The 72,089-nt window shown below is 42.1% G+C and overlaps 1 protein-coding gene across 1 annotated transcript; it reads right to left on the bottom strand.

The window, feature by feature from the left end:
- Nucleotides 1–20,552: 20,552 nt before the first annotated feature.
- LOC144454161 (ATP-sensitive inward rectifier potassium channel 12) lies at nucleotides 20,553–37,642 on the bottom strand. The gene is made up of 2 exons (XM_078152940.1): nucleotides 37,402–37,642; nucleotides 20,553–29,858 (listed from the first exon to the last, which is right to left on the bottom strand). Exons 1-2 carry the CDS (start codon nucleotides 37,640–37,642, stop codon nucleotides 28,411–28,413), a joined length of 1,689 nt encoding a protein of 562 aa, XP_078009066.1. The 3' UTR covers nucleotides 20,553–28,410.
- Nucleotides 37,643–72,089: the final 34,447 nt, after the last annotated feature.

A 72,089-nucleotide genomic window follows, 5' to 3' on the forward strand; every position in this document is an offset into this window, starting at 1 on the left:
CATCACTTCAGTCTTTGAGAATGAAGCACAAACAACAACTTCTGTGAGTAGTAGTAGGAGCTGTCCACTGGGGACTCAACTGAACACAGCTTCTTTCTTTCTTTTCTTTTCTTTTCTTTCTTTCTTTCTTTCTTTCTTTCTTTCTTTCTTTCTTTCTTTCTTTCTTTCTTTCTTTCTTTCTTTCTTTCTTTCTTTCTTTCTTTCTTTCTTTCTCTTTCCTTCCTTCCTTCCTCCCTTCCTTCCTCCCTCCTCCTTCCTTCCTTCCTTCTTCTTCCTTCCTTCCTTCCTTCCTTCCTTCCTTCCTTCCTTCCTTCCTTCCTTCCTTCCTTCCTTCCTTCCTTCCTTCCTTTCTCTTCCCCTTTCCTCTGTCCACATAGGATATCATACCCTTACCTTTGGGCCCTCTGCCCAAAGGAATGTAAATTTTGATTGCTGAAACCTCTCAAGATACCTTGAGGTTTACAGGCTAGATTTTTTTTCCCCTTAAGGACCATGCCTTAAACCCAAATCACTCTGGCTGTCATTGACTGGCCAACAATAGTCGGGAGCCAAACCCTACTTGGTCATTGTTTGGGCTCTGATTGTTTCAGAGTGAATGTAAATAGCAATTGTGTCTGTTTTGGCCAGAAACCCTAAGAGTCTTTATTTCCCAAATTGATTGGTTTTTGACCAGGTAAAAGAGGCCATTTTCTGCCTCATTCCTTACCTAGCCCTAATTACTGAATGGGCATTGCCTCAGTCAAACTGAGACCCATTAAAGACCTTAGCTTAAAAAAGTCAAAGTCTCCCATTGCTTCCAGGGCCATCTCCAGTCATCCTGATCTATATCTCGCCACTGGACCCAGATGGCTCCAGAGTAGAAAGTGAGGCTGGTGACTTTGCACAGCCCTACCTCACTTAAATCCAATTCACTTGCATGTCATGACATCACCTCCCTGATATCATGGTCTTCTTTGAGAAACAACAAGAACCAGTAGTGAGGACCTACCCTTGGGCTGGTCAGCGGTGAGACCTTGACCTTGAGGCTTGCCAGCAAAGAGACTCTGTTTCCATAGTAACCCAGCAGAGTTCTGCTTCTGGAAGCCAAGATGGCAGAGTGAAAAGGTAGTTGCACTCACTCTTCCCTATTAACCTCTGAAAATCCAGAAAATATCACACAAGAAAAAAACCCTGGAACAGCTGAACTGGAAGAAAGACGGGGAGCCCCTGTATGGTAGCCCAGCAAATGGGTCTCCCAGTGCCTCAACAAAAATAGGGGAAGCAGCACTGCAGGGGGCCCCAGGCTGATAAGCACCCTGCAGCATTCATCTGAAAGGAGACCAAGAAAGTAACCTAAAGTCTTCATAAAGCCCCAACCTTGCTGATTCCAGCCCAGCACTGGGTAAGCTGTCAGAACCCCAGGAAGAGATCCTGAAGCCCAGGTGGTGGAGCGGGCAAGCACCAACACCTGGACCTCCAGGTGCCTCGGTGAGGGCAGGGGGAAATGGTGGAGGCCGGCTCAGAAAACCACCGGGTGCCTGGGCACTCTACCTCAAAGGAATCTCCCAGTGCATTAGTAGAAACAAGGGAGGCAGCATTACAAGGGGCCCCAGGCAGATAAACACCCTGCAGCACCCATCTAAAAGGAGCTGAAGAAAGCTAAAGGAAAGGAAAAGCAGGCAACCTAGAATTGCCTGAAAGTTCCAGCCTTGTTGATTCCAGCCCAACACAAGGTAAGCTATCAGAACCCTACAGCCTCCAACTGCCAACATAAGAGGCCCCAGAACAAAAAGCCAGTGACCAAGACCTAGGCTCCCAACACAAGCAGCTTGGGTCAGTGCTCTCTGTTCCCCAGCAGGAGAGCTCAATCTCATTAAAGGCCAGGGAATAAGGAAACACCATGAGTAAAAAAGAAACGTATCATAGATTTGTATTATGAGAAGAGTGAAGATCAAGACAGAAATTCTGAAGAGGACAACATTGTCAACAAACCCACATCTGCAACATCAAAAGGGAATATGAACTGGTCTGAAGCCCAAAAAGCCTTCTTAGAAGAGCTCAAGAAGGATTTTAGTAGTCAAATGAGAGAGGTAGAAGAGTCCTTCAAAAATACAATTGGCCAAATGGAAAAAAAATACACTGAAGAACACAAGTCCCCAAAAAAACATAGTAACCCAGCAGCAGGGTCTCACCCCTGGGGCTTACCAGCTACAAGATTACTCCTCCAAGGCCTAGCAGAGAGGTCTCATTTCCATAGCAACCCTGTAGCAAAGCCCCACCCCAAAGGCAGGCCAGCAGCTAACTCCCATACCCAGGGGAGACTAACAGGGAGACCCCACCCCCTACTACAAGCTAGAAGGGAAGCCTACTCCCCAGTGAAGGCAAGCAGCTAAGCCCTGAAGCCCAGTGAAAGCCAGCAGTAAGATCCTGAGCCCCAGCACAAAGCTTGGGATAGTGCAAGTCCAGAGCTAAATTCTAACATAAAAAATCAAGTCACAAAAAAGGCAGAAAAAAATTAGCAAAAAAGAAAAAACCAAAAAAGAACTTGAGTATAGAAAGTTACTATGGTGATAGGGAGGATCAAGGCATAAACTTAAAAGAGGACAATGGTGTCAAAATGGCTACATGTGAAGCCTCAAAGTAAAGTGTAATTTGGTCTCAGGCCCAAAAAGAATTCCTGCAAGTGCTTAAAAAGGATTTTAAAAAGCAAATTAAAGAAATAGAAGAAAAATTGGGAAAAGAAATGAGAGTAATGCAAGAAAATCATGAAAAAATAGTCAATACCATGGGGAAAAGATATACAAAATTTACTGAGGAAAATAACTCCATAAAAATAGAATTGGCCAAATGGAAAAGGAAGTACTAAAACTCACTGAAGAAAATAATTCCTTAAAAATTAGAATTGAGCAAGTGGAAGCTAATGACTCTATAAGACACCAAGAATCAATCAAAAAAAAAAAAAAGAATCAGTCAAACAAAATCAAAAAAGTAAAAAAAAAAAAGAAAAAAATGTGAGTTTCTCATTGGAAAAATAACTGACCTAGAATATAGATCCAGGAGAGATAATATAAGAATTATTCAACTACCAGAAAGCCATGATAAAAAAAAAAAAAAGGTCTGGATAACATCTTTCAAGAAATTGTCAAAGAAAACTGCCCTGATATATCAGAACCAGAGGGTAAAATAGAAATTGCAAGATTCTACTGATCACCACCTGAAAGAGATCCCAAAATGAAAACTCCTAGGAACATCATAGCCAAATTCCAGAGCTCAGAGATCAAGGAAAAGTACTGCAAGTAACCAAAGAGAAATAATTCAAATATCATGGAGCTACAGTCAGGACTACACAGCATTTGGCAGCTTCCCAGTTAAAGAACCAGAAGGCTTGGAATATGACATACCAGAAGGCAAAGAAGTTAGGGCTACAACCAAGAATCATCTACACAATAAAATTAAATTCGGGTGAAAAAATGGATATTTAATGAAATAGAGGACTTTCAAGAATTCTTAATTAAAAGACCAGAGCTGAATAAAAACTTTGACCTCCAAATACAAGACTCAAGGGAAACATAAAAAGGTAAAAAAGAAACAAGAGAAAACATAAGAAATTCAATAAGGTTGAGCTGTTTATATTTCTATATGGCAAGATAATATTTGTAACTCTTAAGAACTTTATTACTATAAGACCAATTAGAAGGAGTATAGATAGACAGAGGGTATGGATATAAGGTGACTTTGATGGTATGATAACCCAAAAAACAAAATAAAGGAGTGAGTAAGAAAATTGCATTGGAAGAAGGAGGGGGGAGATGGAATGAGGTAAATTATCTCACATAAAAGAGGCATGAAAGAGCTGTTATAATGGAGGGGGAAATGAGGGAGTGCCAGGCAGAACTAGAGGGAATAACATACACACTCAGTTGGATACAAAAATCGATCTTATCTTATAAGGAAATAAAAAAAAGATGGGGGGAGAAAGGGGAGTGGGGACTGATAAAAGGGAGGCTACATTGGGGAAGGCAGCGATTAGAAGTAAAACACTTGTGAGGAAGGAAAGGGTGGGTGGTAAGAGAACGGGGGATAAATAAGCAAAAAAATAGCATGGAGGGAAATACAAAATTAGTTATCATAACTATAAATGTGAATGGGATGAACTCACCAATAAAATGGAAATAGATAGCAGAATTAATTAAAAACCAGAATCCTACAATATGTTGTTTACAATAAACACATTTGAAGCAGAGAGAGATACACACAGAGTAAAAGTAAGGGGCTGGAGAAGAATTTATTATATTTCAACTGAAGCAAAGAAGGCAGGGGGTAGCAATCATGATCTCAGACAAAGCAAAAGCAAAACCAGATCCTATCCTATCTTGCTGAAAGGTACCATAGACAATGAAGTCATATCAATGCTAAACATATATATGCACCAAATGGTATAGGATCTAAATTTTTGAAGGAGAAGTTGAATGAGTTACAGGAGGAACTAGATAATAAAACTATACTAGTGGAAGTCCTCAACTTTTACCTCTCAGAGCTAGATAAATCTAACCAAAAAATAAACAAGAAAGAAGTTGGGGGGGGTGAATAAAATTTTGGAAAAGTTAGATGTCTAGAGAAAACTGAATGGGAATAGGAAGGAATATATCTTTTTCTTAGCAGTACATGGCACCCAAACAAAAATTGACCATGCATTAGGACATAAACACCTCACAACCAAATGCAGAAAAGCAGAAATAGTAAGGGCATCCTTTTCAGATCAGAATGCAATAAAAATTACAGTCAATAATGGGCAATGGAAAGAGAGATTAAAAATTAATTGGAAATTAAATAATCTAATCCTAAAAACAAGGGAGTCAAAGAACAAATCATTGAAACAATGGATAATTTTGTTAAAAAAAATGACAACAATGAAACAACTTAACAAAATTTGTGGGAAAATTTGTATTTCTAATTGCTTGCATCAATAAAATAGAGAAAAGGCAGATCAATGAAATGGCCATGCATCTAAAAAAAGTAGAAAAAGAACAAATTTAAAACCCCCAATTAAACAACAAATTGGAAATCCTGAAAATTAAAGAAGAGATTAATAAAATTGAAAGTAAGAAAACCATTGAACTAATAAATAAAACTACAAGCTAGTCTTATGAAAAAACCCAATAAAATAAATAAGCCATTAGTTAATTTGATTTTAAAAAAGGAAAGAAGAAAACCAAGTTACTAGTATCAAAAATGAAAGGGGTGAATTCACCACCAATGAAGAGGAAATTAAGGCAATTGGTAAGAGCTATTTAACCCAATTATATGCCAATAAATTTGACAATCTAAATGAAATGGATGAATATCTACAAAAATATAAATTATCCAGATTAACAGAAGAAGAAATAAAGTACTTAAATAACCCAATCTTAGGAAAAGAAACTGAACAAGCCATCAACGAACTTCATAAGAGAAAATCCCCAGGGCCAGATGGATTCACCAGAGAATTCTACCAAACATTTAAAGAGCAATTATTCCCAATACTATATAAACTGGAAAAATGGGCAAAGGAGTCCTACTGGATTTCTTTTGTGACACAAATATGGTGCTGATACCTAAACCAGAATAAGCCAAAACAGAGAAAGAAAATTCTAGACCAATTTCTCTAATGAATATTAATACAAAATTTTTAAATTAAATACTAGCAAAGAGATTACAGCAATATATCCCAAGGATCATACACTATGAGTGGGCAGGATTTATACCAGGAATGCAGAGCTGCTTCAATATTAGGAAAACTATCAGCACAATTGACCATATCAATAACAAAACCAACAAAAAACATCTGTTGCAGAAAAAGCTTTTGAAAAAATATAACATCCATTCCTATTAAAACTATTAGAGAGCATAGGAATAATAGGAACTTACTTTAAAATGATAAGTAATATTTATCTAAAACCATCAGCAAGCATTATCTGTAATAGGTATAAGCTAGAAGCCTTCCCTTACAATCAGGGGTGAAGCAAGGATGCTCATCATCACCTCTATTATTTAATATTGTACTAGAAATGTTAGCTATAGCAATAAGAGAAGAAAAAGAAATGAAAGGAATTAGAATAGGCAATGAGGAAACAGCTATCTTTTTTTGCAGATGATATAATGTTATACTTAGAAAATCCTAGAGAATCAACTAAAAAAACTACTTGAAATTATTAACAACTTTATCATAGTTTCAGGATACCAAATAAACCCACATAAATCATCAACATTTCTATATATTACCCTCAAAGTCCTCCAGCAAGAGAGAGAAAGAGAAATTCCATTTAAAATAACTATGGACAATATAAAATATTTGGGAGTCTACATGCCAAGAAAAACCCAGGAACTACATCAACACAACTATAAAATGCTTTTCACACAAATGAAGTCAGATCTAAACAGTTGGAAAAATATTAATTGCTCATAGGCAGGCCAAGTCAATATAATAAAAACGACAATCCCATCTACTCTATTTATTTAGTGCTATACCAATCAAACTATCAAAAAATTATTTTATAGAGCTAGAAAAAAATAATAAAAAAAATTCACCTGGAAGAACAAAAGCTCAAGGATATAAAAGGAATCAATGGGGAAAAATGCAAATGAAGGTATTCTAGCCTTATAGATCTCAAACTGTATTATAAAGTGGTAATTATCAAAACAATCTTGTACTGGCTAGGAAATAGAGTGGTGGATCAGTGGAATAGGTAAGGTACAAATTGTATCATAGTAAATGACTATAGTAATCTAAGTATATGATAAACCCAAAGATCCAAACTTTTGGAACAAAAAACTCATTATTTGACAAAAATTGCTAGGAAAATGGGGAAACAGTATGGCAGAAACTAAGCATAGACTAACATCTCACACCATATACCAAGATAAGGTCAAAATGGGCATATGATTTACACATAAAGGATGATACCATAAGCAAATTAAGAGAGCATGCAATAGTTTGTCTGTCAAGTTTATGGATAAGGGAAGAATTTAGGACCAAAGAAGAATTTTTGCAACAAGTGTCTCGGATAAGGTCCTCATATCTCAAATACATAGAGAACTGAGTCAAATTTATAAAAATGCAAGTCATACCCCAATTGATAAATGGTCAAAGGATATGAACAATTTTCAAAGAAATCAAAGCTATCTATAGTCATGTGAAAAAATGCTCTAAATCACTATTGATTAGAGAAATGCAAGTTAAAACAACTCTGAGGTACCACCTCACACCTTGCAGATTGGCTAATAAGACAAAAAGAAAAATGTTGAATGTTGGAGGGGATGTGGGAAAACTGGGATACTAATGTACTGTTGGTGGAGTTGTGAACTGATCCAATCATTCTGGAGAGCAATTTGGACCCCAAAGAGCTACAAAACTTTGATCTAGCAATACCACTGCTAGGTCTATATACCAAAGACATTTAAAAAAAGGGAAAATGACCCATCTGTACAAAAATATTTATAGCACCTCTTTTTGTGGTGGCTAAGAATTGGAAATCAAAGGGAAGTCCATCAATGGGAAATGGCTAAACAAGCTGTGTTATATGAGTATAATGAAATATTATTGTGCTATAAGAAATGATGAGCAGGATGATTCCAGAACAACCTGGAAAGACTTGCATGGCACAAAACAGACAAGAAAAGGTTCTTACAGTGGAGGGGAAACAGGGGAAGGTGAGAGGAAATGAGGAAATCTTATTCTCATAGGATTTGGCTTAAGGAGGGAATAACATATACTCTCAATTGGGTATGGAAATCTGTCTTACCCTACAGGAAAATAGGGGAGGAAGAGGACAAGAGAGCAGGGGGGTGATAGAGAGAAGGGCAGATTGGGAAAGGGGTAATCAGAAGGAAGCACTTCTGAGGAGGGACAGGGTCAAAAGAAAGAACAGAATAAATGGGGGGGGGCAAGATAGAATTAAGGGAAATAGAGTTAGTTTTTCACAACATCTACCATGGAAGTGTTTTGCATAACTGCACATGTATGGCCTGTATTGATTTGCTTGCCTTTTCAATGAGGGTGGGTGGGGTGGGAGGAAGGGAGAAAATTTGGAACCCAAAGTTTTAAAAACACGTGTTTAAAAAAAATGTTTCCACATGCAACTGGGAAATAAATACAAGAAATGCGGTACAGAAATCTATCCTGCCCTACAGAAAAAATAGAAGGGGAAGGGGATAAGATAAGAGAGGGGGGAGAGATAGAAGGGAGGGCAGACTAGGGGAAGGGGTATTCAGAATGCATGCCATCTTGGGGTGGGGGGAGGGGCAAGATGGGGTGAAAATTTGGAATTCAAAATCTTGTAGAAGTAAATGTTAAAAACTAAAAATAAATAAATTTATATTAAAAAATAAATGAATAAATAAATAAATTTTTAAAAAAAGACTTGCATGAACTGATGCAAAGCAAAGTGAACAGAACCAAGAGAACATTGTACACAGTAACAGCAATGTTGTTGCATGAAGAACTGTGAATGACTTCACTATTCTCAACCATAGAAGGATCTAAGACAATCCCAAAGGGCTAGTGATGAAGCATACTATCCACCTCCAGAGAAAGAACAGATATTGTTTGAATACAGGCTGAAGGATGCTATTTTTTTACTTCCTTCCTTTCATTTTTTTCTTTTATTTGAATTTTCTTGTACAAAATGACTAATATGGAAATGTTTTACATGATTGCACATGTATAACCTATAGCTGATTGCTTGCCATCTCAGGGAGGTAGGAGGGAAAGGAAAGAGGGAGGGAGGAAAAGAATTTGAAGCTCAAAACTTTAGATAAAAATGTTTAAAAATTGAAAAAAAATTTAAAAAGGGGGAAAAAAAGAGTCCAGAGCCTATGTATACAGCTGATCATGAAGAGAAATTATTCCTGCCTGAGCCAGAAGGGCTTTTGTCAAAATCAATGAAGCAAACTGGGATATCACTTGACCTTACTGAGCATATATCTAGTTATTTGTTTTGGATTTTACATTAGATCTAAGATTTCATCGGTTTAGGAACCTGTGATACATGACTTGCTTTCATTCCATGATTTTGAATATTGTTTATCAATACTTTAACTCTAGCACAAAGAGGAATATTTCTCTACTAATGGCATCTGCTCTGTGATTCAGTTTTTGCAGGTTTCCTGGGGGTATTGAGAGGTTAAGTACTTGTCTAGTATCTCTCTGATGGTATATATCAGGTCTTCTGGCTCTCTATTTACTGTTACTATTTCTGTTTAAAAGAGGAAAAAGTTCTTGTGATCCTAACACATCCTAGCTCTCCTGTTTACCTTTGTGACCTGGGGAATTCTCTTCCCTTTCCAAACCTCAGTTTCCTCGTTTGTAAAATGTGATTGGGGTAGGTGACCTCTCAGTTTCTGTCCATCTCTACATCTGGTGATCAATTAAACTAGAATTTAATAAATAGCCCAATTAAATAATCCTAAAACTTCCCTTCATTGTAATATTCTTTGTCTCTGAGTAGGTTGCCTGTGAGCTCATTCTTAGTCATTTACGCTGTGGTTCAAGTGCTAATTGGCTTATCATTTAGTGACTAGGGCAATAGTGTTGGTAAGAGTATTGTTACTACTGAAAGGAAGCTCAATGGTTCACTATGATCATGTGACTGACTGGTCAGAGGGGTTAGTGAGAGGAGGGTGTATGGCTGGTTGTGGTTTCTGAATAGCTACATCTGGTCTCTGGTTGCTCTGGGCTGGGACTGTATCCACTTCTCTGTTCCAGTAGCTCTCCAATGACCCCACCCCAGCCATTCCATTGCCCTTCCCAACCAGCCCAGAAAAGCCGGGGAAGAACAGGTGCAGGTGGGGCTTGGGTTGTGTGACTGCCGAAGGGCAAGGCGTGGATTTAGCTAGGCCACCTTCCCTGGGACTAGGAAGAAAGCTTGAGTTCCCATTCTGAGCTCTTTTTGCTGCCTTAGATGACTGCCATGGGTGCTGAGGATGGTGCCACCACATGGTACCACCCTGGAAACTTGAGCTCAAAGGATGAATCCCAGAATTCTGTTTCTGAGACTGACAGTTCTACATAAGGCCAAGCTAAGGGTGAAAGGAAGATAAAGCTGTTCATAAGCTGTAGGCTCAGAATCCTAGGAGGTTGGAACTGGAAAGGACTTTACGGATTATAGATTTAGAGATGGAAGGGACAAGACATGGGTGGCCTGCAACACTCCTGACTGTGTCTGAACCAGATTAAAATGTAATTGAGAAATATTTAACAAAATAAATAAAAATACAATAGAACATAGATGTTGTTGTTTGGTCATGTCTGACTCTCTGTGACCCCATTTGGGGTTTTGTTGGCAGGGATACTGGAGTGGTTTGCCATTTCCTTCTCCAGCTCCTTTTACAGATGAGGAAACTGAGGCAAACAGGGTGAAGTGACTTGCCCTGGTCACACAGCTAGTAAATGTCTAAGGCCAGATTTGAACTCAGGCCCTCCTGACTCAAGGGCTGCCACTGTAACCATTGAGCCACCCAGCTGCCCAAAAACGTAGATACCATTACATTTTAGAACTAAGTCGATTTGCAGCCCTCAAGAATCCTTGTGAGTGAATTAGTGTCCCTTCCTCCTTTCTATTTGTGGTACACCAATCTATTATTTTACAGATGATGAAACTAAGGTCTAAATAGGTGTAATGACATGTTGTAGATGACACAGCTAATACGCAGCAGAGCTGAGGTTTGAATCCAGGCCCTTGGACCCCAAATCTCTTACTTGAATATAATCCTCCCATTCGACAAATGAAGAAACTGATACCCAGAAACGATGGATAAATTACTTAATGTCACACAGCTAATTAATGACGGGGCTGGTGCCAGAATAAGTCCTTCTTAAGCCCATGTTAAACAACCTTTTCAACTACAGATGAAAACATTTTCTTCCTGTTCATTCGTCCAAGCCCAGGAAGCTTTTGTAAGTAATAATACACAAAAGTCATCCCTGGAATGGGCCACACTGGCTTGCATTGAAATCATCCTTTCCATATTATTTTTCTCTTTCCACGGTGAGCAAGCATCTGAATTTTTGAACAAAGTCCATTCAGATGGGAAAGGTCTTATCTTCCTCAACTGGAAATTTTGGAAGAGAAGAACTTGCAATTTTCTCTTAAGAAACTGGTACCTAGTATTTGAACAAGATCTGTGCTGGCTCCCCATGGGAGCACTATCTCCCAAGGGGCTAAAAAAGCCCAGTTGAGGCTTTAGCTAAGCCCTACCAATCTGGTTTGTCTCCCGACCTAATTTTCTGCAAAAATCTGCACACGGCCTCGTGTCACCCATAGGGAATGATTATCAGCTAGAACAGATATTGGGGGAAGAAAGAGCTTCAGAAAAGTCTCTGAGTTTGCGAGTAGAACGTCATCCTTCCCATCATCAATCCAGTAGGAGATGATGTAGGAGACGATGCTACCAGGTGTACCATCAATATAAAGAGCATGCTCGGATGGTTCTGTTTAAGTGAACATCTTTATTTTGGTTATAACATGGCTAACACCTTGATTCGGAGTGCTATGATGGAGACATTGCTGGCACAGCTCCCAGACAGCTCCAAACCATGCTGCTAAATTGGCCTTCTTCCTTCTCCCACTGGAACTCAGACTCCTGCCCCTAGGACCCTGGGCTGTGATAGGAGAGCCCAGGCCACTCTAATGCTTTCTTGGCAGCTCCAAACCATGAATATACCCGTCAACACCCATGGCCCCTCTTTTCAACTCAAGCTTCTGCGTAGACTAGTAATAGCTCACCCATCGTTTTCCATTATATGCTTGCTTGTATTTGTACTCCCAGTCTTAACACAGTGCTTGGCACAAAGTAGGTGCTTGATAAAGACTTTTTTCCTGCATTCATATGTACGCTTATTTTGCCCGTATTTGCTGGCACTATGGACATTCAATCCCAGTACCTAAGAATGCCGAGTACAAAAATTTGGACTTCGCTGTTCTCCAAACATATCTTGTGTTTCTCTTGCTTTGGCTCTTTTATCCATACGTCTGGGAAACTCTCTCTACCTTCTTTCTGCCATCTAAATCCTGCTCCTTCATGAAGGCCCAGGTCTAATTCCACTTCCTCCAGGAAGCCTTCCCTGATCCCGGCACCCCATAGTGAGCACTTCCTTATCTGAACTGTGAGAGCATTTATTTATTGTCTGTACTATTTATTTGGCAGTTAATCTTAAGAGTATTGGACTTGAACTCATGAGTTCAAATCTGTGCCCTGATACTTTCTAGGTTTATGACCATGAATGGGTAAGTTATTTAATCTTTTCTAGCTTCTAGCTCAGTTTCCTCATCTGTAAAATGGAGATGACAATACCTGTAGTAGCTATCTTAAAGGACTGTCGTGAAACTCAGATGAGATAATGCAGGTATGGGGAACCTCGAGGCCTCAGGTTCTCCACCCCTGAATAAATGAATGTAAAATGCTACAAAGCCCTGTCTGCTACCTCCTCTCTTCTCACTCTCAATAAATAAATATATGTTATTACTATTGGGTGTAATTTTTTACCTTTTAAATTCAGTTTATCAAATTTTAAAGTGCTACTTTCTTTGTTGTTGTTCAGTGGTTTCAGTCTTCATGACCAGGGTTTTCTTGGCAAAGATACTGGAGTAGTTTGCCATTTCCTTTTTCAGCTCATTTTACAGATGAGGAAACTGAGGCAAACAGGGTTAAATGACTTGCCCCAGGGTCACACAACTAATAAGTGTCTGAGGCTGGATTTGAACTTAGGGAAGATGAATCTTCTTGATTCCAAGCCCAGTGCCCTATCCGCTGTGCCACTTAGCTGCCCAAAGTGCTGCTAGGCTAGTTCCATAACTAGGAGGCTATTTGCAAGGCTTTATGCTACCTAGTCTGTATTGGTAGTGAATAAGACACAATTCCCACCCACCCAGGGCAGGCACAAACATAGTGCTATGCAAGGTCTGATACAGAAGCTACTTCTGTCTGGGGGAACATGAAAAAATCAGCTTTGGAGGTGGACTTTGAAAGAAACCAGTGAAGGGGATTGGGCACCTGAGGCCTAGGGATGGTGTAAGTAAATGCAAGGAGGTAGGCAAGAGCTGGAGGTAGGCAAGAGTAGCTTCTCCCTACCTCGAAGCTAAGCTCCGAGAGGCAGCGAGCAAGAAGTCCTGGCCCTGGTCACGAGTGCCTGGGTTGGAACCTGAGTTCTGATGTGCATTAGCTGGCAATGTGACAACCTTCATGAGCCGCAGGCCTCTCATTTGTAAAATGGAGTGAATAGTGCAACTCCCAGGGTTGTTGTGAGGGAAGGCTTTTGGCAGACATTAAAACAGGATTTGGACAGGGCAGGGATGGCCTTTTCTTCTCCTCTTCCTCCTTCTTTGGTCTAGACCTGTCATTTCATCAGGGTGAGAGAAGTCCCTCTACTAATGCAGATTGGCAACTATCCTGCAATTAATAGCCTTAGAGAGTTATCTGAAGGTGCCGAGAGGTTGTCACTAACCCAGCATCACACAGTGCTCTGTGCCAGAGTCAGGCCTCGAACCCAGGGCTTCCAGACTTGAGGCGAGGTCTTCTCTATCCACTTCAACAAGCTGCTCTCCATTTTATTCATCTTTGACCCCCCACACCACATCTAACACGCCGGGCTTGAGTGTTGTAGGCACTTTGTGAATGTCGGCTGATTTAATTTAATTTGGGGAGCTGTTTTCAGATGCCAAGAAGATGAAAAACTATCGCATGTGTAGGGGGTCACAATTAGCCTTGGAACCAAAATGGTTTTCTATCCAAATGCTTGCGTTCCGGGGCAGGTGATGAAGGATAGCAGTATAACCAAGAGCCTCAGTGCCCTAGGGTCCGAGTTTCTTCTGACATAGTCAACAGCATCTCAGGGAGAAGACCAAAAAAAGTCAGTGGTGTGTTGTGTGTGTGTGTGTGTGTGTGTGTGTGTGTGTGTGTGTGTGTATGTGTAGAGAGAGGATTATATATGTATATGTATATTATTATTATTATATTATATGTATATTATATTATATATATAATTATATACATTATATGTGTAGAATTATATATTATTTGTATAGTGATATATTGATATCTTGTTGGATATATCTATCTATTTGTAGCTCTGTGTGTGTATACATATAGATAGAATAGAATATAGAGAGAATTATCTATATAGATTTATTGGTATATAGTTAGATATAGATATCCATCTATCTATATATCTGTATATGTGTGTATATATAGAGAGGATTATCTATATATATACACTGCTATATATTTAGGTATAGATATTTATGTATTTGTATACATATATATGTATATGTATAAATATATTTGTGTGTGTATGTGTGCACACATAGACTTTGGTCAACCTTGAAGGAGCTGGACTAGGTTAGGGGTTACTAACCTTGAGTCTTCATGGATAGATTTCAGTGGGTCTGTGATTTTTTTTTTAATGTTTTGATAACTATTTCAATATTATCAGTTTCCCTTGCAAACCTAGGTATTTTATTTTATGCATTTTAAAACATTATTCTAAGAAAAGCTGCATAAGTTTTACTAGACTGTGAAAAGGCTCCATGACTAAAACAAAAAAAGGTTAAGAAGCCCTGGGTAAGACATCATATGTTCTATGTTCCAAGTTCTCTCCCACCTGTGACATTCTGTGTTCTATTTTCCAAGGTCCCTTCCAGCTCTGATGCTCTATATTAAGGTTTCTTCCAGCTGCAGCATTCTGTATTCTGTATTCTCAAAAGGCAAAGAATGGGAGTGGACATCTAAGGCACAAGGGATGATATTCTCCACCTAGGACATTCTATGTTCCCTTCTAGCTCTGATGTTCTATGTTCTATGTTACCTTCTAGCTCCAACATTCTATGTTCTGTAGTCTAAGGACCATTCCAGCTCTGCTGTTCTGAGTTATAAGGTTTCTTCCAGAGGCATCATCTTGTGTTCTGTATTCTCAAGTCTCTTCCAACTGTGAAATTCTATGTTCTATAGCCCAAATTCCCTTCTAGCTCTGATATGCTAAGTTCAGTGATTCCTTCTACCCCAATATTTTGTGTTGTGTTCTAAGGGTCCTTCTAGCTCGAATATCCTATGTTCTAAGGCAGTGGCGTCAAATTCAAAGACAAACAGTGGCCACAATCCATACATAAGGATCCCTGAAGATTGCATGTTGATAGTTTTAAAATGTAATGTTGTCTTTTTTATGGTATTTTTATTCATTTTCTTAAATATTTTCCAATTATATTTTAAGCTGGTTCAGGCTGCACTTAAGAGTGTCGCATGTTTGACACCTCTGTTCTAAGGGACCTTAGAACACTGACATTCTGTGTCTGATGTTCTGACTTGTCCATCTCTGATGTTCCATGTTCTAAGTAAGGACCTTCCAGCTTTATCTGGTCTGTGCTTTCATTTTTCCAAAGTATTATGGACAATTGAGGAACATCTCCTTTCTCCTAGATTTGTCTCATTGTCCTAGGCTCACATTTTGGGTTTGTCAGCTAGTCATGGTTTGACTCAGTTTACAGTCTTCATACCTACAAAAGCACGTAAAACTGGGAAGATATTTGCCTCCTGAAGCTAAGAACAACCAGCCAAAGGTTCCTTGTGACAATGGCATGCTAAGAAACCTTGTAATATTAGTATCAATATAGGGCCCTGTGGTTTTTCCGTGGTTTTTAGTATCTCTGGCTTCATTTTTCCTCTACTCTTTCTTTCTCTGTCCTGTTCATTTTATCTTCCCTCTGGAAGAAGACAACTTTTCTCTATACAGTTTGGGTTTTATCTCATTGTTCCACTTTCCCATTTGCTGTCACTACTTTCTCAGGCTTCCCTTGTCCTGTGTGTTTTGGAAAGTGAGGGAGATTTCCCTAGTCTTAGGATTACTCTTAGTCTAAGATTCTAGAACTAGAGTCAGAAAAAAAAAATCTAATCTAGCCCTCCCATTTTACAGATGAAGAAATTAAGGTCCATAAGATTAATTGCTCAAAGTCACATTGGTAGTCAAGCATTTGAGACAGGATTTGAACCCAGGTCCTTTTATTCTGGGGACTTTGATTTTTTTCCTCTGTGCCATGCTGATTCTCATAAGAGAAATGAATGGAATACCTTCTTCTCGCATGTTTCTTTCGTCTTTAAAGGAACATTTTTTCCCTTTAGCTTGAGCTATTCCTCCAACACATATCAAGGGAAAAAAAAGTCTTCAGGATACTCTCATTCAGCCTAAAGCCCCTAAACCCTATGGGGCCTCCTCCCCTCACCACCCTGCCAACCCTAAGCAACTATGATCAGGCAGGAAGAACTCTTAACAGTTTAACTTTGATATGGTATGCATGAACCCCTCAAGCACAGGGACCATGTCTCTGGGCCTCATTTTCTTCATCTGCAAAGTAAGCACACTTGCATTATCTATCTCCACAGTTGTGAGGGAAACGCTTTGTAAACCTGAACACACTATAGAAATATAAGTAGTTATTTGTTTGTTTATTACTAGTAATCCAAGGTCCTAGGGATAAATCAACCTGAGCTAATGTGACTTTGACATGACTTATTAGGCATAGGCAACATGGTGTAGGGTAAAGAGCACTGGACTCGGGATCAGGAGACCTGGGTGCGAATTCTGATAACTTCACTGTTTGACTTTTAGTGGAAGAAGCAGCAGATTGGGAAACAGAGGACATGGGTTCGAATCCTGCCTCTGACAATTACTAGCTATGTGATCTTGGTCACATAGTCAGTCAAGCATCACTCCACTTTGTGTGGCATCTCCGTATTAGAACGTAAGCTCTTTGAGTGGCAGTAACTATCTTTTTTTTTTTTTGTATCCCCAGCACTCAACTCAATGCTTGGCACATAGTAAATCTTAATGAATACTTTTTTATTCATTCTCTGTGACTTGATTTCTTTCTCTGTAAAATAGGGGTGCTAGACTAGAAGATCTTTGATGTCCCTTCCAGCTCTAAACCTATGACTTACTTATTTTTGTATCTCCCAGCCCCCAGCACTTGATACATTGTAAGTACTTAATACTTGGTGGTTGAATGAGTGACTTATTCATTTCAAATCAAATCAATAATTTTTTAGTTCCTTCTATGTGCAAGGCCCTTATTAGGTACTATTAGGTCCAAATGCTGAGGGTGGGAGTGGGGAGGGATAAATGGGGAGACAAGTAAGGTAGAACCAATAGCTTCTGCCAAGAAGGCAGAAGGGTATTCAAATTGAGACTATTTCCATGGGCAGCAGCTGGGCCTTTGACCCTTGAAGCTCCAATTTTCTGGCATAGGCAGGTTCTCCCATCCCCTTGAACTTCCTCTTGGCTCACTGGTTGAGGCAGGGAGTCGGAATACTCCTAGCCCCCATTGCCACATCCAGGTGCTCTCTCTACCTCCATCACTCAGTAGCCTTTCCTCCTCTGAGGTTCATGCTATTCATACCTACCAAACAATCAACTATTGTCTACAATCGCTATTGTCTACAGTCTTCCAGGTCACTCTCCTTCCTCCCTTAATGAGTACCTGACTCACAATTTTCTCTCCTTTCTAACTCCTGTCCTCATACTAGGGGACTTCAGTATGTTTATTGACACACCCTCATATACTCTAACTACTCATGTCCTATGCACTTCTCCTCCATCCCACCTCAGCCACACACAAAGATATCATAGCTTTGTTCTTACCATCACCCACAACATGAAACCTCCACATTCAAGAATTCTAAAATCTCCTTATCTATTGGTTGTTTACCTCTTCCTCTGCCCTTCCTTACAAAACTTTACTTGTCATCCATACTATAACTTCTAATCCATTGACCCCTCAATTCTCTCCCAGGCCATTTTCCCTGCACTAGCTACTTTCTCCTCTTCTCCCCATCTTGACCCCTTGGGGAATCAATGCAACTCTATACTATCCTCCTGTATTGAATCCCTAGTCCCTAATCCCTAGTTATGTGCTACTAAGCTTCAGCCTTGGATGACTCCCACCACTTGCTGCCTTTGTTTCCATACGTGCTGCTAAATGATGGTGGAGAAAATAATGCAACTATTCTGAGTGAGGCCACTACAAATGTATGTTATATGACTTCAACTGGGCCCTCACTACTGCTAGGCAATCCTTCTATACCTGCCTTATTAACTCATTATCCCACTCTCTATAGCAGCTCTTCCAAGCTTTTTCATCTTTCCTCAAATTTCCCATGGCTCCCCTTCCTCCCATCCTCTCAGCTGTGAAGTTTGTTTTGTTTTATGGGGAAAAAAAGTTAAGTCCATTGGCTATGAGCTCCCTCTTCTCCTCTCTTCCTCATCTCTTATCATTCTCCCCTCTGACCTCTGTCTCACATGATGAGGTAGACTTATCCCTTACCAAGGCTTACCTCTCTACCTGCTCAAGTGATCCCATTCCGACTCCTCTCCTCCAACAGATTGACCCCTCTCTCCTCTCCAATCTATTACTTATTTTCAATCTTTCCGTGTCTACTGGCTCCTTCTCAACTGTCTATAAACATGCTCGTGTCTCCCTCATCCTTAAAAGCCCTTAAAAGCTGTGATCCTTCCATCCCCACTGTCTTCCTATCTCTTTTTTGCCCTTTGTAGCCAAACTCCTCCATAAGTAGCTCCACGTTCTCTCTTCTCACTTCCTTCTTAACCCTTTATAATCTGGCTTCCAATCTTATCATTCCACTGAAACTGTTCTCTCCACCAGTGACCTTTTCTCCATCCTCATTCTCCTTGAGTTCTCTGCAGACTTTGACACTTTTGATCACCCTCTCCTCCTTGATACCTCTCTGTCCTGGTTTTCCTCCTACATTTCTCATTGCTCCTTCACTGTCTCCTTTGCTGGATCCTTAACCAGATCATGCCCTCTAACTGTAGGTGTCCCTTAGGATTCTGTCCTGGGCCCTCTTCTCTTCTCCCTCTATACTACTCATCTCATCAGCTCTCATGGACTTAATTATCATCTTTTTGCTGATGATCCTCAAATCTACCCATCCTACTCCCAAATTTCTGCTGACCTCCAGTTTTGTATCTCCAATTGCCTTTCAGACATCTTGAACTAGAGATCTAATAGACACCTTAAACTCGATATGTCCAAAACAGAACTCATTCTCTTTCCACCTAAATCCTGCCCCCTTCCCCTTACTTAGAGGGCAACACCAACCTCCCAGTCCATCAGGCTTCCAACCTAGAAGTCATCATTGGTTCCAAACTATCTCATATCCTTCACATCCAATCTGTTGCCAAGGCCCTTCAATTTTACCTTTGCAACATCTCTCAAATACACCTCGTTTTGGCACTGCCACCTCTATGGTATGGACCCTCATCACCTCATGCATGAACTACAGCAATAAACTTCTGGTGGGTGTGCCTTCCTCAAGTCTGTTCTCACTTCAATCCATTCTCCATTCATCCAATGAAGAGGTTTTCCTAAATCACGTATCTGACTATGTCACAAACACCTCCTGCTCAATAAGTTCCACTGGCTCCCTATCACCTCTGGATCAAATATAAAATCTTCTGATATTCAAAGCCCTTCCCAACCTAGCCCTCCCTACACCCACACCTTTCCATCTCACTCTCTGATACATACTCTTTGATCCAGTAACACTGGATTCCTGACTGTTTCACAAATAAGACACCCCATCTCTTGGCTCCAGGCATTTTCTCCAACTGTCTCCCATGCCTGACATGATCATCCTCCTCAGCTCCTACTACTAGCTTCCCTGGCTGCCTTAAGTCCCATCTAAAATACTATCTTTTGCAGGAAGCCTTTTCCAACCACTCTTAACTCTAGTGCCTTCCCTCTGTTAGTTATTTCCCATTTATCTTGTGTATAGCATGCTTTGTATATATTTGCTTGCATATTGTCTCCCCAATTAGATTGTGAGCTTCTTTTGCCTCTTTCTGTATCCCTAATGCTTAGGATAGTGCCTGGCACCCAGTAGATGCTTTATTGTTTGGTAGAAGAGAGAAGACCCAGTGCAAAGGGAATCTTTTTTCCTAGGCAGAAATTTGCTCCTGGGAAATTTCAGCAAGGGGATTATTTGTTAAATCATCAACAATCTGAAATGTTGGGCAGCACAAAACGTATAGTTTTAAAATACAACTGGAGCCATATGGGGCAGGTGGGGGGAAATGATTAAAACATACAGGCTGACACAGAAGATTTTCAAGAGCTCAAAATGCATTTAATGTTATCTAGTCTTATTTTCTAGGTTTTAGATAGTTGCTATGTATTTAAAATAACATGAAAATTCTCCAATTTTATCATTTAAAATAGATTTTATATCATATAGCATCACACATATCTGAAACATATGTGCAATAAAACACACTCTAGGTGGAAAATGCCCCCTTGCTAATTTCTCTGACTCCCCCGCCCCCTAGGGAACAGCTTCCCTCTGAGCCCAGGACTCATATGCCCCAACATCACCTCTTCAGGGGACCTTGGAGAAAGGGGATGCAGAGGCTAATAATGCATTAGAGACAGAGGACAGGTGAAGTGCCAGGCAAATGCAGTGGGGTCTGCAGGGGGGAGGGAGAAGGCCACTCCATCCTGTTGATCAGCAAACACATGAACACATACACGCACCCATACGTGAGCACACACTCATAGCTCAGAATTGAAGCTACTTTATTTGAGGTGGGACATTGGTTTCACTCTTTCCTTTAGCAAAGCTAACCCAGATTTGGGGATTTTTGCGCAGCTCAGAGCTGAATGCTCTGTCCTCCACCAGTCACCGAGCTCCATGTTTCAAGGGCTGAGATGCTAAGGAACCAGGCAAAGAGACTGCATTGCTGTTCTACCTCTTGATGAACACATGCATACACACATACATACACATAGGATGGTGTGTGTGTGTGTTTGTGTGTATTACACATTTATATGTATTTTGCTGCTCTGATCACCTGTCTCTTTTTAAATGCAATAAAGAGGGGGAATTATTTTGGTTTTCAGCGTGAGCAAAAAAGGAAACAAAAAAAAGATAGAAGAGTTTAAAAATAAATGCATTTGTTCTGTCTGATTAAAGGTACAAAAAAGGCAGCTCTGAATTAATCTTCCACCAAAAAAAAAAGGTTTATAGGTCAAGCAGGCACCAGAACACATGGGAATAGGAAAAGTTTAGTGATTGTCCCAGCCCTATCACCTAAGTGTGCTAGGTAAATCGAAGAAGGAAAGAGGACAGGGGCCATCATCACAGCTTTTGCTCCCAGGTCCCTATGTGCTCTTACTCCAAATTGGATTCCCTTTGCACAGACTGTTAGAGATAGCTGGATTGCTCAAGGGCTAGCTGGGTGGAGAGGGAAACTTCTTGCCATCCAGAAGGTAGAGCACGGTGCTAGGAAGAAGGTGTAGGGTGGCCCCTTCATTAATAATTACTAGTTGTTTTCATAACCTAGAATATTCATAGGGACCAGGGTTTGGCCCCTAAGTAGGTATCTGGTTGTTTCATTATATACAGACAGCATCTAGCCAGTTAATTAGATGGTTTCCATGGGCTGCTGAGGGGTTCACTGGAGCAATTGAGCAAGGGAAAGTCCTGACATGGGTGGGCTGCCTCGATAGGAGACAGGGAAGTGGCAGTTCCATTGGAAGTGCTGATGTTAATTGGTGGTATGTAGTCTGTTATGGGCAGGTGGGATTGTAATCCATGCTCAATGGATGTAATTAGAGAATTAAGTTGGGAAGAAGTTGTAAATTGATGGTCCTTTCCAGTTCATTACCAACTAATGCCAAAAATAGATGCAGCCACTTCCTGGGAGGGGATTTTGAATGGCATGGTGACCATACCACCATCCCCTTTATAAACACAGGGAATAGTTGGAGAGGAAATGTTTGCCTGAGTCTTGTCTCTTTTCTTTGTGAGAGGAAGCCAGGAGATAAGGGCACCATGGAAAAAGTTACCATTATTGAAACCTGAAGGCTTCCACTCTCTTTTGGAGAATGTAAAAAGTAGTTACCCCTTCTTGGCAGGACTATAAACTCTTTGAGGGAAAAAAGGATTACGTCTTTCTGTCTTCCCCCACATCCATTATAGGGTACACAGAAGGTGCTTACTAAAGGTGTGTTGGATTTCTGAACTAGGATAATAGAACATAGGCCACATGGGCTAGAAGGGACTTTAGAGACAATCTAGTACAATCTCTCATTTTACAGAACAGGAAACTGAGACCCTAAGAGGGGAAGTGATTTACTAGTTAGTGGCCAATTTGGAACCAGGTTTCCTGATTCTCAAGGCCAAGGTGAGACTCAGAGGGCAAGTGAATTCCCATAATGTTAAATTGCTAGGTTGATTAGGTTTACTAGAGTTAAGGGTATCACAGGGGCTGAGTTTGATAATTGTTGTGCCCTCTTCGGAAAAAGGATAAACTTGCCACTGGCAAAAGCCCAAATATTTCTAGGTAGCTCAACTCTGCACTAGATCTTTTAAATGGTGGTGTTGTGTCTCTAGGTCTAACTTGTATGCAATAGTTAGGAATAAGGTGTAGGAATAAACTGGGAATTAAGAGATAGCACACTATTGCCAGCTTTGCCCCTAACCAATTGGGTGACCTAGAACAAGTTAATCCCCTTCTCTGAGCCTTGGTTTCTTCCTCTGTAAAATGAGGGGCTGGACTAGATGACCCTTTCTAGTTTTCAAAGTCTATGAATCCCAGAACTCCTTCCTTCCTCTTTCCCAGAAACTGACTCTCTCTGAAAAAGGATGTGACTAGTTCTCGGACAGTTGTCATGGATATCGGGGCCCCAAGTCTGAATTCACCAGAGCCTTGGTATCCAAGGAAGTGTAGAACAGAGGTGGGCCATCATGTGTTTTTCTTTTTTTTTAAAGCAATGATAGGGGCAGCTAGATGGCACAGTGATAGAGCACCAGCCCTGGATTCAGGAAAGCCTGAGTTTAAATCTGGCCTCAGACACTTGATACTTACTAGCTGTGTGACCCTAGGCAAGTCACTTAACCCCATTGCCTTGCCAAAAAAACAAAAAACAATAATGCCTTTTGCCCAAGGGCAGGCTTTGGCCCTACCTCTAGGCTATGCCTCTCAAAGGTTAGGCTCCTTTCCTTGGCTTGATCAATGGCTTGTCAATTCTAGCCTAATGAGAAATAATCCAGAACACTTCCTTCAGCCAAACCTTTAATTAGGATGATCATACTATTGGTTCTCTCTCTCCCCTACTCAGAAACTCTATCTCACAGGTAACCCCCTCCTGCCCCCAATATTCATTCTCAGATTTCTACATCATATGACATCATGTTCCATTTCTAGAACTACACATTATATAGGACCATTGCTTCCCAGTTTGGTGTGCTCCATTTTGGGAAAGAGGTACAGATGAAAATCAAGATTGGAAGACAGGTATCAGGCTGGCCTACCTTGCCCACAGACAAATTTGCATCTATCCCAGAAGTTAAAAATCCATCCATCCATACACATATATGTATTTGTATATACATATATATATATATATATACATATATATATATATATATATATAAAATTCTATTTCAGTTCAGACTATACAATCAAAACTTTAAAAAGCAATAATTTACTTAAAGCGCTCTCTCTCTCTCTCTCTCTCTCTCTCTCTCTCTCTCTCTCTCTCTCTCTTTTATATCTCTTTAAACAAATATTCACCATGAGATAGGGCTGGTGATGATGAGGTAAGGAGGCTGATGACTGAAGAAACAGACCAGAATTGATCCATCCGAGTGAATCTTCTTCAAAGCTGCTGAACTGAATTGAATGATCCTTAATCCAAGGAGAGCTATTCAGAGGGTGCCCAACTTTGGAAACTGCCTTTACAGTGTGCCCCACATTCTTTGGCATCTTGTGGGAGGCAAATTTCTTCTATCCTCCTCCCTTTCCTTCCCCTGATGTTTCGTTGTTTTTTTTTTTTGAAACAGTTAATGGCCCTACTACACCAAGACTTGTGATTAAGGTTGGGGATCAGGCTGGGAAATCTTATTTGGGATTAAAAACACTCACATACATACCACCCCAATCGCACCACACGTGATGACTATGAAGTTGTGAGAGGCACTGTGGTACAGTAGGAAGAGCAGTGGATTTGGATTCAGAGGACCTGGTTTCAAATCCTGGCTCTCATACACTACTTGTGTGACCTTGGGCAAGTCACTTCAACTCTTTGGGCCTCAGTTTCTTCAACCATTAAATAACAGGGTTGGCCTAGATGAGCTCAAGGATCTCTTCCAGATCTCAATGTATGATTCTATGAACTAAGGTTCTTCTTGGCTTATAAATTGGCTCTGATGGCGAGTCCCAAAGAGGAGCACCAACGATGGCTGGAGAAATGGCAGTGGTGGCCTCCCAGGGGACTGACTGCCTTGAAGGGGACAACCCAAGTACTTAGTCAAGCTTTGTCTCCCCCCACAAGTGACTAGCACAATGCTCAACACTAAGTTTGTTGTTTTTCAGTTGTGTCTTTTTGTGACCCCACTTGGTATTTTCTTGGCAAAGATACTGGAGTGGTTTGCCATTTCCTTCTCCAGCTCATTTGACAGATGAGGAAACTGAGGCAAACAGGGTGAAGTGACTTGCCCAGGGTCACACAGCTAGTAAGTGTCTGAGGCCAGAACTGAACTCAGGAGGATGAGTCTTCCTGACTCCAGGCATGGAACTCTAACCACTGCTCCACCTAGCTGCCCCAACACCAAGTAGGCTTTAATAAATATCTATTCAGTTGGATTGAATCAAATTTGGATGGATAAATTCCGGTGTGTTTATTACTTTAACAAAAAATCATTCTTATTATTCTTTAGTCACATCTTGTAGATTAAGAAATCATCAAGCCTCTAAGAACACTTACAGCAGCATTTTTGCACCTTGGAAAGAACCTAAAAGCAGTTAAAAAATAAATAAGAGAAGCCTGTCCCTCTGCACCCACCCTCCTCCCCCCACGCAAGATGTCCGCTCCCACCCCTTACTATTGCTTAAGCTATCCCAGACTGTAGAAAGGAAGTGGGAAGTCAGTGCCTGCCTTTGCAGGGTCCTGGGTCTTGAGACAGCTGGAATGGGTGAGACCAGGCAGGCATCTATTTCCTGCCTTGGAAATACCAAAGATGGGTCCAGGGTCATATGGTTATCAGTCATGGGGAAGCTCAAGGGGGAGAAGCGTCTGAGATTGGCTGCAAAGAAGCAGGTGGAAACAGAGACAAGGGCTGAGCCTTGGAGAGAAAGGAGATGGAGAAAGGACATGGATTGTCCCTATATGATTGGCAAGGGAAAGCAAATGCTACCCTCCTCCTCCCCCTTCCCTCAGATCCTTTGTTCCCTCCCCTCCTGTTAAAAAAATAAAAAAGGAAAAAAAAGTCAGCTGCACTGAATTAATTGTGGATCAGGAGCCAGAAATCCTAGGTCCTAGTCCTGGTCCTGACCCTAATGTGCTGTGTGACCACTTGCAAGCCTCTTGAACTCTCTGGTCCTGATTAGCCTCTTCTGTTGAATGGACTATATAACCTCTCAGACTCCTTCAAGATCTGACATTCCAGGTTGTTGTTTTTTTTTTTTTCCCAAGTCAGGGGGAAAGAAGAAGTTGAAAATGAAGCCAAACTCCAGAACAAACATTCCGAGGTGGGAGGGTTTGGAATGTCTACTCACTGACTTCCAGTCACCTAAGAAAACCCTTTCCCACTCCTGAAATCTGGATGGCGAGGCTCAGCTCTGCTGGGTCTGGATTCCGAAGCCTCCTGGGCCAGAATTGGGCCAGATGGCACTTGGTCACCAGCCCTGAAACATTGTAACTCTATCTCAGGGTTCCCGTGGCCAGCCAGCTGGCTCATTCTGGAAGTCCATCAGAGAATAATAAATGGCCTCGTTCGTAGACAGAAGAAGTGGCAACTGACATAGATGCTGGGAATAACCCCCTGCCCAAATTTATCACTGGCCCCAGTGCCTCAAATTCTACTAGAAATACATTCATTTGGGCTGAGAATTGCCTCCTTCTTGTGTGCTTCTTTTAAATTACATACAAACACTCTCAGGGGAGGTTACATACTAAGTCTGCTTGAAGTGATCAGACTTGGACATTAGTAGGCACTAGAAGGGTGATCAGGGAACAGAGAGAATTAGCAGGGGGCTTTAAGGATAAACACTGAACATTTTGGGGGAATCGGTTTGAGAGCTGGATGGTACCTCAGAGGGCAGCTAGTCCAAATTCCTCATTTTACAGATGAGAAAACTGAGGCTCATAGAGGCAAAAAGACTTGCCCAAGGTCACACAGACAATAAATGGCAGAATCAGGATTCGAATTCAGGTCCTCTGACTCCAAATCTATCTGTCTTTCTATCGAGCCAGGTTACTTGCTACTTCTGGGCAGCCCTGGATGACACTGCCCGACCTAAGTTAGTTAGGGATGACCAGGATACCTAACTCCTCCTTTCCTAAATTCTTTTCCTTTCCACTTAGTAATGGGTGATATTGGAAATGCCTCTGCCAGGACATCCAGGGGAAGGGCAGAGAATAGCATACATGCTCTCTTCTTTTTTTTTTTTCTAAAATAGCCAGCATTCTGGGGTAGAGAGAGGATGGGATGGCAAGTCGCCAACATCACACTGGACACCTGGACTGGGCCTCCCCACAAACCTCCCCTAAAGTGCTGTGTGTGTGTGTGTGTGTGTGTGTGTGTGTGTGTGTGTGTGTGTGTGTGTGTGGCTTGGTTGCTGATTCGCCACAGTCACTGCCTAGAAGGCGGGATACATAAAGAGTGGCAGAGGGGAAAGAATGAGATTTTTTTTTTAAGGAGGTACATCATGGAACATTTAAAAAGGGTGAATCATGGTTAGGTAAAAAGAAACTTTAGCCGGACAATTTTGAGCGTCTTTGTGCGCACAACCCGCTTCAAAGTGCCTGGAGAGTGAAGATGGTTTGAACCAGAGTGTGGTTTTTCCATTTTATCAGTTTCCCTCCTGGTTTTCCTTCTGCTATTTGGGAATCTTGACAGACACACCTCCACACATGGCATGATTATCTAAGGTGGCAATTCACAAATCCCCCAACTGCCAATTATTGAAGAAAGATCATAGGATTTTAGAGTTAGATGAGACCAGGGAAGATAATCCAACCTAGCTCCCTCATTCTACAGACTGAGCAAACCGTGGCTCTAGAGATTAAGTGATGTACCTGACAAGTGTCAGAGGTCTACAGACTCCTTATCCAAGATTCCTCCCATTATATCACACTGCCTCAGGAGACCAAGATAGAGTAAGCAATAACCTATTTTTTGCTCAACTCAAAATGTAACATGGATTTCTTGGGGTTCAGACAGTTGGGTGGTTGAGTTAAGAAATAAGGAAAACAAATATAAAAATAAAACCCAACGTTGCAAATCCCTACCATTTCCAAAGGCTCAGAGAAACAATGAGCGGTGGCCTCCAAAACCACACGAAGGGGGATGGGTATGATTCACACTGAAATGTATCTCTAAGGTGCAAAGAGATCTTAGACCAATCCCTTCCCCTGACCCAACCCTCCCCCCCCAACCATACTTTTTAGCTTTTATTATTGTTATTAATATGGTTTTGCTTTTCTATTACAAATGGAATCTACATTTCCTTATGAGCAACATGAGCTATGGTGTAGATAATTGTGCTTGCTGCTGCTGACCCCACAGGTGGGAACTGGCGTCCACTTCCCTGGGATGGATGGAGCCTTCTCAAGGAAAAAGAGACAGTTCTTGCCCCAGGAAGTCTTCCAGTGTATCCCTGATTGCCTTCAGCCAGATGCTGGGGGCCTCCTTTTGGCTGTTCCATTCCACTGGGGGGAGGGAAGTTCTGTTCTGCTGTTCTGCTCTGTTATGGGCATTTTTTTTAATTAAAAAATGTCCTTTTTTGGAATTATATTTTAATTTAATATATATTTTTTGTAAACAGTCTCACCAGCGCTAAGTTGAAAAATTAAAAACCTGATGTCTCCCCCCTAAGTTAAAAACCAGCGTGCAGCATCGCACCTACCCAGCTGCCATCCCCAGGCAAGCTCAACTGTGTCTCCTGGCCAGGCATAAGGTTAATTCTCAGTCTGTTCTAACCTGATTAGGTTCCAGGCTATACAACACTGAGATTCTTTGTGACCTTGGACTTCAAGGAGCTATTTGCTGTCTTACCAGGTATCCAAGGGAAAAGCCCTGGGTGCTGAATGAGGCCCCTGTCCAGCCCCTGGGGGCGGCATTACCTTTCCCCTTCTGAGCCCACTCACTGAATCTTGGGGAAAGACGCTCCAGACAGCTAGGGCTGGAAGTCTAAACCCTCAGGGCTCTGCTTATGACTTCCTATCCCTCTCCCTGCCAACCCTTCCAAGGTTATTGCGATGAAACATGTGAAACTACTAAGACACTACTAAAATCTTCAACCATCCCTATGGCACTTAACAATGTTCTGCATAAACCTGGGTGGATTGTAGGGGAAAAGAGAAGATGAAGAGACTGGACCAGCAGGGGTCAGATTTCCGACTCCCTTCTGTAAGATCTCTGATCGAGGGCTATTGTGGCCTGCAGTCTATCAAACTCATGTCTGTTTTCAGGGCTCAGGTCGTCCAGACCTCGACTATCCTCCTCCTCCTCATCGTCTTCATCCCGACTCATGAAAGCCAGTTCGTTCTCATAGCAAAAGGAGTTGGTGCTTGGGAGCAAAAATTTATTTTCTACCAAGTCCTTGGCACTACAACGGGGGGTGGATGGGACCTCGTAAGTTTTGTGAAAGTGAGAATAGTCGATCTTATATTGGTTTTTCTCCTCAAACAGGACAGGCTCAAACCGATGACCCCAGAGGATCTCGTTAGCCAGGTAGGAACTCCTGGCCTGCGTGGTCATGGCTGTGGCCTCCACCATCCCTTCCAAGATCACCACGATCTCAAAGTCATCGGTTTCCAAGTCCTGTCGGCTGATGCCAAACAGTGGGCTCTCCTCGTCGATCTCATGGAGGATGGTAATGGGGGACACCAAAAAGATGCGGTCTAAGCCTTTGTCAAAACCTACATCAATGTCAATCTGGTCAAGGGGGATGTACTCCCCTTCCTCAGTGACCCTTGGCTTGATCAGCTGAGCCCTGACGTGAGCCTCTACGATGTGACTCTTCCTCAGGTTCCCCACCCGCCACATAAGGCAAAGCTTCCCGTCTCTCATGGCCACCACGGCATTATGGCTGAAGAGCAAGGTCTGGGCCCGTTTCTTGGGCCTGGCCATCTTGGCCATGATGGCCCCAATCATGAAGGAGTCTATAATACAGCCAACGATGGACTGTACCACCACCATGAACACGGCGATGGGGCACTCCTCAGTCACACAACGGAGGCCATAGCCGATGGTTGTCTGCGTCTCAATGGAGAACAAGAAAGCGGCCATGAAGCCATGCACCTGGAGAATGCATGGCTTGTAGTTCCTCTCGTCCGAGGATCTCTCCAGGTCCCCATGCACAATAGCGATAACCCAGAAAATCACTCCAAAGAGCAACCAGGAAACCAGGAAGGCAAGAGAGAAAATCAACAGCATGTATCTCCACCGGATATCAACGCATGTCGTGAACATGTCAGCCAGGTACCTTTGAGACTTGTCGTCCATGTTGGCAAACTCAATGTTGCACTGACCATTCTTTTTGACAAAGCGGTTGCGACACTTCCGGCGTGTGTGGATTTTACCATTGCCAAAGCCATTGGCTCCTGGCATCGTGGCTAGATGCAAGCCGTCTTCTTCTGAGGATACTATACTATAAGGGTTGACCCTCCCTGCAGTCATCCCTGAGGAACTGGCGTTGTGGGCCGGGGGGGTCCCCTGGATCTTTGGACTCCCCCCTGTCCCTGATGACCCACTGGGGTCTGCTCCACTCTGGGAGAAGTCCAAAGTTTTACAGATGTGGCCAGCGCTGAGGTCCAATGAGTTGGGGACAGTGCCTGCAACAAAGAGAGAAAGATTGCAGTTAAGTACCATAGACTATAAGCCAGAGACAGGAGAGACTGTATCAGTTGGTGGTGGTGGTAGTGGTGGAGGTGGGCAGGGTGAGGGCCAGTGTCAACTTTTCATGGAGCTAAGGTTCATACACTCATAGACTTAGAACATTCCTCTCTATAGAATGTAAGCTTCTTAAGGGCAAGGAATATATATATTTTTTCATTTTGTCTTTGACCCCCCAGTCTCTTAGTAGACACTTAATAGATATTTCTTGTAACATCTGAAATAGAAATGACCTTACAGGCCTCTTTATTTGACAGATGGAAAAACTGAGTCACAGAGAGGCCAAGAAACCTGTCCATCACGATCTGGAAAGGCGGTAGCTAGCAGTTCAAGGACTAGGACTCTGACAGTCTCTGACTGTTAGGTGAAATTGTTTCCAGACCAGATAACCTCGATGCATCACATGCCCATGTCTTCTATTCTAGAGGAGATGCTGCATGTGTCTCATGGATATTATCTCCTTTAATCCCACGGAAGAGGTAAATGTTACCACCCCCATTTTCACATCAGGGAACCAATGCCCACTCATTCAGCCAGACTTACTCAGGAAATAATGAAAAGAATAACAATCCATGTGTTCTAAATATTATAAAGTATTTTATTCAGAACAACCTTAAGGCAGGAAAAATGCATGAATTATTACCCCCATTTTACAGTTAAGGGAACTGAGGTTTAGAGTGGTGAAATGACGTCCCCAAGGTTATAAAGCAAATCATTGGGGCCAGGACTACAACTCTGGTATGCTAACACCACAATCAATGCTTTCTCCACTAAACCACTCTATGACTAACCAACCAAGGGCACAGCCAGGACTATGGACTTTCCCCTCCCCAAGGCTTCCATCATCCCAATGACATCTCTCTCTATCACTATACACACACGTTGTGCACTTTCACACATACTAAAATCACACAGATACAGCCCTCAGAGGCAGCATACATTACATGCTCTTTGCACATGTATACATATACATACATACATGCATACATGCATACATATACAGGAGGATTTGATAGAGATTAAATTGTAAGTTCTTTTTACAAGAGATTGACACCAGACATGGTTATAAAATCCTTGAATGTCAGAGCTGGAGTGACTTTAAGGCACAGTGTGTGAATTGGAACAGCTCGAAGAACATAGAATACAGAATTTTACAGTCAGAGAGGAACTTTTTCTTTTTTTTTTAAACAGACGTGATTTCATTAGTATTGGCAATTTCTAGAGAGGAAACTCCTTCTATCCATGCAGATTGGTACGTGTATTGTTGCCTGGTGTCCTGAGAAGTGACATGACCTGCCCCAGGGTCACGCAGGCAAATCGTGACAGAGGGCAGCTCTCTCTAGTTACTATACTATCCTGTCCCTAAGAAGGGACTTTGGAACACAAAATGGAAGAGGCTGAAGGGCCTTTAGGATACAGAACATTGTATGTCAGATGTGGAAGTTAACCTTAGCAATTATCCAGCTTGGGCTCTTCACCTGTTTTGTATGATGGGCCCCTTTGGCAGTCTGGTGAACCTTGTGGATGAATTCTTCCTCAGAATAATGCTTTAAATAATTGAAAGAAATGCTAAATTTCAGTTAGACATTAGTAAAAATAAAGATGTATTATTTTTTTCCTATCCATATTCACAGAGCCCTTGAAATTTATCCATGTGCTCCTTGTCTGTGGACCTCAGGTTAAGAACTGATTCCAACTTCCAGGTTTAATGGCAGAGGAAACTCAGGCCTAGAGATGGGATGTGACTCACCCAAGTCACAAAGCAGGTTAAGCAGCAGAGGTGAGATCAGAACCAGGTCTCCCAACCCCTAATCACCTGCCCTTTCCTCTGTGCCATACTTAACAAGCACGGCTATTACTTTAGGGAAGGCACAGACTCTTCCTCCCAAGTTTCTTTCTTGCCCTCTTGACTCTGGTGTTCCCCTCTTGTTGCTGGGACACGTCAAACATGTGCTCATTGGGGCTTGGCTGGGGATGTCTGAGCACGAGGGTGAGCTGAGTACGTCCTACCCCAGCTGCATGGCCTGGCACCAATTGATAAGTCTCCATCACATGGGCCTCACCAGGCTCTGCCAGGCCCCTTCCCAGCCACGTGCCCATTGACATCACAGGGCCCAGAGGGCCCCGAGGTCAAGGGTGAGGACAGGAAGCAGCTTTGTAGCTCTGCTCCTGTTAGTGAAACTACTGGCCAGTTGCTGCTGGCCAGTGAGCCAAAGAGGGACAAAGAGTGGAGACAAGGGCAGGTTAGGGTGGGGAAACCTGGGAACAGCTCATCGACTCCACTCCACTCCACTCCTTAGAGTAGGTGATAGCTGCACCCCCAGTAGGGTAAGTGGCTAGAACAGCTTTAATTACAGATTTGGTCCTAGCTACTGCTTTCTCCTCCTTCCATCCCCAGGCCCCAAGGCTGTTTAATTAGGTTGGCTGGGCTGGAGCAGAGCTATTGATCCCATGGGCTCAGCTCCCTGCTCTAGGCAGTCACCCAAGCAAAGGACAGAAGCCATCTCTCACTCCTCTTCCCCTCCCCATTGGGTACCTAGCTAAATGTACAGAGCTGTTTGCAGATGGAGACCTAAACAGGCCTCACATCTGAGGCCCAAGAATCAGCACCCGCCCTTTTCGTGTTGTTTCTCAGCTCAACACCATCTGATATAACTTTTATTATTATTTTTAAAAAATTAGTTTATTGATGTCTACTGCTTTGATTCATAGTCTTTCTAGATTTACACCCCCCTACCCCCACCAAAGAGCTCTCCTTTGTAACATATCAACGAATTCAATTGATATAGTGACCATACGTGACAGTGTATACAGCATTACGTACCCCATAGTCCCCCACCTCTTTGCTGAAAGGACCAAAGCACTTCCTTATCTCTTTTCTGGGGTCAAGATATAACCTTTATTATTATTTTTTTAAATAATAAGGGCAAATTACATCCTTTCTCTGGGCTTCAGTTTTCTGTCCCATAAAATGACAGGGTTGGACTAGATCAAGTGTTCTTAAAACGTGAGCTACATACACACACACACACACACACACACACACATCTATATATACACATGTACTTGCATATATCCATATATATGTATGTCCATATACACATATATACAAATTCATAGAATATATAACTATATATATATGTGTATGTATACATACATACATACATACACACATACGTATAATTCATTTCTTTTGCAATCCTATATGTTTTACTTTATGCATTTAAAAACATTATTCTGAGAAAGGGCCCATAGGCTTCACCAGCCTGCTAAAGGAGGGTCTGAAACAAAAAAAAACATGGAGAATCGCTATCCCAGATAGCCTGTAAAATCCTTCCCAACACTAACATACTATGTTCTAAGTTTCTTTCTTGTTCTGACATTCTGTGTACTAAGGTTCCTACCAGAACTGATATTCCACAATCCCATGGTTCCTTATATATGAATTTATATATATATAAACCAGCGAGCCTGAAGACCAGTGGGAGAAGCTTGATCCCCACCAGGCTGAAGTGGGGAGGCTGTTGGCACCTGAAGATGAAGGAGGGGTTCCTATCCACCTGTCCAATCTGTTGGGTCCCCTTCTAACCAGTCAGATGCAATATCTGGGGACTTCCTCCTGGAATGTGGTCTGGAAAGTGGTCTCCAGTATTAGTCCCAATCTCTGCTATGGCAAGAATGTGCATCCAGGTTGGATCATGTATAGAATCAAGGACAGAACCATGCTCCAGGCATTGGAGCAGTATAGAACCATAGGACCTATAGCTAGAAGAGACCTTATGACATGATGAGATCACAGAAGTAGAGCTAGAAGGGACCTTAGAGGACATCTAATATGACCCTTCATTTGGCAGATGAAACTGAGGACCGGAGAGGTTGGGCCACTTTGCCGAAGGTCATAGTGATGAACCTAGGTCCTCTTTTTGTTGTACATGATCCCCACAATCCAGAGTATAATAGCACCAAAGTTACCAGAAGGCCTGGGCTTTTATGGGCAAGCTGTCCCTCATCACCTTCCCCAGTATCATTGAATGAGGCCAAACCACTAGTACTGAGCATGAATCCAACTGGACTTCCCCCAGTGGGCTGAGTGTGGGTCTCTGACCCAGGCAGGCACTTGCCCCCAGTTCTTTGCCACTTCTTCCTCCTAGCTCATCAGGGTTTTCAGTGACAATCTGTGGAAGCTGAACTCACTTTCTCCTATGCTCAGTCATCCCAGGCTCCTGATGACTTGATTCTTTCCCCATCCATCGGCTCACAAACTCCCACCTCCTCTTCTCCTTATCCCTGTCATCTTGTCCAGCCTTCTGCCTTCAGACAGATAAGCTATCATTATCCCTGTTTTGTAGACAAGGCCCAGAGAGGTGATGAAACACAAGTAATAAGCAAGTTGATGGCGATGGGGAGGCAGGATTCCAGGTTTTGGGTGGTGTAGAACCCGGGTCTTTTGCCTTCTTGTGCACTGCCCCTTCTGCAACACCTTGGGGCCCAAAAGGATGCTGCTCCTTGCTAACGTGTTTGCAGATAAGGTACACAGACACATATTAGTGCAATCAGGGCTATCAGAGAAACACAAACACTGTGCAAACAGACCCAGAAGAGGGAGAGGTTACTAAAGGCTGGAGGGATTGTATCAGGCTTCATGGAGGAGGCAGCATCTAAGTTGGGCCTTGAAGACTGGGGAGGACTTGAGTAGGCGAAAGGGGGCAGAGGAGGGCATGCCAGGTAGAAGGACAAATATGGGCAAAGGGCAGGAGGCAGAAAAGCTCCGGGCATATTTGGGGAACTGCAAATTGCCCAGTTTGGCTACTTTGCAGGGTAGATGTCAGGGAGCTGTGAGAGATAAGGCTAGAAAGCTAGTTTGGAGGCCAGAGAATAGAAGGAGGCAGTGTAGTAGAATGGAAAAAGTCCTGGATTTGGGGACTGTAGGGGATCTGAATTAAAATCCCCAATCTGCCACTTGGTTCCTATATGACTTCGGTCAAGTCATTTCGTCTCTGCCTCAGTTTCTTCATCTGCAGAATGAGGGGATTGTCCTAAATGACCTTGAAAGTCCTTTCAAGCTCAATAATCTATCATAGGATATAAGTCATTTAGCCAGGCAGAGGAGTTTGGGCTTAACTGAGTCAACGATTAGGAACTACTGGAGGTTTTCAAGAGGGGGAGTGATAATCAGAGCTAGCTTTCAGGAAGTTTCTTCTGGCTACATTTTGAGGAATGGAATGGGATAGAAAATGATCCTTGAAAGGGACAAGAAATGATCTAGTTGTTGTTGCTTCTAGAGGAACTAGGACATACTTTTTCTGTTCCCTAAATTTCTTAGCACAGAGTTGAACACAGAAAACACTCCCTGACTTGCAGATTAATTAGTTAGAAGCAGCACAGGGTTATAAAAAAAGTACAATAGATTTGGAGTAGGAAGGCCTGGATTCTAATCCCAGCTTAAACATTTATTAGCACCTGGGGGCTAGGTGCTTATAAGTTCTGGGACTCAGTTCCCCTTATCTGGGGCATCTAGGTGGCATGGTACATGGAATACTGGGTCTGGAGTCAAGAAGATCAGAGTTCAAATGTGATCTCAGATACTTAGTAGCTATGTGACCCTAGGCAAGTTACTTAACCACTGTCTGACTCAGTTTCCTCATCTGTAAAATGTGGATCATAATAGCACCTACCTCCCAGGGTTGTTGTGAGAATCAAATGAGACATTTGCAAAGCAGTTACTTAGGATAGTGACTGGCATACAGCAATTCTTAATAAATGCTTGTTTCCTTCCTTTATTATCTGTAAAATCATGTAGGTGGGCTAGACGGCCTGTAACACAACCGTGTCTAAGGCTATGATTCTATGAGCTTTGTGTCTGAACCTCACTTTCTTCATCTGTAAAATGATAAAAAACGTTACTTTCCTTACCTGCCTGACAGGGTTTTTGTGAGGAAAGCACTTTGTAAACCTTAAAGCTCTACCAAAGTGGGAATTGAGAAACAATGTGTTGTAAGCACTGGCTTTGGAGTCAAGAAGATCTGAGTTCAAGTCCTGCTTGTGACACATACTGATTGTCTGACCTATGGCACCCAGTGCTCCCAGGCAAACTTCTCAGACCATAAGCTACAGGAAAGTCACTGATCCGCATTGGGGGAAGGAATTTTCTACATCAAGAGTCCTCTATACAGAAGAAGGTGGGCAGCTGGGTAGTGCAGTGGATACAGCACCAGGCCTGAAGTCAGAAAGACTCATCTTCCCGAGTTCAAATCTGGCCTCAGACACTTACTAGTTGTTTCACCCTGGGCAAGCCACTTCACCCTGTTTGCCTCAGTTTCCTCATCTGTCAAATGAGCTGGAGAAGGAAATGGCAAACGACTCTAGTATCTTTGCCAAGAAAACCCCAGATGGGGTCATGAGACTGAAACAATCAAAAACCCAAAATACAGAAAAATGTGAGGTATTGGTATCATTTGGCCACTTCCTCCAATGGGATTCATAGATTGTAGATTCTGAGCCTGGAAGGGACATTTGAGGTCATCTAGTCCAAGTTCTTCATTTGACAGTTGAGGAAATCGAAGCCTAGCATAGTTAAGTGACTTGTCCAAGGTCACACAGGAAAGAATGGGCAGAGCCAGGATTTGAACCCAGGTCAGCTGACTGTAATATTCTGAAGGCTATCTCCTAGGACCAGTTATTTTGTTCCCAATATTTGGCCAGAAGCCTGGGGACCACGCTGCCTTCTATGTGTTTACATATACCTAATCACCAAATTATAGCCTGGAAAGGAAATCACACAGTAATTTAGGTCATACTCGGTCTTCAAGAAAAACTAGAACGCTAGAATCTTAGATGTTGGAACTGGAAATTATATCTGAGTGGCCTTGAAAGCCCTTCCCAGCCTGGTCTCACAGACCTTCCCAGACTTAGTATGCATTGCTCTTCTTTTCACCCTCAGGTCAATGTGGCCTTCTCAGCAGAGGCTGGCCCTCTGGCCTGGACTACTCTCCCTTCTCACCTCTGCCTTTTGAAATTCCTGACCCCACCTTCCACAGAAAGCCTCTTCTGATCCACACCCCTATCCTCACCCCAGTCCCACTCCTAGTTGCTACTGCCCTCCCTCCCAAACTACTTTGTGCCCTTCTAAAAAAGGGTATTCTGTGTAGACCTGTGTGTGTGTGTGTGTGTTGGGGAGCCCTCCTTTCTGGATAAATGTAAGATCCCTGAGGGCAGAAACTGTTTCATTTTTGTCTTTGTATTCCTGGTATCTAGCACAGTGCCTGACATGTCGTAGACACTTCATAAATGCTTCTTGATCAATTGGTTCATTGAACTTAGGCCGATGAGGCCCATTCTTCCTTGAGGCTTTCCTGCCAAGGTGATTTCATGGCCCATCTCCATAGCCCATGGGCAGGAAGGACAAACCACTGTGGTCTGATAGCACTCCCTTACATATAAACTTAAACTCTACTTACTGCAAGCTCAAAGTTATGGTCTCACCATTGGGAGCAGGAACAGAGGCATGGTCACTTAATGCTGGAGGGTGTCCGGCTCTGGGCCAGGATGCTGACAATCTCCTGTCTATTTTCCGGACAGGTCGACTGGAAGCAGAGCCAGTACCTGGGTCTGGGGCTCCACTGAGGGAGCCACTGACTGTCAGGCGTCGCCTCTGCCTAAAGGAACACCAATGAGTTGCAAGTTTTGAGGGCTCAGTGGCCCTGAAGGAAGTCCACTTCGTCATCGTGAGGGCTGAGGCCAAAGCAGCGACACTGCTCCTTTGTACCAGCTCTAGGTCAGCCAGGTTGGACCAACAGCTATTAAGCACTTACGAGGTGATAGACGGCTGGGATGGGGGATGTTCCAAGAGGTTCAGACAACCCTGCCTGTGCAGGACAGAATTACAATCAAAAACAGACAATGGAAACTGGAAAGAAATCTTCCTTTTCCCCTCCCCTCCCTCCCTCTCTCCCTAACCTCCTTCTCCAACATAGAGGTCAGGAAAGACCAAGCCATGGGGCAAGAGGAGAGACATCCCAGAGGGCAACTGGGCACACGCACAGTCACCAATAGGGAGAGGGCCTGCCGTTTTCCAAGGTGAAAGGGCATCCCTTTCAGCCAACCAGCATATGTGATGATGGCTCACTAGATACAATTGTTTTTCTAGGACTGACTGGTACAGTGTTCACCAAGATGGTAAAGTGTCTCCATGTGAGGACTGGTTGAAGGAACCAGGAATCATTAGCATGAAGAAGAGAAGATTCAGGGAAGACACGGTAGCTATCTTCACATATCTTAAGGGCTCTCATTTGTAAAATGAAGGAGTTGGGCGAAATGACCTCTGAGGTTGCTTCCACTTCTAGCCTTATGCTACTGTGTGGAGGAGGGGATAGACTCTGTCTGGCTAGGCCTCAGGGAGAGAATGGGGAGCAATTACCCCTGCGAATAACAAGGGACTAAATATGTAGAATGAGACATGGCCAGTACACAAATGTATTGGTTTGACTGTGTACATTTGTTATAAAGATTTTGCTTTCTTTCTTTCTTTTCCTTCCTTCCTTTCTTTCTTTCTTTCTTTCTTTCTTCTTTCTTTCTTCTTTCTTTCTTTTTCTTTCTTTCTTTTGCTTCCTTCCTTCCATGCTTTCTTTCTCTCTCTTTCTTCCTTCCTTTCTTTTTCTTTCTTACTATTTTCCTTTCTTTCTTCTTTTTTTCTTTCTATCTTCCTTCCTTCCTTTCTTTTTTTAACTTCAAATTGGAGGTTGAGGTAGGAGGAAGAGAAAACAAATGCTTATCAATCAAAAAGGAAAAAAAGAAACAATGAACCCAAATAATATATTTAGTCCTGGAAGGAACTTTAGAAGCCACCAAGCCCATCATTTTACACATAGGAAACAGAGGCCCAGTGAGGTTAAGTGATTTACTCAGGATCCTGCTGTAAATGTCTGAGGCAGGATTTGAACTCAGAAGCAGCCTGCCTCATGGTCCAGCACTCTGTCCCCTACACCACCTAGCTTCTTAGAATCATAAAACCTCTGAGCTGGAAGGTACCTCAGAGACCATTTAATGCAAACCTGTATTTAGTGAAAAATCTCCTATATAACATAGCAGACAAATGATTATTCTGGCTGTATTTGAAGACCTCCAATGAGGAAAAATAGTACACTGTCTCTTAAGGCAGTCCATTCCACTTTTGGATAGCATCCCAAGAACAGCCACTGCTGTTACTATTTGTTTTAAACCACAAATAGAAAATAACTAAACTCTGTGTGTGTGTGAGCATGTGTGTGTGTGAATGAGTGATTATAGGGATATAATACAAGGAAAGACACAGCAAATGAAACATGGGTCAGAGTTAGCAAAACAGCAATCATAAAGAAAATAATGACACACCATATATACACATCCCCACGCAGAGGCTAAGAGCAGAGTTACACAACATTGCTATCTTCAAAACTGATTAAAAATAACAGCAACAATAACCACCACTGCAGATAAAAATAACGTACTTGACTGGTGGCCAAAGTAGTATTAGTACAGTATATTAAGATCAGACAAAAACAAGAGATAAAATCATGGCATGTCAGAGACAGAAGGGTCCTTGGGAAACACTCTATCACCCCTTCACTTTACAGTTAAGGAAACTGAGGTATAGAGAGAGGAAATGACAAAGTTAGTGGCACAGCTAGGACTAGAAAAATAATAAACATATTATTAATTATCACCATCATTATCATTATCAAAGATGATGGTTGGTTGAAAGGTATACCTGCTAGGGATCCCTAGAAAGCATACACATACACACAAAATATATGCATGTACATATGTATAATGTATACACACATATATATGTATATGCATATACACAGTACATATATACATATACATCTGTGTGCATATGTATATACATAACATACATATACATGGGGTGTCCTCAAAGTTTCAGCACAATTTTAAGACATTAAAATTCTTTGACAGAGGCAGCTAGGTGGCCCAGTGGATATACACACACATACACACACACACACACAGTCATATATAAGCATATACATATATACACACAAACATCTGTGTGTTTTATACAAGAGGGCAGCTAGGTGGTGCATTGGATAGAGCACTGGGCTTGGAATCAGAAAGACTCATCTTCATGAGTTCAAATCTAGCCTGTGACCCTGAGTAAGTCACTTAACCCTGTTTGCCTCAGTTTTCTCATCTCTAAAATGAGTTAGAGAAGAAAATGACAAATCATTCTGATATTTTTGCCAAGAAAACTGCAAATGGGGTCACAAAGAGTTGGACATGACTGAAATGACTCAACAAAAGTATATACATACATTCTATAGATATGTATGTATTTACATATGTATACTATGTATGTATATGTACACATAGGTGTATATAACATAACTATTATTTTCTCCATTTTACAGATAAGGAAACTGAGGCTCACCAAGTTTTGTAACTTGTCCAAGGTCACATAATCAGTAAGGGACAAAGCCAAGATTTCATCCTAGGTCTCCTGGCTCCAAAGCCAGCCCCCTACCCACTACTCCAAGCTACCTCTTAAGACATTACGTATAGATCTGTATTAAGTATAGATACTATAAGCCCTCTGATCTAAAACGTGGCTTGTTATGTTGCACATTAGGTACCGTAGAGTCCATTTACATACATTGTATACAACAAGTAACAAGTAACAAATAACACCCAATTCTCTAATGTACCGTAGATGAACAACAGAGCATGTTGCAAGAAACCAACTCCAAAAGCAACATCAAGAGATACAGGTATAACTCTGATCTAAAGCCTTAGGAAAATCAACAGCCCCAGCAGGGGCACTTTGTACTTAACTTTCACCCCTTTAATCTCGAAGGCCTTCATTTCCATTTGGGGCTCACAGATAGCACAGCAGAGGACCACCTCTCAGCCCAGTAGTCCGCCCTCAGGAAATGCGTGAGACCAAGTTCTTCCTTCTCGGAGCCTGGGATGACTTTGGTTTGGAGAAGACAGAGGGACCCAGTGGTATTTGAACTGAGGTGTGTCTTGCCCCCCTGTGGGTGGGGACTGAAAGAAGGTGCCCCAGCCAGGCTCTCCACATGACTCCAAGGGTGGGGTGGGTGTTGTCACACTCTAGAAGGTGACTCGACTCAGGAAAGAGTCTCCCAGATAGGAAAGTCATTAAGAAGTTCTGTGGTGTAGGATGGCTAGGGAGTTGCAGCTGTTTGCTGAGAAATACCTGGACTAAAACCAGGGTCAAGTTTGGGTTCCACACTGTAGAGTAATGATAGATACTCATTTTGATCTCAGAGGAAATTGGATGCCAAAATTACGGTTTTTAAGCCCCTTCCATGGGGTAAAGGACCACACTCATTCCTCTCAGCCTAACCTCCCCAGAAAAAGAATGAGACTACTTTGGATACTAATAACTGACTATATTATAATATGTGTATATGTAGTTATATATGTTATATCAGATGTCATATCTATTATAATATATATTACATACAATATATATTAATTAATGAATCAACAAGCATTTATTCAGTGTATATCTGTGCCAGAGCAGGTAGGTGGCATGGTGGATAGGGTGCCAGGATCTGACTCTCAATGAAGCCCATTTTGCACACACCTCACCACCTCCTTAAATGACTTGGCTGTGCTCACATAGCTAGTTAGTGAAAGAGGTAGGATTTGAACTCACTTCCTCCTGATTCCAAGCCCAGCACAATGCAGCACTGCCTCCCCAAATGACAACATACCATTAAGAGACGTCATAAAGAACTGATGAATTCAGGCTCAGGCATAAAGACCCAGACCTCCTATTGGAAATAACATGGAGAGCAGCCGTCAGAGAACCTACCAAAAAGTGGCCCTGAGGGGTCCTTTACATTACAATAATTTGTTGTTGTTCAGTTGTTTTTCAGTTGTATTCAACTCTTCATGACCCCATTTGGGATTTTCTTGGCAAAGATATTGGTGTGTTTTGCCGTTTCCTTCTCCAGCTCATTTTATAGATGAGGAAACTGAGGCAAACCACGGGAAGTGATTTGCCCATGACAGCTAATAAGAGTTGGAGGCCAATTTTGAACTCAGGTCTTCTAGGTATAAGGTAATCTTTGGGAAAAACTTTTTAAGTTTGTTCCCCTGGCGGTGCTAACACCAGGCACAGGGTTTTCCATCAATTCATGGATATTTATTGAATGCCTGCTCTAAATCACATTCCACAATTGCATGTTTCTTTAATGTTTACAGAGAGGTCCCCTTGCTATAACCCTTTGAGGTAGGGTGTATAAGCATTATTATGCCCATTTTACAAATGAGGAAGCTCAGGTTAAGTGACTTTCTCAAGGTGACACATTCACTAGGCGGCAGAAGCTGGATTTATGGCCAGGTCTTCTGACTCAAGGTCTAGTGCTGCCTGTACCACAGCACAATGGCTTTCTGCTCCATATGGGGCTTCTTGTGAGGGTCCTGTGGGCTAACAATGCAGAGAAACAAAAGCAATGTCCCTGTCCATTAGGGGCTTATATCTAGTTGAGGCAAGTCGTATTATGTGTGAGGCAGGACATCTAACAGGACTGAGAACTGGATGAGGCCTTATATTTTATCCCTTAGGGGAGAGTAAAGATTTGCCTGGCTTTTTTAGATAGAGCCAGCAAAGGCAGGCCTTTGACCCAGGTATCTGCATTCCAAATCTAGTACGTTTCCCCCCCCATACGTAAAAGATATCACATGACAGTGCCTGGCTTAATTACCAAATGAGGAGTACAGGCTGTAAATGCTGTGAACTCAGAGGCGGGAGGGACTTCTGGGTCTAGAATTAGACCCTGAAGGATGGGTGGGATTCAAAGGGAGGAGAAGGAGGGCATTCCTTGGAATAGTTAGATCAAAGAGTAGGAGATGGGGAGAACACAATGTGTCTTTGGTTAACAATGAGTGGACTAGTTCCACATTGTAGGAGGATTCCAATAGGTAAGTAGAGAGAGATAAGGCTTAAAAGCCATGGTGGGGCAAGACTGAGCCTTAAAAAGCCTGGCTATCCTGCAAGCTTTCTCTCACTTAAAACGATAGGGGTCTGAGATGGGGCTGGGGGTTTGGGATGGGGATGGGACTTGATGCCATCCAACAGAGGGACTGCCAAACTTGGAGTAATGAAAGAGCTAGGCCTTAAATGGGAGCCCAAAAGGATGGGTAGGAATCAGAGGGGAGGAGGAAGAGGGCATTCCTTGTGGGAGGGATTGTTTGAGCAAAGGTGGGGATAACACAAAATGTCTTAGAGTGGCAATGAGTTGACCAGGTAGGCTACTCTAGGAAGGTTCAAATCCTGCCTCAGACACTTAGATGTCTATGTTGAGTTTTATGAGGAAAAAAGGACTAAAGCAAAGTAATATCACTAATAATGGAATTTTTTTTAGTGCACCAATGCTACAATGCTGCATTTATTTCCTTGCTATTGAGCTTTTAGGAGATTTATTTATTTTATTTTATTTTATTTATTTGTTTTTAGTTTTCAACATTTAGTTTTATAAGGTTTTGAGTTCTAAATTTTCTCCCCTTCCCTGCACTCCCCCCTCCAAAGATGGCATGCAATCTGATATAGGCTATACATGTATAGCACAAAAATTCACCAATATTAAACATATTTCCACATTAGTCATGTTGTAAAGAAGAATTAGAACCAAAGGTGAAAACCACAAGAAAGAACAAAAAAAAAAGGAGAAAATAGTATGCTTTGATCTACATTCAGACTCTATCTGCATTCAGTTCTTTACCTGGATGTGGATAGCATTTTCCATCATGACTCTTTTGGAATTTCCTTAGATCCTTGTATGGCTGAGAAGAGTTAAGTATCAAAGTTGGTCATCCCACAATGTGGCTGTTACTGTGTACAAGGTTCTAGGAGATTTATTTTTAAGGTAAAAGATTTGCTGCATGACCAACTGTTTCTATTATTCCACTCTTCCTGTTCTGTTTGTATAATCTAATTTCATTTATGAATGGGGGGGAAATGGATTTATACATACACTTTTCCACGTGTCCCAGTGCATTGTTCTACAGTTGAATCTTCATAAATATTTCAGTAAGAGTTATAAAGAAAAACCCAACCAAACTTGCTTGTGTGACATAGGCAAATGACTCAATGTGTGTGTGTGTGTATGTGTGTGTGAAATTGTAATTCTGTGTGTGCCTATATATAGGTATGTGTGCCTCTGTGTGTGTGTGTGTGTGTGTGTGTGTGTTGTGTGTGCGCCTGTGTGTGTTTCCTCATCTACAAGATGACTGGTTTGGATTCAGTGGCCTCTAGTGTCTCTCGCAGTTCTAAGTCTATGATCTTATGATATGTAAAACATTATGTAAATGCTAGTTGTTGTTACTGTTATCTTCCTTCTCTAAATCTCATAACACTATTCCCTATGCTCGTCAGTCTCCTCACAACCCCTTGGACACATGGAAACAGTTGCTAGGTCCTCCTCCCTCAGCATCCTCTTTTTCAGATGAAAGGATGGTGATTTATTTCACTTTGCCTCCTCAATCCTATTTCCAGCTGCTTGCACTGAGTGTACAAGTGTCTGTTTGCAGGGTTGCCTTGGGTAGTTGAGATAGCACTGGATACAGTAAAGGCCTTGTTATCAGCCTGATGGGGGAGGATGTCCTGGGAGCCAAAAGTGACCTCAGTTAATTCCAATGGTCTCCCTCTTATCAGCATCTCTTGTCCTCCAATGTGAATGAAAAGCAGTGATTTGCAGGCTGTCCATCATTATTTCCTCCCTCCAAAAACCTAGGAAATAAATCTTTAACTCTCCCACCATGGCCTATCACCAGCAGCGGCAGGAATATTGTTTTTAACTACCTCTCTTAGCATCCTAAAACTTCAGAGCTATTGTAGAAGGGACCTCAGAAGATGAGACTTAGAATATCAGGGATGTAAGGGGATTTAGGGCTTAGAACCCAGAATGATAGAGCTAGAAGGGATCTTAGGGCATAGAACATAGATTGTTTGTGCTAGAAGAGAGCTTAGACCATAGAACTTAGAATGTCAGAAGTAGAAGAAACCTTAGAACATAAGATGTTAGAGCTAAAAGTAACCATAGAATATAGAACCTAGAATGTCAGAACTGGAAGATAAATTAAAAAATAAGATGTTAGAGCTGAAAGGGACTTTATAATAAAAAACCTAGAATGTCACAGATGGAAGGGGACTTAGGCTGCGGGGTGGTGGTTAGGAATATATGCGACCTTAGAATATCCAACCTAGAATGTTGGAGCTGGAAGGGTACTTAGAATGTAGAACTGACAACATCATCACTGGGAGGGAGCTTAGCACAGTGACCGTTAGAGCTGAGGCTGACGATGGGGCTGAGTCTCAGTTTTGCTACTTGTTTCCTGTGTGAGCTTGGTGGGGTCCCTTAACCTCTCTTTCCCTGAGTTTCTTTATCTGTAAAATGAGGGCATTGGACAGGATGACCTTGGACGTCCATTCCAGCCTCAAATCTGTGATCCTGTGTTAAATGAATGAACAGAGAATCCAGAATGCTAATGTATATTTCCATATCACTTTAAAGTTTACACAACACTTTTCTCACAACAACCCCATGAGGTAGGTAACACTAACATTATCTCCATTTTACATACGAGGAAACAGAGACTCTGAGTGGTTAAATGACTTGGACCCAGTCACACAACTAGCAAGACTCTGGGGCAGAATTTGAACCCAGATCTCTTAAGATTCTTACTACTTCATTACAGTACTTATGCTTTATAAACTCAAAATGTAGAAAGTCAGATAGGAAGAGATCTTTGGACATGCAACAGAGACTGTATGTAGACCACGTACACAGAAAATCAGATGTGTAGAGACCTTTGGACATATAATACAGACTTTATGCATAATGTTGGGAAACACCTTGAATTCATCTCATCTCACCCCTGACCCTTCATTACCGCCATTTTTTAGATGAGAAAATAGAGGCCAGAGAGGGCTGGCTAATGTTACATAGTGAGACAGTGGCAAAGCTGGCACTGTTGGCTCCCTGGACCATTTTTTTTTCTGGGACATCCCAGCTATCTCCTAGAAAATAACCAGAATATCCTACTTAGGCAGTGATGTGAATAGATAGAGTGAAGATTGGGTGATAGATGGCTGAAATATCCAGGTTTCCCACTGGTGAAGTGCTGGCTCATGTGGCTTTTCCTATCCATACCCACAATGGGTGTGGAGCAAGGTATTCCAGACAAACCATAAAGATGGCTGACTTAATTTACCTGGTTAAAAAACGAAAACACAAGTAGCTATGGGCTGGCATACTTGGGTGATGGGGGTGGGGAGATGAGATCTGTTTGCAAGGTTTGTTTATGTGAATCATAACCCTGACCTTTCTCAGAAGTAAATTTATTTTCACCACACCCCTTTCCTTCAGATACAGTGTTGGGAAGAAGAAGGAAACCACGGTCCTTAGGAAGGCTGCTTGGCAGGTGATGACCAAGGCCCACAGATCAGGAATTACAAAGTGAAGATCTCTGGGAAGCCTGCTCATGGGAACAGGTTCACATGCCTTAGGAATGGCCCTCTACCCTTTATACAGGGGAATCATAGATATAGAGGAGATCTCAGAGGCAACTTGAGTCCAATTTCCACATTTTATGCATGAGGAAACTGAGGCCCAGCGAGATTAAATGATTTGCTCAGACTCACACAGTAAGTGTTTTGCCCATCCTGGATGACAAATCCAATGACTGTTCCTGCCTCTTAGAGAAGACAGCCTTAGGATGTTTTATGGAGCTTTGTGATGATAGCTTTCTGAGGAGGGTGAGGGGTAGACATTATTATTCCTGGATTACAGAAGGAAAGTATAGAGAGGTTGTTTGATTGGTCTGGGATCATACAGCAGCAGCAAGTGAGCCTACAACTCCAGCTACTTGACCAGGCTTGAAGGCAGTTTTCCAAAAATTATTAGGTCACAAGCCCTCCTCTTTCTTTTTTTTTTAAATTTATTTTTTTTATTAACTTGTTTTGATTTATCAACAATCACTTCCACACGCTTTTGAGTTTAAAATTTTTCTCCCCCTTCCCCCCCACCCTCCCCAAGACGGTACACAATCTGATATAGGCTATACATATACATTCCTATTAAACATTTTCACATTAGTGATGTTGTAAGTAAGAATTAGAACCAATAGGAGGAACCACTAGAAAGAGGAAACAAAACTCAACAGAAGAGAAAAAAAATAGCAAATAGTATGCTTCAATCTGCATTGAAATTCCACAGTTCTTTCTTTGGATGTGGATAGCATTTTCCATCACAAGGCTTTTGGAGATGTCTTAGATCCTTGTATTGTTGGGAAGGGTTAAGTTTATCAATATTAGTCATCACACAATGTGGCTGTAATTGTGTACGCTGTTTTCTTGGTTCTGCTCACTTCACTCAGCATCAAACCATACAAGTCTTTCCAGGTTTTTCTGAAATCATCCTGTTCATCATTTCTTATGGAACAATAGTATTCCATTACATTCATATACCACAACTTGTTCAGCTATTCCCCAATTGATGGGCATCCTCTCAATTTCCAATTCTTTGCCACCACAAAAAGAGCTGCTAGAAATACTTTTGTACATGTGGATCCTTTTCCCATTTGTATGATCTCTTGGGGATACAGCCCTAGAAGTGCTATTGCTGGGTCATGTTTTTATAGCCCTTTGTAGCCCTCCTCTTTCTCCCATCCACCGTAAATTATCTCCTCCCTTCATTCCTCTGTGTTGTGATATAGAGGGAAAGCCACTTGCCTAGGAGTCAGGGGACTTGTGTCTATCAATCAATATACAAGCACACATTAAACTCCTACTATGTGCCAGGCACTGATCTAGGTGGTGGGAATACAAAGAGCAAAATGAAATAATTATTATTGTTCAGTCATTTCTGACTCTTTGTGACCCTATTTGGGGTTTTCTTGGAAAAGATACTGGAGTGGTTTGCCATTTTCTTTTCCAGCTTGTTTTACAGAAGAAGAAAATGAAGCAGACACAGTAAAGTGACTTGCCTAGGGTCACCCAGCTAGTAAATGTCTGAGGCTAGATTTGAACTCAGGAAAATAAGTCTTCCTGACTCCAGGCCTGGCACTCTATCCACTGTATCACCTAGCTGCTGACACAGTCCCTGCCCTCAAAAAAGCTTACATTCTATTCAGACAGTATGGGTTAAGTGTGGATATAAGGACAGAAGGAGATAAGGGGAAGGAGTCTTCACTGTGTGGTCAATGATAGTCAAGAAAGGCTTCATGAAAGAGGTAAGGATTGACTTGAGGCTTGAAGAATGGATGAGATTTTAACATGTGAAGGTGAGTATAATGATGTAGAGGTGGCAAAATACCAAGTATGTTCTCCAGGGAATGAATAGCCCAGTCTGGCTGGAGCAGAGGGGAGAAAGAGTAGGAAAGAAGCTGAAATCAGCTTGGAGCAGTAAGTTAGTACCAGGTCAAGAAGAGCCTTGAATGTCAAACTAAGGGATTTAGACTTTAGTCTGTAATAAGATCTGATACTTCTGTATCAGCAGGTACACAGGTAAGTGTGGCCTGTCTGTGATTGTATCCCCTGACCCTCACCTTGAGAAGCTAAGCGAGCCTACCCTGACCAGTACAGCAGGTACTTGAGTCCTTCAAGTTCTTCAAACCCGAGTCCTTGTCCTTGTGGACAGAGCCAAAAATGGGGCCACTAACTCACTATGTGACCTTGGTTAGGTCCTTTCCTTTCTCTGGCTTTGATTTCCTCTTCTTTAAGATGCAGTGGTTGGTGTGGATAATAGCAAAGACCTCTTACATAAGAAGTGTCAAACACATGGAGCAGGCCACATCATAATCCATAAAACTTTAGATTACAATGTAGTTAGGACATTGCTTTTCTTTTTTAAAGACAAGTCCAAACTTTATTTAAAACCACATTTTAAGTTTAAAGTTACTAAACAAATCACAATGAAAAAATTTTAAAGGACATATTTAACAAAATAAAATCGAACAGAACATAGATAATGTTAACATGTGGTTTTCTAAGTCAGTGTGCACCTGCAGGGATCCTCATATACCATTTAATGGTCCACATTTCTATTTGAGTTTGGCATCACTGCCTTATATCACTGAGATGCATGATTCCATGCTCTCCCCAAGTTCATAGACTGCCAACCTCTTCTTGCAGGAATCCTGCACCCACTGACCTGTTTCTGCCATGGCCAGATCTGGCCACCAAAGTCAATAGAAAAAAGGGAAATTTTTCATAAAGCCTGCCTTGATTTCCTTTAAGGCCTGGAGAACCAGGACTGCTAATCACTCTAGGTACTCCTGGTAACACTTGCTGCTTATCACAAGAAAACACTGCAAACTTGATTGCTTGTATCCTTATTATAATAAAGCAAGTGACTCACACAAAACTCTCAGTTATCCATGTGCATGGAGGAGACTGTGGCAAAAATCATTCTCAACCAAAAAGAGTTGCAAAACAACAACAACAACAACAAAAACCAAAGCAAAACACAACCTAGAATTCTACTGCAGAAATCTTCAATTTAATTTCCTTTTTAGAAATTATTATGATATTTGGAATAGGTTGGAAACATCAACGTCATTCAAAAAAGCCATTAATAAATGCAAAAATACCAAAGAAATTTTAAGTAGTTGTGGTATTATTAAATTTTGACCATGCCAAGAGTTAAAAACAAGAGTTCCTATGAAGAGGAATATTTTAAGATGATCTGGTCACATCATGGGCATAATTAAGTGGAGTTTGGGGGTTTATTTTAATAAAGTTTCTTTCACAAAGAGCAAAATAAAGTGGAATCAAGTAATGCACTTTTTTTTAATGGAAAATTTTTGAAGACAGACCAGCGGTTCAGTATATTCCATGGACTACTTCTTATAGCAGTCAGATCTTCTTTAACCTTCCTCTTCAGAAGCTGGTCTTCACATCCCTGCTGGAGCAGCCTCCAACATGGCTCCGCCACCTCTGTGTATCTTCCCTCCAATCGATCCTGCACCTATGGCACTGTTCTGGAGGGGTTACTGCTTTGCTTAGGCATCTTTAATGACTCCCCCGACCAACGCAGAAGAGGAATGATATCATAGAAAGAGCACTGGGTTTAAAATCAGGGGAATGGGTTCCAGTTCTGTCTGATGTTTATTAACTATGTGAACCCTAATTTGTCTGAACTTCAACTTCCTCATTTGTAAAAAGGGGGAAATAAACTTTATATGACCTTCCTTACAGAGCTGTTATGTCCTTTGAAACCTTTAAAATGCTACAGAGGTATCAACTTTTTATTATTACAGAGTAAAGTCTAAATTCCTTAGTTTGATTAAATTAAAAGAAAATAATAATAAAATTTAAATTAAATTAAATTCCAAGGTTCTTCCTGACCTGGTCCCAATCTACCACTTCAGGCTGATTTCAGCTTCTCTCCCATTCTTTCTGCCTGCTGCTCAGCCAGACTGGCCTATTCATTCTCTAAAGAACGCAGTTGGTACTTTCTCACTTCTACACCTACACTCATATTTATCTTCACATATCTAAGCCTCACCCAGCCTTCAAGGCTCAACTCAATCCTCATCTCCTTCATAAAGCTTTTCTTGATTATCATAGCCCACAGTGATGGCTCCTTCCTCTTAACTCCCCCAAGAGTTGTATCCATACGTGGCCCACACTGCCTAGAATTGTATTTACTGGTGTATCTAGTCTTATATTTTCCCTTTTCTGGAGTTCAAGGCATTTTATAACTGCTCTCCCTACCTCTTTCTGGTTTTTTCCACTTTACATTCTCCCACTTACTCTTCAGTCTAGTAACAATAGATGCCTGCTAATCCTCAGACAAGACACTTCACCTCCTGATTCTGGGCACTTCCATCGATTGTCTTTCATGCCTAAAATGCTCTCTCCTCATCTCTTCCTCCTGGCTTCTTCCAAGTCCCAGCTAAAACCTCATCTTCTATAGGGAGCCTTTTTCTGTTTTCCCTTAATAGGGCATTGTCTCTGTTGATTATTTCCAATTTATCCTGTATGTAGCTTGTAATGAATATGGTTGCTTTCATATTGTTTCCCCCATTATACTGTGAGCCCCTTGAGAGCAGAGACTTCCCTTTCTTTGTCTCCCTAGCACTTAGCACATAGTAGGTACTTAATAAATTATATTGACTGACCTCTAGGTTGTAAGCCACTTAAAGGTAGAGTAGGGTTTTTTTCCTTCTCTGGCTCTCTCCTCAGGGAGCCTAACATAGGGAGCTGGGCATATGGGAGGTACTCAAAAAATGAGTTGATTAATTATTCATTAATTGAGCTAAGAGGCAGGAATAAGCATCAAACTTGTTATCCAAGATGGTCAAAATCAATAACCTTTAAAATGGATAAACTTAACTTAAAATGTAACAAAAAATTAATTTTAAAAAAATGGACAATTTTAAAGTCTTTGGCAGTTATCCCTAAGGACTCATGTCCAGAAGCTGTATATTAGGGGGATGGCCCTAACTTAGGATGGGAGGTAGATTTCAATATCACATTTGAAAGAGTCTCACGATATCATTTTGGACCAGATGCAGAGATGTGAGTTCAGGAACAGTAATGTTAGGTAGATTTGGAACTGGCTGAATGGCCAAACTCAAAGAGTGGTGAAAAATGAATTGAGGTCAACATGGGTGGAAGTCTCTAGCGAAGCACACCAAGAATATGTCCTTGCCCTGGTATTACTCATCATCCTTACCAGTGGCTTGGATAGATGCACAGATAGCATGCTGATGATGTTGGCAGAGGGGAGGCACAGTAGTACAACTGCAAAAGTATTGGTTTTGGAATTGGAGGACCTGAGTTTGAATCTTGTCATTGATATTTACTTCTCAGATGACTAAGACTTCCTGGGTCTCAGTTTATTCATATAGAAAATAAAGGGCTTGGACAGAGGTCCTTTCTAGCTCTAGATTTACTGTCATTAACATGTGTGACATTCAGAGTAAGTCAAATTTCACATGATGAAATATGATAGGAATAAATGTAAAGTCCTATGTTTGAATTAAAAAATCAGTGGCACAAATATAGCATGAGGTAGGTGGCAGTGCATGTAAAAAAAGTGATGGCACGATCAAGATTAGTCAACAGTATGGAGAGCCCCAATAAAGCCACAGATAAGAAGAAAGTCCTCATATACTACAAAACATTTGCATCAGCACTATTTGTGATAGCTAAGAACTGGAAACAAAGTAGATGCCTGTCAATTGGGGAATGGCTAGACAAATTGCGGTACACAAATGTAATGAAATATTATTGGGCTTTAAGAAATGATATATGTGGTGAATACAGAGAAGCATGGAAAGTGAACTGATACAAAGTAAAGTAAGCAGAGTCAAGAAGACACGATATACTGTAAATACAACAATATAAATGGAAAGAACAACTATATACCCCCCCCCAGCAAATGTAACAAAATTGTAAAGATCAAGCAGGACTCAAATGAAGAGATATGAGAAGACAACCCCAATCCACTCCATTGTGGAGGTGAAAGGTCCATAGGTGCCGTACATTGCTTATGTTTTTGGACTTTTTCAAAGTATCAATTAGTTTTGCTGATATTTTTTTCTCTCTAAAAATACTATCTGTCATGTGGTTTGGCTCTTTGGGAGGAGGAGGTATATTTGGAATCACTATAGTGATGTAAGATAGAAAATATCAATACAAATATATTAAAAAACATAATTTGGGGAATGTTTAACAAAATAAATAAAAATACTTCTTTATTGTTCAGTCATGTTTGACCCTTTATGACCCCATTTGGAGTTTTCTTGGCAAAGATACTAAAGGAGTTTGCCATTTCCTTCTCCAGCTCATTTCATAGATGAGGAAATTGAGAAAAAGAGGGTAAGTGACTTGTCCAGGGTCACGCAGCTAGTTAGTATCTGAAGCTAGATTTGAACTCAGGTCTTCCTGATTCTAGGCCTAGTTTCTATCCACTGTGCCACCTAGCTGCCTAAATAAAAATATGGTAAAACATAAAAACAAAGCCCAATGCAAATAGTACCTAGAACAAGGGAGGTGAGAGCCCTGCTCTATTCTGCTCTGCTCAGTTCCCAGTTGGAACATCGTATCCGTTTCTGGTCTCTACACTTTAGGAAGGACGTTAAGCTGAGGATGAGTTGATGAGAAATTGTGCCACATGGGAATTGTTTGAAGAAACTAGGGATGTTTAGCCTTGAGAAGAAATGATTTAGGGCACCACAATGGCTGTGTTTGGGGGCAGTTAGATGATGCAGTGGTAAGATTTTTTTTTTTTACCTCAGAGGGAAAAAGTAGGAGCAACAGGTAGATTATAGATTTAGGATCGGAAGGCACATTTGAGGTCATCTAGTTTAACGCCCTCATTTTACAGATGAGAAAATTGAGGCTCAGAAAAGCTAAGGGATTTGCTCAAAATCACACAGCTAGCATGAGGACCAGGATCCGAACCCTGAGCCATGGATTCTAAATCCAGTGATCTTGACATTGTATTACACTGTCTTACTGATTTCAGCTCAATACAAGGAGAAACTTCCTTGTATAACAATTTGAACTGTTCAAATACTGAGTTTATATAGGGGTATATTGAGTTCTCTGTCACTAGAGGTATATCTCCATCAGAGTTGGGATCCTGGCTAGAGAAACCAGCTTGGGACTGGCTAACCCAGTGTATCCATCCTAATGTTCCGAAGTCTTAAACAATCCTCCTCTGCCCTCTTCTTTATTTCTTCCTCCACAAAGCAGCTTAGAGGCACAGGATAATGGTTAAAGAGGGCATTAGGAAGGTGGGATGGGGGCAGGGAATGGCAGTGATTAGTCAATTTTCTTTCCTCCAGAGCCAGGGGGAGTTGGCTGGCAGGGAGAAACCTTGCTGCTGTCAGATACTCCACCAAGTGGATAATCAGCCCCCCATGGAAAATCGAGAGCTCATGACATGCATTACAAGAAACAGCCAGAGACAAGTCAACCAAAAAAACACATGTCAGGAAGCAATTGAGATGTTTAAAAAGTGGTCCAAGCCACAGCAATGTGGCCCCCATGGCCCTCCAATCAGGGGGCTCTAGGGCAAGTTTTGGCCAAATTGTAACAACAACAACAACAATAGCTAATATTTATAAAGTGTTTTAAGGTTTGCAAATTTTTTTACATATATTATCTCATTTGATCCTCACAACAACATTATGAGGGCTATGTTATTATTATCACCATTTTACAGATGAAGAATCCGAGACTGAGAAACATGAATTGATTTACCCAGAGTCATACAGTTCAGAAACGGCTGAGACAGAATTCAAACTCAGGCTTTCCTGATTCCAGGACCAGCACTCCATACACCTAGTTAATCACACCAGCGTGGGGGTCCAAAGTTTGTGAACAAAACAGTTTGTAGCTTTAATTCATTCTCCCCTTCGTAATAGCCCTGTGAAGGAGATCAGGCAGGGATTAATGTTGACAGAGGTGGGAAACGAAGCCCAAAGACATTTGTCCAAAGTCACAGAGGTGACCACAAGCAAACTGATGATTATAACACCGTGCTGGGCTTTTCTACTTGTCACACTAACAGCCTCCCAAAAGCAGCCTGAGCAAATTCCTTCCCATGGTACCAGACATCAGGGAGGAACTTCCTGGGAACGGCAATTCAAGTGGCCTCCAGCCATAATCTTGATTAGAGAGTCAAGGCCCAGTTGTGCCATGGAAAAAAGCCTGACTTTCTAAGTGACATTGGGAAAGTCCTTTAACTTCTCTGAGAATTACTGTCACTTGGTAAGTCTGAGGATATAAAATGATTTCACTACACTCATTTTCCTCATCTGTAAAATGGACACATTAATCCTTGCCTACCCAACCTCTTTCAAAGGGCTGTTATGATGGGACAAATGAGTTAATGGATATGATAGTAATCCCAGGGTGGTTGTAAGAGCCAAAAGATAATGGATATGAAAGTGCATTGGAAAGTTAAAGATGCCCCATAGATATGAAAGACTAACGTATCAACTATTGATGCTGTTGTTTGGACTTACGTTGTGCTTCTTTCCAGGACCAATTAAATGACTGTGACCTTGGCTCAAGGGCCTGGAATTGAGGGGACAGCACGGTGATGGTCATGGGGTGGTATTGACATCTGTAGATGAAACTCTTCTGGACTACCAGATCTGAGACTTGCACCTTTCCTCTTCTAATGTTTAATATAAAAATACACCATTTCCAACACAATCATGGTCTAATTAAAATGAGCCCCCACTGGTGTCAGGCCATAGAAAGTTAACTGCAAGTATAATGGAAAGAGCCCTGGCCTGGGAATGATGGGAAGGTGTCAGGAAACCTGGCTTCTAGTCCTACTTTTGCCACTACCTTGAATCAGTCCCTTCCCCTCTCTGCTTATCTGCTTATGCCTAGCACATAGTATGCATTTCATAAATGTTGGCTGATTGATTGGCTTTCAGTTTTCTCCTCTCTAAATTAAGGGAAGGGGAACCTAGGTGGTACAGTGGATAGAGTGCCTGGCCTGGAATGAGGAAGACTGATCTTCCTGAGTTCAAATCTGACCTCAGACACTCACTGGTTGTGTGACCCTGGGCAAGTCACTTCATTCTGTTTGCCTCAGTTTTCTCATCTGTAAAATGAGCTGGAGAAAAAAATGCAAACCATTTTGGTATTTTTACCAAGAAAACTCCAAATGGGGACAATGAAGAATCAGATACAACTCTAAAATAACTGAACAACAACAGAATCAAGGAAGTTGGACTAAATGATCTTTGAGGTCTCTTTTAGCTCTAATGATATATGATGATTATGTCTCCTCTTGATTCATTCAGATTCATTCATTCATCATTTCAACAAGGATTCACTGAGACCTATTCTGTGTAGCCCTGAGGTAGGTGACATGGAAGATGTCAGTGAAGGTATGGTCTCTGCCTTTGGGGAGTTTACAAGCTGATGCCCTGGTCCAGACCTTCATCTCCTCACACTCGGACTCTTTCAATAGCTTTCTGCTTGGTCTCCCTGCCTCAAGTCTCTCCCCACTCCATTCCACCTTCTCTCAGTTGCCGCAGTAATTTTCCTGAAGTACAGGTCCAACCACATCACTCCCCTACTCAATAAACTCAAGTGGGTCCCTAGCACCTCCAGGATCAAATCTAAAATCCTTTGATAGATATTTAAACCCCTTCACAGCCTGGTCCCTTCCTACTTTCTAGGCTTTTTATACTTCATTCCTCTCCACACACTAGTAATACGGGTCTCCTTACTATTCCTTGAACAGGACTCTTCATTTCCTATCACCCTGCCTTTGCACTGGCTGTCCCCCATGCCTGAAATGTTTTCTCTCCTTATTTCTGTCTTCAGGCTTGCTTTAAGACTAAGTTCAAATCCCACCTTCTACAGGAGCCCTTTCTATTTTTCACCCTTCCCTATTTGATTTTCCTCTGAAGTTACCCCTCATTTACTCTATACTTAATCTTGTTATGTACACAGTTGCTTGCATGCTGTTTCTCATCAGAATGTGAGTTCTTTGAGGTTTCAAGGACCATTTTTTGCTTTTCTTTGTACTCCTTAGCACAGTGCCTGGCACACAGTTCATGCTTAATAAATGTTTGTTGACTGACTGAGGCCAGTTGGGAGGAGAATACACATCACATAGAAAGTTAGGTATTAAACTCAGAATGCCCAATGAGTCACACAGATAGAAGATAAAGGCCATGTATCAGTGTGAGATGGAATATCCAGAGGCTTCCTGGAGGAAGTGGGTCTTGAGCAGGACAGGATGTGGATAGATAGAGAGGAATTTTAGGCAGGGGAATTAACCACCCAGAGTCCATTTAGCCTGGAGAAAAGTTGAAACTTTGCACTTTCAAGCATTTGGTTCAGGATCAGCAACTCCTACACCTACCAGAAGGAGAACATCTCAGCCAGAAGCCTTGTTATTAACAAAGGCTCCCATTTCTATGAACTTTTTAAGGCTTATGAAATGTTTTACCTGCAACAACTCAGGAGGTAAGAAACCCGCTTTCATAGGGGCAGCTAGGTGGTGCAGTGGACAGAGCACCAGCCTTGAAGTCAGGAGGACCTGAGTTCAAATCTGGCCTCAGACCAAACACTTGACACTTATTAGCTGTGTGATCCTGGGCAACTCACTTAACCCCAATTGCCTAAAAAATTGAAAAAAAAAAAAAGAAACCTGCTTTCAAATCCTACCTCGGATACATATTAGCTTTGAGATTCCAGCCAAGTTACTTAACCTCTCGATGCAACACCGCTAAGACCATATATTGAAGAGAAGGTGTCAACCTGTATCAATGGAAGGAATTTCCTCAGCCTGGTAGTTCCCTGTGTCAAGGAAATCAAAGGTGCAGGCCCTCTCCCTATTTCACAGATGAAGAAACTGAGACTTGGAGGGATGTGCCTTGTCCAAGGCAACATTGGTCTTTAGAATACAGATCTAGAAGGGAACTCAGATGTCATCTAGTCTAACACCATAATTTTACAGATGAGGAAACTGAGGCCCAAGGAGGGCCTCCGGGAGATTAAGTCACTTATCCAAGGTCATGTAGGTAGTATCAGAGGGAGGATTTGAACCCAGGTCCAGTGATTCCAGAACCAGTGCTCTTCCTCCTAATTCATGCCCATTTCAACTGTGATTTAATTTTCCTCTGCCTACCCTCTGCCTGTATCATTTCAGTCAGGCTGATGTCAGCAGCTCAGAGCAGGGATGTCACCAATCTTTCTTCTCTGAAGCAGAGAGTTCTCTGCCCATAGTCTGTATGTCGCCAATATTTAATAATGCTCATTGCTCAAAGTGAGGGTCAGGTCTTCAGCCGCCACTTCCTCCTTGGGAGGAAGGCTGGGTGGAGAGAGGGAGGCAATGGAAAGGCCTAGAGCAGGTCCTTGAAGGTTCCAACCTCCTATTACCACTTTCTTTGCCACATATTCATTCACATGCTTATATGGGTGAGACACTCTTCACCAGACTTACAACGGGGGCAGTAGAGGACATTAGCCCAGTGGTCTGAGGAATCACTTGGATTTTTCATACTTGAGATTAGAGATGGGGAAGGGTGAAGGAATAGGGGTGGTAGCAATGGCTTGACTTGGAAGTTTGAGAGGCAGACTCCAGGGATGTCCTACCCTGAGGTGCCCATGACAGGCTGGTGAGGGACTGTAGAATCCAAGACTGGAAGTCAAGAAATCAGAATTTGAACTTTAACTATGCCATTCACTCCTTGATTTGTGACCATGCACGAGTCACTTCTTCTTTCCAGGCCTCAGTTTCTTCCTCTGTAAAATGAGGAAATTTACACACATGAATTCTTAACCTGGAGTCTGCAAACTTGTCTTTAAAATATTTTCAAAACTGTATTTCAACATAATTGGTTTCTTTTACACTCCTATATATTTTATTACATTTAAAACCCTTTTCTGAGAAGGGGTCCACAGGCTTCACTACCAAAGTGACCTATGAGATAAAAAAGTGTCCTGGTCTAGATGATCCCTTGGTCTCTTCCTACTCTGACATTCTATGTTCTATCTTCTAAGGTTCTTTGCAGCCGGGGAATTCATGTGGCAGCAGAAGCTAGAGCCAGCTCCACCAGGCTTACAGACTGATAAATTTTCAGCATGAGCATCATTTACAGTTCAGAAACTGGCAGTCACTACAAATCAGGGGTTGATTTATTGTTTTGTTGATTGTCTAGACTTGAACAAATGTTAATAATGAAGATTAAACTTCAAAGTGTGTGTACATACAGTTTTTTTTTTCCTGAACAGCCTGGTTGTTAAATATTTACCAGCTCACCTCTGCGTTGCTCTATAAACATTGCTTGAGCTCAGCAGGAGTGCGGTAGAAAACTCAGAGAGTGAAATCATAACCAGACTAGAAGCCTAGTGAAGCTAATAATAATAACTATTATTATATGTTATTTAATTACATTTCATATAGTTAATTATATCTGATTATTATTAAATATAATAAGCATTATTATAGTAATATTTGTTGTTGTAGTAGTAGCAACTAGCATTTACAAAGCACTTTGAAGTTTGCAAAATGCTTTATATCTATTATCTAATTTGAGTTTCACAGCACCCCTGAGGATGCTATGATTCTACAGTCACTTACCTACCCTGCCTGAGAGGCAGTTCAGTTTATAGAAGTGAGAGGCTTTGGGCATGGAATGCTATGTATACATTCAGGCTCAGATGATATGCTGAATTGCTTCTTCCCCTCCTTCCCTTTTAAAGTTATTTATTAAGAAAGAATGGAAGGGGAAACTAGGTGGTGCTGCTAGAGTACCAGCCCTAGAGTCAGGAGGACCTGAGGTCAAATCTGGTCTCAGACCAGACACTTGACACTTATTAGCTGTGTGACCTTGGGCAAAGCCACTTAACCCTAATTGCCTGGCTAAAAAAAAAAAAAGAATGGGAGAAAGGTTATAGTTATAAATGAAAGGCACGTAGAAACATAAGATGGAAACTAAAACAAATTTAAAAGAAAGGCAAGCAGAAGGCCAAACCATGCGTTTCAAGGACCCTTCCAGTTTTAGGATGTTTATTTTGATAAGTCACAATACTAATGTCAGATAATCCAGGTGGTAGAAGAGGCAGTGTGGTATAATGGTTAGAGAGCTGGCCTTGGAGTCAGAAGACTTGAATTCAAATCCAGTGTCTAACACATACTGGCTATGTGATACTCGGTAAACTTATTGTGACCCTGCCCCCAAGCAACTCTCTTAGACTATAACTCATGAAGCAATTGTCAATCTGCATTTAAGAGGGAATTTTCCCATCACACAGTTTTCCTACATCAATAAAATCACTGGTCTATTCCTATAGGGTGCTAGGTGGTGCCATGATGCATAGGGCGCTGGGCCCCAGAATCAGGAAGTCTCATCTTCATGAGTTCAAATCCGGCCTCAGACACTTACTAGCTATGTGACCCTGGGCAAGTCACTTCACCCTGTTTGCCTCAATTCCTCATTTGTAAAATGAGCTGGAGAAGGAAACGGCAAACGACTCCAGTATCTTTGCCAAGAAAATCCCAAATGGGTCATGAAGTGTCAGATACGACTGAAAAAATTGACTGAACAACATTGAACCACTTCCTATCCCTTTAAGAGGCACGTTTTCCAGGGGTCAGACGGCACATGCTGGGGCTGACCCTGGCTGTGGGAATCCCCTATATTTCTTCTTCACATTCTTTCCCTCTATTCCATGCTTTCCAAACAGTCCCCACCCCAGCCAAGGTGTTGGCCTGTCTTTGCATCTCACTCCCTTTTTCCTGCAACCTGTCAAAGTTATTTGTGTCTCCCTTTAACTGTTCTTCCCATCAAAGGAAGTTTTCCAATAGGTTCTGAACTAATTAAGTGGAATTAGTCACCTACTTAATCTCTAGAAGTTGGGTTCCACGTTCTGAGGATGTCCCTCAGGGTACTGCCCTTGGTTTCAGATGTGTTAACAGGGGCAAGGAGAAGTGGGAACAAATATTTCCTTGCCAGGGAAGGGACTTCTCAGTACTTTTAGCTGTCTCCTCTCTGGGCTTCTGAGAGACTGGAGAACTCAGCTGATTCACCAGAGCCAGTCCTATGTATATCCTCAGGCTATGGCCTGACATGTTCAGTCATGAAGGGGCCAGTTATGTGTTTCTCTGTGGAAGGTTGGGTGAGGGCCAGTGGTTTTTATCTCTGGGAGTGAAATAGCTACAGGGCCAGCTCTTGGCAAAGTTGACGATTTGATAAAGTTGGTCTTGTCTTCTTTCCCCCCTTTTCCTTCTTCCTTTTCTTCCTTCCTTCCTTCCCCCTTCCCTAAAGGGCCTTGCCCTCAGGCACTGTCACTGTTAGATAAAACCAGATAAGAGATCATAGCTGTAGAACTGGAAGGGACCTCAGAGGTTAACTAGTCTCATTCTGTTATTTTATAGATGAGGAAACTGAGGGAATCCTCACCAAGATGGTGGCTGGGAGGCATCAAGGCAAAGTATGAAAAATATTGACCTGCAGATCAGGACACATGGGTTCTAGTTCTGATTCTGCCAATACCTTGAAGTATAACTGGGAAAGTCACCTGACCTCTGTGGGACTCAATTTCTGCTTCTGGAAGGTTGGAAGTTGGCCAACACTATTCCCACTCCAAGCCCCCCACCCCCTAGAGGCATCATACAGCACGAGACAGAGCACTGGGTCCGGGTTCAAACCCCAGATTTGCCACTCACTTCCTTGGGCAAGTCCTCTAAACCTCACTGAGTCTCAGTATCCTCACAGTCAGGCAGCACAGTGGATTCTGGGCCTGGAGTCAGGAAGACCTGAGTTCTGATGAAGTCTTGGGTTACACACTTGGTGAGTTTCTGCAGAATGATTGGAGCCCAGGTCTTCTGGGGTTCAAATCTGACTTCAGACACTTACTAGCTATGTAAACCTAGGCAAGTGACTTGACTGCTACCTGCCTCAGTTTTCTCAACTGTAAAATGGGGATGATAATACTTCCTGGGGCTGTTGTAAAGATACAATGAGACAATATTTGTAATGTGCTTAGGAAAGTGCCTGACACATACTAGGTGCTTGATAAATACTTATTTCTTTTCTTCCTTCTTTCCTTTCTTCATGCCTCCTTTCCTTCCTTATTTCTTTCCTTCTTCCCTTCTTTCCTTCATACCTTCTTTCCTTCCTTCTTTCTTTCATTCTTCCCTTCTTTTCTCCCTTCCTTCCTTCCTTTCTTCTTCCTTCCTTCCTTCCTTCCTTCCTTCCTTCCTTCCTTCCTTCCTTCCTTCCTTCCTTCCTTCCTTCCTTCTTTCTTTCCTTCCTTCCTTCCTTCTTTCCTTCCTTCCTGTCTGCCTTCTTTCCCTCCCTCCTTTCTTATCTGGAAAATGAAGAATCTGGACTAGATGCCCACCAAGCCTTGTCCCAGCTTTAAAGCTATGATCTGAAGTCCTGGTTCTGACACTTATTAACTGCTGTGTGACCTGAGCCAAATCCAACTTCTCTGGCCCTTAGTTTCTTCATCTGGAAAATGAAGGATCTGGATGAGATGACCTCCAAAGCTGCTTCCAGCTCTGAAGCTATGGTCCAAAGCACTGGTTCTGACACCTATTAGCTGCTGTGTGACCACAGGAAAGGTGTTTAATTTCTCTGATTCTCCATGTGCTCATTTATTTAAAAATAATAATAATATTTGCAGCACCTACCTCATAGGGCAATTTGTATGCTTCAAAGCAATATAGAAATGGGTGTTATTATTCTATGATATTTTATGATCCCTCCACCGAACTGCCTCAATGTGGCATGAAGGTGACCCTGCCTTCTCAAAGACTATCAGCAGAAGATGAGCTCTAGCTGGTCTTACAAAGCTGGAAAAACTTTGACTACAGGTCTGTCCTGTCAAAAATAGCCTAGTTAAGTTCAGAGAGTCCCATCTCCAAAAACCTGGCCATCTGGATGGAAGTATTTAGTCACAGTGACTCAGGAAGACTAGCTACTAACACAGGCCTGGGTTATCTCACATGCAAACTTCAGGCCTGGGCTATCTCATATGTAAAATTAGAGGTTTGACCAAATGACCTCTAAGGTTCCTTCCAGCTTTAGATCTGTTATCCTATGTGAGCTGTGATCAGCATTTTGGGGCATGGGCATAACAAAGAAGATAATCTGACCACAGGTACACTCGTACCAGGAGGGAGAATAGCAGCGGAGTCTGTCTCTTCTCCACATCTCCCAACCAGGATCATAGGAGCCAGAGATTTAAAGCTGAAAGGGACCTTTGACTCTAGCCTTCTTATCTGACAAATGGGAAAACTGATGGACAGAGACTTTAAGTGATTTGCCTGGGATCATACAGCTAACATGTATATGAGGGAAAATTTGAACCTAGATCTTCCTGTCTCCAAGAACAGTGGCCTCTCCAAGTGGTGCAATAGATAGAGTGCTAGACTGGGAGTCAAGAAGAGCTGGGTGCAAATCTGGCCTCAGGTGTTTCCTTGCTGTGTGATCTTGGGCAAGTTATTTAACCTCTCTCAGACTCAGTGTCTTCAACTGCAAAATGGGATCATAACAGCATCTACCTGCCAGGGTTTTTGGGAGGATCAATGAGATCCTATTTGTAAAGCACTGAACACAGCACCTGACATATAGTGAGCACTTAATAAATGCTTAGAAGAAGCTAGGTGGCGCAATGGATAGAGTGCTGGACTGGGAGTCAGGAAGACCTGAGCTCAAATTTTGCTTCAGATACTTCCTAGCTGTGTGACCCTGGGCAAGTCACTTTATCCTGTAACATTCATTTGTAAAATGAGGTGGAGAAGGAAATGGCAAACCATTCCAGTATCTTTGCCAAGAAAACCCCAAACAGGGGTCATTGGACGTGACTGAAACAATTAAATAACAACAAATGCTTAATTTTCCGTACTAACCACAATATATAGGGGATGGGAGATGTGGGCCCCAGGAGAGGACCTGTGAAAACAGTTCCTTGGGAGTGGTGGCCCAGGCCAAGCAGTAGTGGGATGTGATGGAGGATCTTGACACGAGATACTAGCACGGCAGTCTTTCAGGAAAGAAGTACAATACTTCACGCCCTCTCCAACACCGCCCACCCTGAGCCACATGCAGCAGAGCAGGGCACCAATACGAATGAAATCACTGGTTCTTAAGGACCTGGGAAATATACTAGTAGAATGACTGTGTCCCAACAATAAATAGCCTTTATGGTGGAAAAAATACTGGACAAGGATTGGGAATACCTGACTCCTGCCTCTTTTATACTTCCTAGCTGTGTGACCATGGAAAAGTCACTTAATGACCCTGAGGCTCAGTTTTTTCATCTGCGAAATGGGGAAAATTTCCATTCGTGTTGTACAGTGTCAAGTGCACTTGTATTAATTACAACAGGAAAACAGAGAGGGAGGGAGAGAAAACCCAAACTAAAGCCTAAAGATACTCATCTGAGATGCTCACCTGGAAGAAGAAAAAGAATGAATGAATGAGTAATCATTTAAGTGCTTACAGTGTGTCAAGAACACCTAAGCCTGGAGAAACAGATAGAAAAAGTGAGACAGTCTCTGCTATTATTCAGAAAAGGTGCTATAGACTCGAGTGCAGGTGGTAATAGTCTGTTAGTCTCCTCTCAACACCCCTGACACTCCCAATTCCCCTTTCTAGGAGAGGCCAATCAGTGCAGGGTTAGGGAGAAGGTGAAGCCCTTGTCTCTTTTCTGTGAAGTCACAGCAATAGCCTTCAGATTTCTAAAAGGCTATCACAAATGGAAGAGAGAGTAGACTTATTTCACTTGACCCCATAAAGTAAAACAAGAAATGACTAGCTGAAATTACAAAGAAGCAGGTTTTGGCTCAAGTCAAGGAAAACTGTCTTAACAATCAGAAATGTCTGGCAATGGAAGAGTCTGCTTCGTTAGGTAGTGAAGTGTTCAAAAAAAGGAAGTGAAATATTCCTACTCAAGAAATAGGAAGAGTTCAAGAAAAAAGTAGATGACTGCCTATCAGAAACGCTATTGGTTGGGATTTGTTCACCAGGTGGGAAATTAGACTAATTGATTTCTAAGTTTGCATCCAATGCTAAGAATCTGTGATTCTCAGGTTGTATAACCAGGAGAAGAAATCTTGTTCTATTAGAATCAGTGCAACCCAGGCTGATTTAAGGAGATGTAGCTGACTCCTTGGGAGAAAGACTAGAGCTGGCTAACCCTGTCCCTCAAGGACTAAAACAGGAAGGAACCAAGTTCATGATCAGCATGAAGCTCCATTTAGTGCTGACCCTCTGTGTGTTAGGCTCTCTGACAAGCTCTGGGGGAGACAAAGAAAAATAAGACATGGTTCCTGTCAGGAATGTAATAGATATGAAGGGCTTCTAGAGATCATCTAATCCAACTTCCTCATTTTACAAAGAAAGAAGCAAGACCCCGTAAGTGAAACGACTTCCCCAAGTAATATGTGTCAGACTTAGGACTTGAACTCAGGTCCTCTGACTCTTTTCCACTACATCATAAATGATGGAGTTTGCATTTTAGTAAGGAGAGGCAATACACGGATACAAATAACCATAATTAAAAATACATGATAAGTGCACAGGAGAGGCAAAAATAACAACCCACATTTGTAAGACATTTCCAACTCTATAGCTTTTAACTTTTCAGGCAACAACCTTGAGGGGTTGGGAGTTAAGATGCTATACCCACTTTATAGAGGAGGAAACTGAGTATCAGACAAGTGAAATGACTTACTCAACGTCACAACTATGGTAAGGATCAGAAGAGATCATTCCAATACAGGTTTTCCTATCTCCAAGCTCAGGGTTCTTTCACATTGACTTTCTGAGTGTTTTGTGAGACAGAGATAGCATGGTATGGTAGCTAGAACACTGGTTTTGGAGTCACAGGACCTGGGATCAAAACCCAGCTCTGTCATTTACTACCAGTGTGACCTCAAGCAAGTCATTCACTTTCTTTGCTGCCTTCAACTGCAAAATGCAGGCGTAGGAGTAAATAGCCTTTGAGGTCTCTTCCAGCTCTGAATCTAGGATCCTAGGAAGGAAAGGTCATCTCTGGCTGGCACAGAGGCTCAAGGAAGAGATTGTGTTTGAGTCCAACCTTGAGTGATGAGGCTAAGATTTCAAGTGGTCCAAGAAAGAGGGATGCAGGCAAACAGAATGGCATCCTAGGCATAAAGGAGCAATGTTAGCAAAGGTCTGGGGGCTGGAAAATAAGGAACGTATTTGTTGAATATAGGCTGGAACCCAGGGAACAGTACTGAACAGTAGGGAGGTGTAATCTGCACTGTCCATTAGAAAACCTCAGTGGTAAAGTAAGGTGGATTGGAAAGGAAGAGGTGGGGAAGATAAGAGTCATCAGGACAAGTTAGGAGGTTATTTCAATAGTCCAAACAATAGCAGGACTGGAAGTGACCTTAGACATTTTCTAATTCTATATCTCCATTTTGCAGATGAGGAAACTAAGGCTGAGAGGTTAAATGACAATAGCTAACACTTGTGTGGTCCTTCACATTTACAAAGCATGTTGTCTTTTCTTACCCAAGTAGCAAATAGAAAGATGGCAGCAAATCTGGGATCAGACCCAAGACCTTCTGACTGCCCAGAGCTCTTTCTATGACACAGGGTTGCAGAATGACACATAAAAATGCCCACTTTTTACCTTTTCAGAGCTTTTCTACATGCTGTACTTAAGAAGAGAGACAGTATGGCAGAGTAGCTTGAGAAAGAGCCAGGAAAATCTGGGTTCAAATCCTCCTTCTGACACGCGTTAGCTATATAATCCTGGGTAAATCACATAACCTCTCAGCACACAGGGAACTCTCCAAGACTATAAGATACAGAAAAGGTGCTGACATGATGAAAGCATAGGCTCTGAACCTATCTCTATCCCTAGCCCACACTTAAGGAACATCTGTCTGGGTCTAGAGACAGTGAGAGTAAATTTGCTGACCTTGGGAAGGCAGGGGTCATCCTGCTATGAAAGGATTCTTTAAAGCGACCAGAAAGAGGTTGACCCTCTATCTTCAAAGGTGAATCAAGGATAGGCAGACTGACAGAGATGCACATGGGTGGGGGGTGGGGGAGTTCTCACCAGGTTCTAAGTGTTTCCTTCTGCTCCCATCACTTGTCGACTCTGAATGACGGGGTCGTGATACCGGCCAAGGAATGTTTCTGAATGTATTTTTATCTTAAGAACATCCCTTCCCCAGAAGAGGAGGCAGTGGGGGCAGGATGTCCCTGGCCTTGTTCCACTTCTGGGCTGGATGTTGGGGAGAACATAGAGCAGCCATAATCTCAGAACAAGCCCCTGAATCAGGACTGGTCATGAGCACTGTCCTCACTTTCCCAGTCCCATCCGTGATATCGACTTCTTTACTAAGCCTGATGAAATTAACAGGGAGCTTTTGTTCTCCCTCAGGAGAAGCTGGGGAGTCCACGGACAGCTAGAGGGTGACCCAGTTCTCAAGGGGCTCATTTAAAAGCAACCCCATCTTGATAGAGTGGACTAAACATCAGAAGTCTTGGGCTCTAGTCCCAACTTGACCAGTAATTCACCATTAGTAGCTTCAGTGTGATATAATGGAAAGAGAATTGGATTTAGAGTCAGAGGTCCTGGGTTAGAATCCCAAAACTGTTACTAAGCTGTGTGACCTTGGGGAAATCTCTTAACTTCTCTAATCTTTAGTTTCCTCCTCTGTAAAACGGGGGAATTGGATAAGATACTGCTAAGGTCTCTTCAAGCTCACTGAGACTCTGTTTCCTCATTTGGCAAATGGGAATGATCACTCAACAAACATTATTAGACATTTAATGTCAGACACCATACTTACCTATGTACATAAAAGACAAAAATGAAACAGTCCCTCCCCTCAAGGAATTTACATTTTAATGGGGAGAGAAAATCTATGTATAAGCATACAGATTTATATACATATGCAGGGAAGATAACATTTATATATAATATATATGTGTGTGTGTGTGTGTGTGTGTGTGTACACAATGTATCTGTACTAGCAGCTAGGTGGCACAGTGGATAGAGTGCCGTGCCTAGAGTCAGGAAGACTCACTTCCTGAGTTCAAATCTGGCCTCAGACACTTACTAGCCATGTGATCCCGGGCAAGTCACTTAATCCTGTCTGCCTCAGTTTCCTCATCTGTCAAATGAGCTGGAGAAGGAAATGGCAAACCACTCCAGTATCTTTCCCAAGAAAACCCCAAATGGGGTCACAAAGAGTTGGACGTGACTGAAAATGACTGAACAATAACAAGATATACAGAATGTATCTAAAAACTGTATACAATTTATAAATATACAATTTTACAAAAATTGTACAATCTTCAAATCAAATTACAATTACAGCATATGTAAATTTATATACTGCAAACATACAAACAGACAATTTGCATCCAAACTATACAGAAGGTTGCCCTGTCTCTCTGAAAGAGGTGCTTGGGGGGCTCAGAAAAGATCATGAGTGTGGTGTTACTGTTCATGTCTTAGTGCAATGGAAAGAATGCTGAACTGAGTCACAGGGTCCGAGTTCAAATCCCAGTTCTTCTGCTCACCGACTACATGAGCTGGGTAAATTATTTAACCTGCCCGGTCCTCAGTTTCCTAATCTATAAAACGAGGGGGTTGGACTTCGGCACTTCTTAAACTGTGGGTCGTGACCCCATGTGGGGTCACGAAAAATTTGGCAACAGTAAAAGGTTTCTGAACACACAATGACCGAAAATTAATTAAAAATCAAACACCTAATGAAACTAAGGTGTTTCTGGCAGCACTTGCCTATGGTGCATCCTGCAACTTCACTGCAGCCTGGGTTCTGAACACAAAGCGTGCACACTTTGCACTTCACATGCCCTCTGCCCGATGCAAGGAACACTGCTTAAAGGGGAAAAGGGTGGCAGTGGAAAAAGTTTAAGAAGCCCTGGACTAGATGACCTGAGTCTCTGTCTAGCTCTTGATCTAAGATCCCATGATTTTCATAATAATTCACATTTCTATAATGCTTTAAGGCATGCAAAGTACCTTTCCTCACAACAGTTCTGTAGACAGGCAGTACAGGGACCATCATCCCCATATTACAGATGAAGAAACTGAGCCTCAGAATAGTTGAGCGACTTGTACAGCCACATAACTAGGAAGTACCACGGTTGGGGTCTGAACTCAGCTCTCCTACCTCCATTCTTTCCACTTTGCCAAGCTGTCTCTCAAAGCAGCATATCTCTATGTGAGCTTTCGAGCAGATGGTTCTTGATCTGGCCTCCCTGGTCCTCAAATCTGTGCCCCACCTGCTCTCTGTTGCCTGAGATTCTTTTACCAAGAGACAGAGGCTTGAATCACGCATTGAGGGCTGAGGCTTCAGCTGCAGGACCTCCTTAGGAGAGAGTACCATAACCAACAAGCTGAACCAAGGGGGTCTGCGACAGAGAGCCACCGGCAAAAGGAAGTCAGCAAGTGGGCACTGATTAGGTCCTTGAAGGAAGTAGCAGAAGGAGTGGCAAAATATGCAGAAAGTGGGGCGTGAAGGCGAATTTCTTCTTTTGTGATTCTGTTGCCTGTGGGTACTGATAGTTTTACTGTATAACATGTGATTATGTCTCAGCTCTCGACATTTATTAACCATGTCTTCCATGACAAGTCCCTTCCTGAGTCTGAGACTATTTTTGACCCTGCAAAATTTGAGGATGGGCTAAAGATGAGTTCTAAGTTCCGAGGACCTGGGTTCAAATTTTTTGATTCTGCCACTTATTTGTTGTATGATTTTGAGCATGTCACTTCATCATTATGGGACTCAGTTTCCACATCTGTAAAATGACAGGCTTGTTAAAATGCTGTCCTTAGAGGTAGCTAACTCAGTAATAACAATATACCCCAAAGAGATGAAAGAAAGGGGAAAAGGACCCACACAAAATATTTATAGCAGCTCTTTTTGTGGTGGCAAAGAATTAGAAACTTAGGGGGTATCTATCCATTCGGGAATGGCTGAACAAGTTATGTTTTATAAATGTGATGGAATACTGTGTGTTGTGCCATAAAAAATGGTGAAGAGAAAGGTTTCAGAGAAGCCTAGGAAGACTCATATGAACTGATGCGAATTGAACAGAACAAGTTATATAATAAGGACATCATAGTAAAGACGAAGAATTTGTAGGAACACTGACCAACACAATTACTAACCGCAACTTCAGGGGAGTCATTATCAACATGCTGCCCACCTCCTGACAGAGAGGTGATGGACGCAGAGTACAGATGGAGGCATGTGTGCGCGCACACACACACACATACATATATGTGTATATGTACATATATGTGTATGTGATTAATATATACATACATATAATTATGATATATTATATTATAATATAATATATAGTTACATGTTTTCTATATAATTATTATTATATATTGTGACAGCTAGGCTGGGCCTGGAGTCAGGAAGACTCCTCTTCCTGAGTTCAAATATGGCTTCAGACACTTACTAGCGTGTGACCCTGGACAAGTCACTTGACCTGTTTGCTTCAGTTTCCTCATCTGTAAAATGAGCCAGAGAAGGAGATAGCAAACCACTCCAGTATCTCTGCCAAGAAAACCTCAGATGGGGTCATGAAGAGTTGGACACAAATGAAAAACAACTGAAAAATTAAATTATCATCTATTATGTATATAATATTATTATTGTGTGTTACTATTTATGTATATGGCCAATGTGGGACATTGTTTTGTTTGACTGTATATATTTGAGGCAGAAGTTTTGTTTTTCTTTTTTTTCATTGGGGGAGTAGGGTAGAGGAAAGGATGTAGGAGAGAAAGAAGGTGGATTTTTGTTGACCAAAAAAATAAAAGTTAGGGGCAGCTAGGTGGTGCAGAGGACAGAGCACGGGCCCTGAAGTCAGGAGTACCTGAGCTCAAATCCGGCCTCAGACCAAACACTTGACACTTACTAGCTGTGTGACCCTGCACAAGTCACTTAACCCTTCTTTTACCCTCAAGTTCCTCATCTGTAAAATGGGGATTATAACAGCACCTACCCCACAGCGTTGTTGTGAAGAATAAATGAGATAATATTTGCAAAGGGCTTTGCAAACCTTAAAGTACTATATTTTTTGTTTAATTTCTTCTAACTCTTGGGGTTTGTTTTGGCAAAGATACTAGAGTGGTTTGCCATTTCCTTCTCCAGCTCATTTTACAGATGAGGAAACTGAGGCGAATGGGGTGAGGTGACTTGCCCAGGGTCACACTGCTCAGGTCTGAGGCTGGATTTGAACTCAGACTTGCCTGACTCCAGGCCCAGTGCTCTATCCACTGCACCATCTAGCTGCCCAAAGTACAATATAGATGCTACCTACTATTATCATCATCATCATCATCATCATCATTCCCATTTCCTTGGTGAGAATTCTTAAACATAAGCCAAGCAAACATCTGCCAATGGTTTATTAGGTCCCCCTACCGCCAAACCCCTAAGTCTGGGGGGTGTGAATAAGGTGCCTTTGATATAAGGTCCTCAGCTCAGTATGGCTTGTGGTACCCACCAAGCCAGCCCTGCCCTGCCCCTTGTTGTCCAAGCTCCAGCAAATTGCGTCAGCCCACCCGGCATTTCAATGTGGCCTTTAAAAATATATATATATTGTTGAGCCCCGAGAAAATGATTTCTTTATTTTGCTTTGTCACCTACAGACCAGTTACGGAGTCCTTTAGGCCTCTGACCACTGCTTTCCCCGAGCCTCAGTGAACCAAGCAGGCGTGACTGAAGTCAGAGACTTCTTTGATTAGAGTCCTCTGGGCTAAGCACTGTCGAGTTCCAGACACACATTAGAAACTAATGGTTTGCACTGTCACCCTTTGCCCAGAGTCACTTGCCTCCCTCCCCATCCTCCTCTTCCTGGCCCCCATGTATTTCTCCCAGAGTCGAACAGAAATCTAATACTAGAAGAAGAAAGCCAGGCTATCCATTTAAATGTCAGGTGGGCTGCCTTTCACATCTGTTCTGGACCCCAAGTCCAAAGGCCAGTGAGACTCCCCTTAAATCAATGGACAGAACTATATGGATTGCCTACTATATAGATAGTGCATTAAGGGTGACAAGCAGGAAGAGCACTGGACTGATGAATTTGGTGTGAAAAGACCTGATCCCAAGTCTGCTACTTAATACCTTAATGACCAAGGGTAAGTCACCTCTCTGGGCCTCAGTTTTCTCATCTCATCCATAAAGTGGAAGGGGCAGAATTGGACTAGATGAACCCTCAGGCACTTCTAACTCTCAAACTAAGACCTATGAGCTGGGTCCCAGCTTAGCCTCACAGCTCTGAGCTGGAAGGGGCCTCAGAGGCCCCATCATTTTACAGATGATGAAGCTGAGTCACAAAGTGGTTGTGACTTGCCCAAGGTCACAAAAATGGCAGAACTAGTTTTTGAACCCAGGCCCCCTGCCTCGAAAGCCAGTGTTCTTGCCACTGTACCAAGTTATATAACTTGTGGCAAATCACTCTGCCTCTCCTTGCCTCAGTTTTCCCTTCTATCAATTGAAGAGAGTTGAACTTAGGTGTCTTCTAAGGGACCTTTGCTGTTCTTATTGTTGTTGTTCTAAATCTGTGATCCTATGGCCCAGGTCCCAGCTCCAATGTTTAACAAACTAGGTAAACCTTGACCTGGGGCAGACTAGGTGGTGCAGAAGATAGACAGCCAGGCC

The sequence above is a fragment of the Phascolarctos cinereus genome, unplaced genomic scaffold (assembly GCF_003287225.1).
Source record: "Phascolarctos cinereus isolate Bilbo 61053 unplaced genomic scaffold, phaCin_HiC Scaffold_4;HRSCAF=312, whole genome shotgun sequence".
Lineage (NCBI taxonomy): Eukaryota > Metazoa > Chordata > Mammalia > Diprotodontia > Phascolarctidae > Phascolarctos > Phascolarctos cinereus.

Coding starts and splice junctions, on each gene's coding strand:
- LOC144454161 (XM_078152940.1), bottom strand. CDS start 37,642: ATGACGAAGTGGACTTCCTTCAGGGCCACTGAGCCCTCAAAACTTGCA. Junction 29,859..37,401: donor CTCTGTTCCTGCTCCCAATG/GTGAGACCATAA, acceptor TCTTTGTTGCAG/GCACTGTCCCCAACTCATTG.